The sequence below is a fragment of the Chlorocebus sabaeus genome, chromosome 16 (genome assembly GCF_047675955.1).
Source record: "Chlorocebus sabaeus isolate Y175 chromosome 16, mChlSab1.0.hap1, whole genome shotgun sequence".
In the NCBI taxonomy this organism is placed as follows: domain Eukaryota; kingdom Metazoa; phylum Chordata; class Mammalia; order Primates; family Cercopithecidae; genus Chlorocebus; species Chlorocebus sabaeus.
The window spans coordinates 68,801,317-68,866,254 of NC_132919.1; the positions used below are offsets into that span (position 1 = coordinate 68,801,317).

The 64,938-nt window shown below is 46.6% G+C and overlaps 1 protein-coding gene, 2 non-coding genes and 1 pseudogene across 4 annotated transcripts; 2 read left to right on the forward strand and 2 right to left on the reverse strand.

Moving 5' to 3' along the window:
* Positions 1-4,340: 4,340 nt before the first annotated feature.
* On the forward strand, positions 4,341-4,468 carry LOC119622226 (small nucleolar RNA SNORA40). Its single transcript, XR_005238897.1, has one exon. It is a non-coding gene; the product is annotated as a small nucleolar RNA SNORA40 (small nucleolar RNA).
* A 17,637-nt stretch (positions 4,469-22,105) lies between these two features.
* Positions 22,106-23,580, reverse strand: LOC103243856 (telomerase reverse transcriptase pseudogene; annotated as a pseudogene).
* A 13,394-nt stretch (positions 23,581-36,974) lies between these two features.
* G6PC1 (glucose-6-phosphatase catalytic subunit 1) lies at positions 36,975-50,247 on the reverse strand. Of its 2 annotated transcripts, none has more exons than XM_008012558.3 (5): positions 49,939-50,247; positions 46,746-46,855; positions 43,520-43,625; positions 41,697-41,812; positions 36,975-40,500 (listed from the first exon to the last, which is right to left on the reverse strand). In XM_008012558.3, exons 1-5 carry the CDS (start codon positions 50,166-50,168, stop codon positions 39,989-39,991), a joined length of 1,074 nt encoding a protein of 357 aa, XP_008010749.3. In that variant the 5' UTR covers positions 50,169-50,247; the 3' UTR covers positions 36,975-39,988. The 2 variants fall into 2 exon arrangements, with proteins under 2 accessions (XP_008010749.3, XP_072861679.1); XM_073005578.1 differs by having other exon boundaries at positions 40,455-40,500; positions 43,520-43,542; positions 46,740-46,855; positions 49,939-50,234.
* A 9,388-nt stretch (positions 50,248-59,635) lies between these two features.
* On the forward strand, positions 59,636-59,742 carry LOC119622269 (U6 spliceosomal RNA). The gene has a single exon (XR_005238930.1). It is a non-coding gene; the product is annotated as a U6 spliceosomal RNA (small nuclear RNA).
* Positions 59,743-64,938: the final 5,196 nt, after the last annotated feature.

Here is a 64,938-nt window from a genome sequence, read left to right on the forward strand (position 1 = left end):
GCTGGTCTTGAACTCCTGACCTCAGGTGATCCGCCCACCTTGGCCTCCCAAAGTGCTGGGATTACAGGCATGAGCCATCGTGCCTGGCCTACAATTTTATATGTATCAATTAAAATTAATTAGTTAATTATTTATTTTTATTTTTTTTTGAGACGGAGTCTCGCTCTGTCGCCCAGGCTGGAGTGCATTGGCAGATCTCAGCTCACTGCAAGCTCTGACTCCCAGGTTTACGCCATTCTCCTGCCTCAGCCTCCCGAGTAGCTGGGACTACAGGTGCCTGCCACCACACCCAGCTAGTTTTCTGTATTTTTTTAGTAGAGACGGGGTTTCACCGTGTTAGCCAGGATGGTCTCGATCTCCTGACCTCGTGATCCACCTGTCTCGGCCTCCCAAAGTGCTGGGATTACAGGCTTGAGCCACCGTGCCCGGCTTAATTAATTATTTAAAAGGCCAAGTGTTTAAGAAAAGAAGGGAGGAATCAACATTTTCTTCTGTGAAAATTCAAGTTCTCCCTTTCATAATACATAACTTGTGTTGACTTGTGCATATGATACATAATCACAGAATTCATTTGTTTATATGACAGATGTTTATTGAGAGTGTAGTGTGTGCCAAGCATTGTACCCAGCACTGGGGCCACAATGGTGAGTAATCTGGGTGTGGTCCCTGTTACAGCATTTACAGCTGTGGAGAAGGAAGATAAGAAAGAAACAATCAAATACATGTAAAATTATAAATTCTGTTGAATCTGAGAGGAAGAGAGCAAGTAAACTAATAGAGAATAATGGGAGGAAGAGGGTAGGAGAGGGTAGTGGTGGTGTCAAAGGAAGCTGGGGGAGGATTTAAGTTTTCTCATAATTTCCAGCATCCAGGCCATCTGAAATAAAGCCAACATTAATAGACAACACAGTTTTTGTTTTTTGAGATGGAGTCTCGCTCTTTCACCCAACCTGGAGTGAAGTGGCACAATCTCAGCTCACTGCAACCTCTGCCTCCCGGGTTCAGTGATTCTCCTGGCTCAGCCTCCCAAGTAGCTGGGACTACAGGTGCGCACCACCACACCCAGCTGATTTTTTGTATTTTTAGTAGAGACAGGGTTTCACTGTATTAGCCAGGATGGTCTCAGTCTCCTGACCTCAGGATCCACCTGCCTCGGCCTCCCAAAGTGCTGGGATTACAGGCGTGAGCCACTGCACTCAGCCGACAACACAGTTTTTAGACAAGTGTGAGACAAAGTAGCAAACATAAGCCACCTTTGCCCATTTCTGCTTGCCAGCATAATTTTCCAAAGCTTCTGACTCTGTGAAGACCTGCAGCTCTCCAGAAAGACGCTTTGAAGACAACAAAACAGAACACACAGCCCCCACGTCTCTTGTCCTCTTGCCTGAGTCACTGCATTCCTTAAAAGATGAATGACCCCCAGCCTGGGCAACATGGTGAAACCTTGTCCCTACAAAAAAAATACAACAATTAGCTGGGCGTGATGGTGTGCACCTGTAGTCTCAGTCTCAGTTATTCGGAAGGCTGAGGTGGGAGGATCACCTGAACCTGGGAGGTCGAGGCTGCAGTGAGCCATGACTGTGCTACTGCATGCCAGCCTGGGTGATGGAGTGAGACCCTGTCTCAAAAAAAAAAAAAAAAAAAAATGGCCTTAATCCCTCACTTCTCCTACACATAAAATGACATCTGACGGGGTTAGTGATGATACCTCTGTGATCCAGGACCAGATGTACTCTGACACACAAACCTTGCTGTGATTCTGCTTTCATGTAATTCTGAGCAAGTCAGATGGGATTTTGCATATACAGAACCTCCACCCCTGTATATAAGCAGGGGTCTGAAACACTGGGCCAGAGCCTGCTCCTAGGCTAGAGGCCTCAATCTATAGTCCTTAGTAAGACTTCTGAATAAAGTTAACTTTAATTCTTTAAAACCTTGATATTTTTCTTTACTTGACAGAAGTCTGCTGGTTTCCCTTCCAATCACATGGCCATGCCTAAGCATCCCTCTTTTTTTTTTTTTTTTTTTTTTTTTTGAGACAGGGTATCCCTGTGTCACCCAGGCTGGAGTACAGTGTACAGTGGTGTGATCGTGGCTCACTGCAGCCTTGACCTCCTGGGCTCAAGCAATTCTTCCACCTCAGCTGCCTGAGTAGTTGGGACTACAGGCATATGCCACCATATTTGCCTAATTTTTAAAATTTTTGTAGAGACAGGGGTCTCACTATGTTGCCCAAGCTGGTCTAGAACTATGTTCAAGTAATCCTCCTGCTTCAGTCTCCCAAAGTGCTGAGATTATGGCCGGGTGTAGTGGTTCACACCTGTAATCCCAGCACTTTGGGAGGCTGAGGCAGGAGGATCGCTTGAGGTCAGGAGTTCAAGACCAGCCTGGCCAACATAGTGAAACCCCGTTTCTACTAAAAATACAAAAATTAGCTGGGCAAGGTGGTGTGCACCTGTAGTCCCAGCTACTCGAGAGGATGAGGCAGGAGAATCGTTTGAACCTGGGAGGTGGAGGTTGCAGTGAGCCAAGATAATGCCATTGCACTCCAGCCTGGGTGACAGAGTGAGACTCCATCTCAAACAAATAAACCCAAAGTGCTGAGATTACAGGCATGAGCCACTGCACCCAGCCTTCAGCCTTTTCTCTTTTTTTTTTTTTTTTTTGAGACAGAGTCTTGCTCTGTTGCCCAGGCTGGAGTGCAGTGATGCCATCTCGGCTCACCACAACTTCCGCCTCCCGGGTTCAAGCAATTCTCCTGCCTCAGCCTCCTGAGTAGTTGGGACTACAGGTGTGCACTACCATGCCCGGCTAACTTTTGTATTTTTAGTACAGATGGGGTTTCACTATGTTGGCCAGGCTGGAATCGAACTCCTGACCTCGTGATCTGCCTGCCTTGGCCTCCCAAAGTGCTGAGATTGCAGGTGTGAGTCACTGCGCCCATCCTAGCCTTTTCTTTATAGAAATTCTAGAACTGTGAATTGTCTGCCAGTCACAGAAGATGACCATTGTCTTGGGGTTACTGGATTCATCAATGAATGATACATATGTTGGGCACCTTTTATGTGGCAGTTACAGAGAAGCAAAGAATAAGACTGACATGAAACTTGCTTGTGTCACTTTACACTCCAGGAGCCTCTTCCATCACTGCTAAACCATTTCTTCTGACCCCATGAGGCCAACTTTTCTTCCCTTTAGCAGAAAGTAAACCCTTTGTTAGACCTCAGCAGAAGATGGTGACCAAGGCATAACAGCCTGAAAGAGACCTCATGAAGACAAACAAGAAGATATTATTGATAAAATCTCTGTCAAGGCCAGGCGCAGTGGCTCACGCCTGTAATCCCAGCACTTCGGGAGGCCGAGGCAGGCAGATCCCCCCCTGAGGTCAGGAGTTCAAGACTAGCCTGGTCAACATGGCGAAACCTCGTCTCTACTAAAAATACAAAATTTAGCTGGTGTGGTGGCGGGCGCCTATAATCTCAGCTACCTGGGAGGCTGAGGCTGAAGAATCGCTTGAACCCAGGAGGCAGAGGTTGCAGTGAGCCAAGATCACGCCACTGCACTCCTACTCTTGGGCAACAAGAGCGAAGCTCCATCTTGAAACGAAACAAAACAAAACAAAACAAAATAAAACAAAACACCTCTGTCAGTTGCAATTCTAAATAGTGAAAAGCCGACTTCAAACCACTGTATAATTTTTATTATTGTTCAGCATCATTTAATTATTGGTTGGCATTAAACCAACACTTATATAGTTCTCCCAGGCATTGTTGTGAGCACATTACAAAAATTAACTCATTTAATCGTCATAACAACCCCCATGAAATAGGTCTTTTTTTATTTTTATGTTTATTTTTATTTTTTGAGACAGAGTCTCACTGTGTCGCCCAGGCTGGAGTGCTGTGGTGCGATCTCGGCTCACTGCAAGCTCCACTTCCCAGGTTCACGTCATTCTCCTGCCTCAGCCTCCCAAGTATCTGGGAATACAGGCGCTCGCCACCATGCCCAGCTAATTTTTTGTTTTTTAGTAGAGACAGGGTTTCACCTGTTAGCCAGGATGGTCTTGATCACCTGACTTCATGATCCACCCTCCTTGGCCTCCCAAAGAGATGGGATTACAGGCGTGAGCCACTGCACCTGGCCGAAATAGGTCTTAATGTCATCCCCATTTCACAACTGAGGATACTGAGACACCAAGAGAAGGAGTTTGCCTAAAGTCACTCAGTAAATGGAAGGGCACATCTTTGAACTAGCAACCTGGCTCCCGAGTCCACTCACCTAACCCCTGTGCGCCGTGGCCTCTCAGTAGTATGTCTAACGTACTTAAAAAGAGCACACACTGCACTTACATATGTTTTTGTTTAACTTGTGGACAAAGACTTATGGATAGGTGCAAAAAATAAATCCTCTTTTGCAACCTAGAACTCATTGTTCAGTATGAGTTTTGATATATATAAGAAGGGATATTTTGATACCTGAGACAGTTAATTTATGGGAGTATTGATAGCCATAAAGTTTGGTTCCAGGCCAGGCACAGTGGCTCATGCCTGCAATCCCCACACTAAGTGGGAGTGTTGCTTTAAGCCAGGCGTTCAAGACCAGCCTGGGCAAGAAAGTAACACCTCATCTCCATAAAAATTTGAAAATTAGCTGGGTATCACGGCATGTGCCTGTGGTTGCAGCTACTCAGGAAGCGGAGGCTAGGGGAAGAGGATTGAGCCCAGGAGCTGGAGGGTGCACTGACCTTTGATGGCACCACTGTACTCCAGCCTGGGTAACAAAGACAGACCCCGTCTCTTAATAATAATAAAAAAAAAGGTTGATTCTAGGACTGTAGAATAGATAAACAGCATGGGATATGAGCGAAATCCTCAGCTGTATTAATTTTGTATTCCAATTTCATGTTGACTTGATACATAAAATGGCTTTTTGTTTCAAAGGCTTTTATCTTGAGAACATGATGTCTGGAGTTAAAGGTATTGGCATATTCCACACATCTGTACTATTCTTGAGTGCGATCGCTTAGGAATGAATATGATTTGAACTCGTTCATGTTTAGAGAGGGTGTCAAACTGAGAACCAGGCAGATCCACCTACACTAAAAATGACCTTAAATTGGTTGAAGAAATTAGATCCTGTGGCCAGGCACGGTGGCTCACGCCTGTAATCCCAACACTTTGGGAGGCCAAGGTAGGCGGATCATGAAGTCAAGAGATCAAGACCATCCTGGCCAACATGTTGAAACCCCTTCTCTACTAAAAACACAAAAATTAGCCGGGTGTGGTGGGGCACGCCTGTAATCCCAGCTGCTCGGGAAGCTGAGGCAGGAGAATCATTTGAACCCGGGAGGGGGAGGTTGCAATGAGCCAAGATCATGCCACTGCACTCCAGCCTAGCAATAGAGTGAGACTCCATTAAAAAAAAAGAAATTAGATCCCAAAGATTCTTGGTGAATTTTGAAGTCTTCTTCAGTATATCCATATGAAAAGGAGATGACAGAAGCAAAATAAAATAATTATGGGCTGACAGGACAACTGGATTAAAATAAGCATCCGTTTCACTAAAAAGGGCTAACTTGAAGATAAATATTTTGGCTCCAGTTCTTTAGAGGATCTAAAGTGACCTTGATGGACAGTGGAAGAAATCACAACACAAATGGAATTCCCTGAATAAAAACTGATTGACTTAAAAAAAAGAGCACACAAATGATTTATGACTGATAGCTGTTCTATTTTATAACGGCTAGATCTCTCAGGGTTAAATAAGTAATTTTAGGACTTGGGGCATTTAAGGATATTGAGGCTGTCTTGTGCTGTTGGTAAGGAAAAATAACCAAATAAGCAAGTTATAAATAGAAGTAAAAACTTCTATTGTAATGTTACCATGTAGTCTCTAATTTTACCTCTGTTCAGGCAGGTAGGCGTATTAAAATGCTGGAACTGAAAAGCTGGAGGTTTATTCTTTATGGGGTCTGAAAGCTATGCCCCAGTCCCCTATATATAATGCTAAGCCTGTTCGTCTCCCCCATTTTGTTACTCAGGGCTCGATCTCAGTGGAGACAGTGTTACATGAGTTTCACTAACACTGCTAGAAAGTGTGTTTTTCCTGTTTTTGGAACCTCGGTGGGGGTGAACTGGGCATTTCCACTTGGCTTGGAAAAGGCTGAAAATCTGCCTTGGTGAAAAAGTTTAGCTGCATAATTTTTCTTTGTTTTATCATTGCCTCCTGTCACCAGCAAAATTAACCCATCCTGAAGTTTTGCATGAAAACAATTTTTAAATAATCAATTAAGAACATTAAACATTTATTTTTTGACAAGTTTTGCTCTGTTACCCAGGCTAGAGTGCAGTGGCACAACATAGGTCACTGTAACCTTGAACTCCCACGCTCAATCTATCCTCCTGCCTCAGCCCCCGGAGTAGCTGAAATTATAGGCTCACATCACTATGTCCAGCTAATTTAAAAAGTTTTTTTTGTGGGATGAGGTCTCTCTCTGTTGCCCAGGCTGGCCTCAAACTCCTGGGTTCAAGTGATCCTCTCACGTCAGTTTCTCAAGTAGCCAGGACTGTAACTGGGCACCACCACACCCGGCTCTTTATTTACTTATTTAGAGGTATTAAAACAATTTTGAATTTCTTCTGCTCATGTAATTTTCTTCCTGCCCCAGACCAGAATCCTTTAGCAGTCTCAGTCTCAAAACCCAGGCACCATCCTTTGCAATTTAACAGCAGAGGGTGCTGTGAGCCTGTGGCTGCCAAGGCCTCCGCCAGAAGAAAAAGATGAAAGAGCCCCTCATTCAGCCAGCCTGGAAGTAGGCTTCTGGTTGTTCTGTTCCCATGTGGCTTCGGATGACTTGCCCATGCGATGTGGAGTATGGCGTTTCCCAAAACGCAAGCAGGAAATCAAGGGACAAGCTGTGGCCTTCTGGAAATTATCTCTATTTTTGACGAGTTTCAGTTCTTCTCCAATTAAATTGATGCTTGATATTTTGTGCATTTAACTCCATCATTCTAGCCAAACTGGCGATTTCTCTCTCTCTCCTTTTTTTTTTTTTTTCTGAGACAGAGTCTTGCTCTGTTGCCTAGCCTGGAGTGCAGTGGCGCGATCTTGGTTCACTGCAACCTCTGCCTCGTGGGTTCAAGCGATTCTCAGCCTCCTGAGCAGATGGGATTACAGGTGTCCACCACCATGCCTGGCTAATTTTTGTATTTTTAGTAGAGACAGGGTTTCGCCATGTTGGCCAGGCTGGTCTCGAGCTCCTGACCTCAAGTGATCCAACTGCCTCTGCCCCCCAAAGTGCTGGGATTATAGGTATAAGGCACCATGCCTGGCCTTTTTTGAGACAGGATCTCGCTGTCACTCAGGCTGGAGTGCAGTGGCATGATCTTGGCTCACTGTAACCTCTGCCTCCTGGGCTCATGCGATCCTTCGTCAGCCTCCAGAGTAGCTGGGACCTCAGGGGCAAACCACCACGCCTGGCTAATTTTTGTATTTTTTTCTTTGAGACGGAGTCTTGCTCTTTTGCCCAGGCTGGAGTGCAGTGGTGCAATCTCAGCTCACTGCAACCTCTGCCTCCCAGGTTCAAGCGATTCTCCTGCCTCAGCCTCCTGAGTAGCTGGGACTACAGGCGCGTATCACCACGCCCGGGTAATTTTTTGTATTTTTAGTAGAGATAGGGTTTCACCATATTGGCCAGGCTGGTCTGGAACTGCTGACCTTGTGACCCAGCTGCCTCAGACTCCCGAAGTGCTGAGATTACAGGCATGAGCCACTGCACCCGGCCTCAGTTTTCTTTTTTAAGCTGAGGTTTGAATGTTAAATCCAGGTTCTCTCTCACCTTTTCTCCATTTTTCCTGAAATTCCAGATCCTTAACTCATTCTCCCCCTCCCCCCAGCTAGTTGTCTTCCTTTAGCCATTTCACCTCTTGATGGTTGACAGAAAGCAACAATGATGCTCTACATTTCTGGCTAGTTCAGTTATACTTTGCTCTAAGCAGATTTGCTTTATAAGAATCTAGATGTTCCCCATGCCACCCAGGCTGGTTTCTGTGTGGTTTCTTAGCCACTGTGAGAGAAGCATATAGGGATGCAGAGTGAGCTTGGGCAACATATGAGCAAAACTGGGCTGCAAAGTCTGGCTTCTGTTGGCATCAACAGTCGCCCGGGCTATAAATATTGACAAGATTCTTGACACGAACGAAACAGAGATACTGGTAGACACACGACAAACAAACAACATTTGATTTGATTCCATTTGTTGCATGAATTCCAGGAAAGTAAAAGAACAATTCAAGAAAGAGGAACATATAGGATATAGGAAAGAGTGAAACTGACCGAGGACTGCAGATAAAGACACTGCAACATAACAGCTGCTTTATGTGATGATGAATGTTGAAGTCCTCAGTGAGCTGCAGGCATTAAGTCTTGTCTTCTGGCCGGGCACAGCGGCTGACGCCTATAATCCCAGCACTTTGGGAGGCCGAGGCGGGTGGATCACGAGGTCAGGAGATCGAGACCATCCTGGCTAACACGGTGAAACCCTGTCTCTACTAAAAATACAAAAAATTAGCTGGGCGTGGTGGTGGGAGCCTGTAGTCCCAGCTACTCGGGAAGCTGAGGCAGGAGAATGGCGTGAACTCGGGAGGCGGAGCTTGCAGTGAGCCGAGATCGCGCCACTGCACTCCAGCCTGGGCAACAGAGTGAGACTCCGTCTCAAAAAAAAAAAAAAAAAGTCTTGTCTTCTAATGAAAAAATGGAAAGATGATTAGAAACCTCTAAAAAAAAAACATGAAAAAGATGCACTGTTCAAGAAAGTAATGATTGGATAATAAAGCAATCTATGATTTTATTTATTTATTTATTTATTTTTTTTGAGACAGACTCTCCCTCTGTCACTCAGGCTGGAGTACAATGGTGTGATCTCGGCTCATAGCAACCTCCACTTCCCGGGTTCAAGCGACTCTCCAGCCTCAGCCTTCCTAGTAGCTGAGATTACAGAGACCTGCAACCACGTCCAACTAATTTTTGTATTTTTAGTAGAGACAGGGTTTCCCCATGTTGCTCAGGCTGGTCTCGAACTCCTGACCTCAGTGATCCACCCACCTCAGCTCCCAAAGTGTTGGGATTACAGGCGTGAGCCACCACACCTGGCCAGCAATCTATGATTTTGAAATGAATTTGAGAATTAATGAAGCAGGAGCAGTGCACTTCCTAAACCAACACAGGCAAGCTGCCTGCAATCAGGTAAGGCAAGGTTGGCAGGAGCAGTGGGATGGACAGATACTCTGATTTTATGTAAAATCTTTTTTTTTTTTGAGATGGAGTTTCACTCTTGTCGCCTAGACTGGAATGCATGGTATGATCTTGGCTCACTGCAACCTATGCCTTCTGGGTTCAAGTGATTCTTCTGCCTCAGCCTCCCAAGTAGCTGGGATTATAGGTGCCCACCACCACGCCTGGCTAACTTTTGTATTTTTAGTAGAGATGGGGGTTTCACCATGTTGGCCAGGCTGGTCTCAAACTCCTGACCTCAGGTGATCCACCCACCTTGGCCTACCAGAGTGCTGGGATTACAGCCATGAGCCACTATGCCTGACCTGTACAATCATTTTGAATATAAAGAGTGGATCGTGGCTAACCACAATCATTTCTCCATGATGTGGTTCATTGTTTCTTTTTCCTTTGACTATCTTTTATAGGATACTTTTATGGGATATTTTCAGGCAATATATTCAAATTATTTACCAATTGCTGTGGCATGAGTATTGACCAATTTCAACAAATATATATCGAGTGCCTACCATGTGCCAGCAGATACATTAGTGAACAAAACAATTCCCTTCCTAGTAGAGCTTATGTTCTAGTGATGCAGACATTCAGAATAAACAGTAAACATAACAAGTGATGATAATTATTTTTTTGAAAGGGAGGCTCCCTCTCTCACCCAGGCTGGATTACAGTGGTGCGATCTTGGCTCACTGCAACCCCCGCCTCCCAGGTTCAAGTGATTCTGGTGCCTCAGCCTCCTGAGTAACTGGGATTATAGGCGTGTGTCCCCACACCCAACTAATTTTCGTATTTTTAGTACAACGCAGAGGTTTCACCATGTTGACCACACTGGTCTGGAACTCCTGACCTCAGGTAATCCGCCCACCTCGGCTTCCCAAAGTGCTGGGATTACAGGTGTGAGCCACCTTGCCCCACCATGATACATTATGTTAAAAAGTGACAAGTGCTAAAGGGGACATAAAAGGAAATGTAGAAGGGAAGGGAAGGAGAATTGGGAATCCAGGAGGTAGGAGTGTGGAGAGGAGGCTAATAGGGTGGGTTGAAATTTTAAATAGGGTGGTCCTGGAAGATCTCATTAAGAAATAGAAATAGGCTGGGGTCAGTGGCTCATGCCTATAATCCTAGCACTTTGGGAGGCTGAGGCTGATTGCTTGAGCCCAGGAGTTTGAGACCAGCCTGGGCAACACAGCAAAATCTCATCTCTAAAAAAAAAATACAAAAAAAATTAGCCAGGTGTGGTGGTGTGCACCTATAGTCCCAGGTACTCTGTAGGCTGAGATGGGAGGATCACTTGAGTCTAGCCTGCTGTGAACAATGATTGCACCACTGCACTCCAGCCTGAGCAACAGTGAGACCCCCCAAAAATGGGTGAAACTCAAAACAAAAAAAAACTGCCAGGTGCAGTGGCTCACGCCTATAATCTCAGCACTTTTGGGAGGCCGAGGTGGGCAGATCACCTGAGGTCAGGAGTTCAAGACCAGCCTGGCCAACATGATGAAACTCCGTCTCTACTAAAAATACAAAAAATTAGCCGGGCTTGGTGGTGGGCACCTGTAATCCCAGTTACTCGGGAGGCTGAGGCAGGAGAATCGCTTGAACCTGGGAGGCGGAGGTTGCAGTGAACCAAGATTGTGCCATTACACTGTAGCCTGGGCAACAAGAGTGAAACTCCATTGAAAGAAAGAGAAAGAAAGATAGAAGAAAGAGAAAGAAAGAAGGAAGGAAGGGAGAGAGGGAGGGAGGGAGGGAGGAGGAGGAGGGGAGGGGAAGAGGAGAGGAGGGAACGAGAAGGGGAAGGGAACTGAGAAATGAGCAGAGACTTGCCAGAGATGAGAGCATCAGGCAAGCAGGTATCTGGGGGTAGAGTATTAGAGGGGTGGGCAGTGCCAAGGCCCTATGCCTGGAGTGTGCTTGGTCTGCACCAGGGGCTGGAGGGGCTGAGTGGGGGCACTGCAGGGAAGAGTGGGAGGAGATGAAGTTAGACAGAAAGGGGTCTTGTGGGCCTCCGTAAGGTTATAACTCTTACTCTGAGATCCCACCCCATAAAGGGTTTTAAGCACAGGGCCAGTGTCTGACTTTTTTTTTTTTTTTTTTTTTTTTTGAGATAGAGTTTCGCTCTTGTTGCCCAGGCTGGAGTGCAATGGTGCAATCTCAGCTCACCACAACCTCCATCTCCCGGGTTCAAGCGATTCTCGTGCCTCAGCCTCCCGAGTGGCTGGGATTACAGACATGCACCACCACACCCAGCTAATTTTGTATTTTTAGTAGAGATGGGGTTTCTCCATGTTGCTTAGACTGGTCTCGAACTCCCAATCTCAGGTGATCCACCTGCCTCGGCCTCCCAAAGTGCTGGGATTACAGGTGTTAGCCACTGTGCCAGGCCTCATTTTCAAGTAATCAGCACAGCTGCTGTGTTGAGAGACCATACGGTGAGGTACAGGAGGGAGTAGAGGAGGAAGTGTCTGTTTGGAGGCTGACACTGTAATTCTGGTGAGAGGAGATGGAGACTCAGATCTGGGGGAGGAGTGGGTTTTGGACATACTTGATGATTGGATGGAGGAGAGAGGGAAAGAGAGGAGTGAAGGATGCTCTGCTGGGGCTGGAACAGGTTGTGGGGGTGCCTTGCTGGGCCCTTCATTGCTGTGGCAGTGTTGGGATGGGGAGGCTATAAGCAGACAGGAAGGGTCTCCAGGGATTATAAGGGTTTAGTCAACTTGAGCAATCAGCCTGTTCTACAGCCTCCTGCCCTGCAACCTGTTTTCCACTGAACCCTATGTGGAATGTGGTCCTCTTGTTTGTTGGAACCAGCTCCTGACAGACCCCAACTCACAGATGAACCAGAGTGAACTTTCCTCACGACAGTGCTAGAGTCTGCACCCCAGCAGGAGCAATGGTTTCATTACCATCACATGTAACCTATGGGCTGGCATGATGCCTCACTGCATCTGGACAATTGGGACCCCTCCTCTATAAGTGGTCATGCACCCTCTCCCATTTCTATCACCCTGGAAAACCTTCCTGTCACTCTCCCTCAGGGAGACACTGCTTTCAAGAACACATCCAGTGTCCTTCTTTCTTATGCTGAGTAAAACTCCTACTGATCAAAACCTGCGTTCTCCAACCAGGCGCAGTGGCTCATGCCTGTAATCCCAGTATTGGGAAGCTGAAGCAGGTGGATCACCTGAGGTCAGGAGTTCAAGACCAGCCTGGGCAACATGGCAAAACCCCATCTCTATTAAAAATACAAAAATTAGCTGGGCATAGTGGCGGGCACCTGTAATCCCAGCTACTTGGGAGGCTGAGGCAGGAAAATCGCTTGAACCTGGGAGGCTGAGGTTGCAGTGAGCCGAGATCACGCCACTGCACTCCAGCTAGGGCAACACAGTGAGACTCTGTCTCAAAAAAAAAAAACCCCACAACAAACAAAAAAAACAACAAAAAACCCTGTGTTCTCATGGCAAGTCATTTGTTACTTGCCAGGCGAACCAACCTCATTTTTTTCTGGTAACAGTGGTGGCAGCAGGGGCACTCCAGGCACTCAGGCTGCCCGTGTGTGTGTTCTGGTGCTTCAGGACTGAGTGCAGCCCTGGATGTTGTGATTATACCTCAGCCTTTGCTTACTCATTTCTCTTAGAGGATGAGCCTAAAAATAGGCTTGAATCTTAAACCTTTTTTTTTTTTTTTAATTAAAAAACTGTTTTTTTGACTGTTTAATTAGGCAGCAGAGGAGTCTTCCGATTTTTATGGGATGGTTGACTAAGTTTAACCACCCAGAAAGAAGTGTTCCTCATTAAAAAATATTCGGCTGGTCCGATGGTAGCGGGTCATCAGAACTTATTAACATTAGTGTCACTAAAGTTGGTATACAACCCCCCACTGCTCAGTTTCACTGGATTAAGAAAAAAGAAACATTAGTTAAGAATAAAACAAAACGCCGGGCGCGGTGGCTCAAGCCTGTAATCCCAGCACTTTGGGAGGCCGAGACGGGCGGATCACAAGGTCAGGAGATCGAGACCATCCTGGCTAACACAGTGAAACCCCGTCTCTACTAAAAAATACAAAAAACTAGCCGGGCGTGGTGGCGGGCGCCTGTAGTCCCAGCTACTCCGGAGGCTGAGGCAGGAGAATGGCGTGAACCCGGGAGGCGGAGCTTGCAGTGAGCTGAGATCCGGCCACTGCACTCCAGCCTGGGTGACAGAGCGAGACTCCGTCTCAAAAAAAAAAAAAAAAAAAAAGAATAAAACAAAACATAGTTACCTACCAATTTTTTTTTTTTTTTTTTTTTTTGCGCAATGGAGTCTTGCTCTGTCACCCAAGCTGGAGTGCAGTGGCACCATCTCGGTTCACTGCAACCTCCACCCTCTGGGTTCAAGTGATTCTCCTGCCTCAGCCTTCCGAGCAGCTGGGACTACAGGTGCATGCCACCACGCCTGGCTAATTTTTTTGTATTTTTAGTAAAGACGGCATTTCACTCTGTTAGCCAGGATAGTCTCAATCGCCTGACCTTGTGATCCACCCACCTCGGCCTCCCAAAGTGCTGGGATTACAGGTGTAAGCCACTGTGCCCGGCCAAAAATGTTTGTTTTTAAAGAAATGAAATTACGGAAAGCATGAACTTTGGAGCCCACAGTTTTTACCCTGCCATTTTGATTGTAAGGGTGTTTTAACTCAGGTGACAAGGTGACATTTTCTCATAAATACATTTAAATCAGCATTCTACCAACACTGATGACTTTTACAACTGACTCTTTTTTTTTTTTTTTTATTGAGACAAGAGTCTTGTTGTCCTGTGGCCCAGGCTGGAGTGCAGTAGTGCCATCAGAACTTATTGTAACCTCTAACTTCTGCGCTCAAGGGATTCTTCTGCCTCAGCCTCCCAAGTAGCTGGGATTATAGGTGCAAGCCACCACACCAGGCAATTGACTCTTAATATTTCTCACATTTTTTTTAACCTTTAGAGAAATCTCTGATGTATCTGATGAAATTTTTGTCTGCAGTTCAGTAGCTCTTTCAGTTTCATATTGATTTTTGATACTCTCTTCAAGAGGCATTGATGGATCTAGAAAAAAAAGGTTTTTCATATTCTCAGTACTTTTTTTTTTTTTGAGATGGAGTTTCACTCTTGTTGCCCAGGCTGGAGTGCAATGGTGTGATCTTGGCTCACTGCAACCTCTGCCTCCCAGGTTCAAGCGATTCTCCTGTCTCAGCCTCCCGAGTAGCTGGGATTACAGGCAAGTGCCACCACGCCTGGCTAATTTTTGTATTTTTAGTAGAAACGGGGTTTCATCATATCAGTCAGGCTGGTCTTGAACTCCTGACCTCAGGTGATCTGCCCACCTCAGCCTCCCAAAGTGTTGGGATTACAGGCGTGAGCCACCACGCCCGGCCTGCTTCTTTTTTCAAAATGTTAGCTTCAGTTATTTCTTTTGTATTTTTGTAGAGATGGAGTCTCTCTATATTGCCCAGGCAGGTCTTGAACTCCTGGGCTCCAGTGATCCTCCTGCCTCAGCCTCCCAAAGTGCTGGGATTACACACATGAGCCACTGCGCCTTGGCCCTCAGTTATTTCTGGATGATGAGATTGGCGTGATTTTTAGTTTCATCTTTATACTTTTCAGTAGTTTTCAACATTTCTGAATGAAATGGTCTTCTTTGTAAGTCCTCTGTGTGATACTTTTCTAATGACAAAAAGCAAGATAAACAGCCAGGTATGGTGATGTGCACCTATGTAATCCCAGCTGCTCAGGAGGCTGTGGCAGGAGGATTGCTCAAGCCCAGGAGTTCGAGAGCAGCCTGAGCGTCATAGCAAGACTCTTGTCTCAACAAAAAAAGACTAAGTTACAATACTCTCTCAGGGCAATAAAGACCTTAAACTTCCCAAATGTCAACCCAGTAAAACAACAAAGTTCCCTGAAACTCTCTCAGTTAGTTTTACTCCCGAAGCAGTCACTGTCTTGGAAGGATGACTGGCTCTCAGGAGGCTGCCTCAAACGACGCACGTGAAATTCATGTGGGCTTCCAATGTGTGTGTATCTGTGTTTGGGGGGTGTGTTTCCTGCTGTTTGTAACAGGAGGATAGTCTGGTCAACCAGAACAAGGAGACCAAGCCAACAGACATCACCATCAGCAAAGTGACGGTATACAGGCAGTTGGCAAGGCAAATGAGGGCTAGTAAAGGAAATGCAATTAGAGTGAGGGTGAAGATTAAATCTCTATGCAGGAATATTGCAGATAAAATAAATGAAAACAATTCTATCTTTTTCTTTTCTTTTATAGAGATGGGTTTGCAATATGTTGCCCTGGCTGGTCTCGAACTCTAGGTCTCAAGCAATTCTCCAATCTCGCCTCCTAGTGTTGGGATTACAAGCATGAGCCACCGGGCCTGGCCTGAAAATATTTTATATTGAAAAAAAATTACAATGTAGAGTTCAATTGGAAACATTATTGTGAACCCAAAACCTTTAAGATAAATATAATTCCTGGCTCTGACCCTAAAATACAGTTAATTAACAGCATTTCTTTTTTTTTTTTTTTGGAAATGGAGTCCCGCTCTGTTGCCAGGCTGGAGTGCAGTGGCTCAATCTTGGCTCACTGAACCTTCGCTTCCCAGGTTCAAGCGGTTCTACTCTCTCAGCCTCCTGAGTAGCTGCGATTATAGGCATCGGCCACCACACCTGGCTAATTTTTGTATTTTTAGTAGAGATGGGGTTTCACCATAATGGCCAAGCTAGTCTTGAACTCCTGGACCTTGCGATCCATCTGCCTTGGCCTCCCAAAGTACCGGGATTACAGGCGTGAGCCACCGTGCCCCGGCCACATCATTTTTTTTCTTTTCGAGATGGAGTTTCTCTCTGTTGCCCACGCTGGAGTGCAGTGGCACGATCTCAGCTCACTGCAACCTCTGCCTCCCGGGTTCAAGCAATTCTCCTGCCTCAGCCTCCTGAGTAGCTGGGATTACAGGCACACACCACCACGTCCAGCTAATTTTTTGCATTTTTAGTAGATATGGGGTTTCACCATGTTGGCCAGGCTGGTCATGAACTCCTGACCTTAGGTGATCCACCTGCCTCAGCCTTCCAAAGTGTTGGGATTACAGGCTAAGCCACTGCACCTAGCCCATTAACAGCATTTCTTCCGCCAACATCCCACTTTAATGCACCCATCAAAAGGAAATGAGACTTCTTAGGGGGTGGCTGATTCTGTCTTGGAACAAGGACAATTTAGAATGGGCCTAGAACACAAGGATTTTAGGCCAGCAATGGTAGAAAGATAAGGAAGCCACTGTCCAAATTGCAACAATTTGACATCAAAAAAGGAACATAGTAATTACATTTATTTACAATTGACAATTATGATTAAAGTAAGTTCAGTGTGTGAAAGACCTCCAAACAAAAAAGTTGATATATGATTTTCTTTTTCTCTGCTTTTATGATACTTGAAGCATCATAAAAGGGATGGGGAGCTGGAGTGTCACAGGGGCTGAGGCAATGTATTGGTTAAGCCACCAGTAGGGTGTGCGATCACCAACAAAAAGAAAAAGTCCTACACTGAAAGCCCATGGGGTTGAAGCAGGATTTGGTTCACCCTAGAACTTCTGAGAGTCAGTCCGTATCTTGATAAACAGCAACAGGGCTTAGTCATGAGTTCCCAGTTAACTGGCTGCTCGGAGAGTTTGCTCCCCACCTCCTGGGGAGAACTTTCCTGGGAAGAGGCCAATGTTTCTATCTAAGCCTGTTCCGTCCTCTGAGTTTCCAACCTTCTAATTTCAAGTTGGGAGTGCCTACGAACATGTTTTTGTTGAGTCATTTGTGGAGCTCTAGAATTGTTGAACCTATCATTTGTTTTCCAAGCTGGGGGCAAACAGTAATACAGTGCTCATTTATTATTCAACCAAGATATCTGGAGGCCTCCTCATGTGTTAGGCCAGGGCTAGGCACAGGGGTTAAGTGCAAGGGTGAGCGAAGCAGGCATGGAGCTGCCTTCATGGGGCCTAGTTTAGTGGGGAAGACGGACATGATTCAAATCATCACAAAGTGATGTTTGGTAGAGAGCAAAGTAAAAGGGGTGCTTTGGCAGGCCCAGAAGAGGAACTTGATCATGACTCAGGGTGGGTGGGCAGGGAGGCTTCCTTGAGAAAGTGATACCAATGTGGAGGAGTGAATTATGTGAAGAGGCAGAAGAGTGCTCTAAGAAGGGGGGTGTGTAAAAGCCCAAGCTCGGAGGAGGGCTGGAGTGTGCTGCATTGGAGGAACCAAGAGAACATTGGCTGTGCTTTGTGGAATGAAGTGAAGGTTGACCAGGTAAGGTGCGGTAGACAAGGTCCAGTTGAAGTAAGCTTTCAGAGGCTATATGAGCATTATTGAGATATAATTCACGCAGCACAAAATTCATCCATTTAAAATGCACAATTTGGTAGCTGGTTGAGGTGGCTCATGCCTGTAATCCCAGCACTTTGGGAGGCAGAGACAGGTGGATCATTTGAGGCCAGGAGTTCAGGACCACCTGGCCAACATGCTGAAACCCTGTCTCTACTAAAAATACAAACGATTAGCTGGGTATGGTGGCACACGCCTGTAATCCCAGCTACTCGGGAGGCTGAGGCAGGAGAGTCGCTTGAATCCAGGACGTGGAGGTTGCAGTGAGCTGAGACTGCACCACTGCACTCCAGCCTGGGTGACAGAGTGAGACTCCCATCTCAAAAAAATAAAAATGAAAATAAAAGGCAGGGTGCAGTGACTCATGCCTATAATCCCAGCACTTTGGGAGGCCAAGATGGGTAGATCACTTGAAGCCAGGAGTTTGAGACCAGCCTGGCCAACACTGTGAAACCCCGTCTCCACTAAAAACATAAAAATTAGCTGGGCATGGTGGTGGGTGCCTGTAATCCCAGCTACTCAGGAGGCTGAGGCAGGAGAATCGCTTGAACCTGGGATGCGGAGGCTGCAGTGAGCTGAGATCACACCACTGCATTCCAGCCTGGGCAACAGAGTGAGACTCTGTCTCAAAAAAAAAAAAAAAAAAATTGTATATATTTATCATGTACAACTTGATGTTCTGAAATATGTATATATTGTGGGATGGCTCAATCTAGCTAATTAACATAACCTGGGAGGTGAGGTTGCAGTGAGCCGAGATCACACCATTGCACTCCAGCCTGGGGGACAAGAGCAAAACTACGTCGAAATGAACTGAACTGAACTGAAATGAAATGAAATGATGTATAATTCAGCCGGGCACGGTGGCTCATGCCTATAATCCCAACACTTTGCGAAGCCAAGGTGGGAAGATTGCTTGAGGCCGGGAGTTTGAGATCAGCCTGGGCAACATAGTGCAACTTCATCTCTACGAAAAATTAAAAAGTTACCCAGGCATGGTGGTATGTACCTGTATTCCCAATACTCTGGAGGCTAAGTTGGGAGGATCTCTCAAGCCCAGGAGGTTGAGGCTGCAGTGAGCTATGACCATTGCCACTGTGCTCCAGCCTGGGCAAGAGTGAGACTCTGTCTTTAAAAAAAAAAAAAAAAAAAAAAAATTGTAAAAAAAAAAAAAAATCAAATAAAGAAAAAATACAATTCATTGGTTTTTAGTATGTTCACAGAGTTGTACAATAACCACAGTCAATTTTAGAACATTTTCATCACCCTAAAAAAACCCCTGCAGCCTTCAGCAGTCACTCTCCATTTCCCCCAAACATCTAGCCTTAGGCAACCACCAATCTACTTTGTCTCTGGATTTGCCTACTCTGGACATTTCTATAAATGGAATTATATGGTATGCGATCTTTTGTGCCTTGCTTCTTTCACTTAGTATAATGTTTTCAAGGTTCATCCACACTCTAGCATGTATTCGTACTTCATTACTTCCATGGCCAAATAATACTGCACTGTATGGCTAGGCTATATTTTATTTATCATTAGTTGATGGACATTCAAGTTATTTCTGCTTTTTAGCTATTATGAATAATCCTGCTCTGAATATTTGTGTACAATTTTTTTTCCTTTTTAAAATTTATATATATATTAATTAATTAAAAAATGGAGACGGGTAGAAAATAAAAGACTAAAAAAAAAAAAAGAAAGAAAGAAAAGGACAAAGATGCAAAAAGAAATGAGGCCAGGCATGGTGGCTCACTCTTGTAATCCCAGTACTTTGGGAGGCCGAGGCAGGTGGATTACTTGAGGTCAGTAGTTCAAGACCAGCCTGACCAACATGGTGAAACCCCTGTCTCTACTAAAAATATAAAAATTAGCCAGATGTGGTGGTGTGTGCCTGTAATCCCAGCTACTCGGGAGGCTGAGGTAGAATAATTGCTTGAACCTGGGAGGTGGAAGTTGCAGTGAGCCAAGATTGAGCCACTGCATTCTAGCCTGGGCAACAGAGCAAGACTCCGTCTTTTTTAAAAAAAAAAAAAAAAAAAAAAAAACCAGAAATGAAAAACACACAAAAAAGAAAAAAAAATAAAGACAGGGTCTCACTATGTTGCTCAGGCTGGTCTTAAACTTCTGGACTCAAGCAATCCTATCTCTTCAGCCTCCCAAAGTGCTAGAATTACAGGCATGAGCCACAGCGCCCAGCCAAGTTTTTCATAATAAAGATTTATATCCTAAGAACAGTGATAATCCATTAAAAAGTTTCAAGCAAGAATGTGGTATCAGAGTTTGGGTTTAAAACGATCACTCCATCAGTGTTCTGGTGAATGGATATGAAAAGGCTGAGAGTGAATGCAGGGAGCAGTTATGAAAGCCATTGCGGCCAGGCGGGTGGCTCATGCCTGTAATCCTAGCACTTTGGGAGGCCAAGGTGTGTGGATCACCCATGGTCAGGAGTTCAAGACCAGCCTGGCCAACATGGTGAAACCCCATCTCTACTAAAAATATAAAAATTAGCTGGGCGTGGTGGAACGGGCTGCCTGTAATCCCAGCTACTTGGGAGGCTGAGGCAGGAGAATCACTTGAATCTGGGAGGCGGAGGTTGCAGTGAGCCAACATCAGCCTGGGCGACAAGAGCGAAACTCTCTCTCAAAAACAAGCAAAAAAGAAGGCCATTGCAGGCCATTGCCATGGATGGTGGTGACTGATCTGGGATAGGCAGCAGTAGAAATGGCCAGAAATGGGAAATTTTAGAGATATTTAAGGGGTAAAATTAAGAGGATTTGATGGTAGAGAATGGATGAGAAGGAAGATAGCATGTGGGATGGATGGACTTAACCATTCATGAAGACACAGAATTCTAGAAACAACATGGTTTGGGGTAAAATATTAAGAATCTAAACAGGGTGTGGTGGCTCACACCTGTAATCCTAGCACTTTGAGAGGCTGAGGCGAGAGGATCATTTGAGTCTAGGTGTTCAAGACCAGCCTGTGCAACATAGAGAGACCTTGTCTTCAAGAAAACATTTTTTTAAAAGGAGTTTCACTCTTGTTACCCAGGCTGGAGTGCAACGCCGCGATCTCAGCTCATTACAACCTTCGCCTCCCAGGTTCAAGCAATTCTGCCTCAGCCTCCCAAATAGCTGAGATTACAGATGCCTGCCAATGTGCCCTGCTAATTTTTTGTATTTTCAATACAAACGGGGTTTCACCATGTTGGCCAGGCTGGTTCTCAGACTCCTGACCTCAGGTGATCCACCCGTTTCGGTCTCCCAAAGTGCTGGGATTACAGGTGTGAACCACTGCTCCTGGCCTCTACAAAAAAATTTTTTTTAATTAGCTTGGTGCGGTGGTGTGTGCCTGTGGTCCCAGCTACTCAGGAGGCTGAGGTGGGAGAATCTCTTGAGCCTGGAAGGTCAAAGCTGCAGTGAACCATGATCATACCACTGCACTCCAGCCCTGGCAACAGTGTGAGACCCTGTCTGAAAACAAAAAACCCCAGGTAACAAAACCCAGGTGTGCATGTTTTGAATTTGAGGCACCTGTGTGAAATTCAAGTCAAGAGGCTGAATGCGTAGTTGAATGTACAGCTCTAGAAAATGGTGATTGGTCTGGACAAGGAATATTACAAAAGGAAACACAACAAAGGCTGCAGTACCCTGGGGCCAGCATACTGGGAGCTACTGCTACAATAGGCCTGAAGGATTACTGGAAGCCAAAGAGGGAGGGCTATGTGGAGAGGGTGTTCTATGTGGAGAGGAGCTGTGGACTTCAGTAAGGAACACCACCAACGCTCAATGACCCCTCAAGAATAAACTCTCTGCCTCACTCTGGTCTCTTGCTTGTGCCTCCCACTGGCAAAACCCATGTGGAAACCGAGGGAAAGTGAGCCTGCTGCAGTTCTCTAGGGCAGCCTGCAGAACACAGACAGGGAGGCAGAACGGAGGGCAAACGGGAGATGCCCAGCACAGAGGAGATTTTTTTTCAAAACTGAAAAATAGATTCAGTATTTTCTCCCGCAGCCCCCCAGTGTAACCCCCAGGGACCCCCGTCCAGGTGCAGGGCACACCCTTGGTCACCCCAAATTCCCAGAGCTCCCCAGGGTCCTCCTTCTCGGGGTCTCCACCTGGATGGTGGGGGTGGACGTCAGAGAAGGTCAGCGTGATGAGTGGAGAATGGCAAGTCTGGTGAGGGAGTATTCCCTTGTGGGGAGTGGAAACCGGGCTCCCGGTGAAGAGTGGGACTTGGGGTGAAGCCGAGCGACAGCCCGGGAGGAGTGAGGATGGCGGGTGTGCTGGACATTCAGGGCTCGGCTGGACACTCACTCAGGCCTCAGACTCCCAGCAGTGCGGGCCTCGGTGTGGGCCGCCCCTCTCCCTCTCGGACGTAGAACCCAGTGTGAGAGAGCTGGGGGTGCCCTCGCTAGGCCGGGCTGTGGGTGGGCGGCCATCAGCCCAGGATGGTTTTGAAGTCTGAGGGCAGCGCTGGGTTGGCTGCAGCCTCCAGAGCAGCCAGCATTGTCCCTGGGAGCTTCCGACTCAGCTGCTTCTGGGCTGTCCCGAGCGACCCCAGGAGTGGGGTGTAGGTGACGCAGTGTCTAGTAAGCTTGAGCTGGAAGGCCACTGCACGGCCTCAGAAGACAGACGACCGGCGGCACCCTTGGCCCCCAGCGACATTCCTGTGCTACTTGGCTTTCAGAATGGGATAGCAGAGGGAAGCCGTGTCAGAAATGAGGTGCAGGAAAAACGGGTAATTCTTCCAAACTTACCGATGAAATTGCGTCTGGAGTTGGTGGGTTTGTGGTCTGCTGAATTCAAGAATGAAGCGCAGACACCTTCATGGTGAATGTCACAGCTCTTAAAGATGGCACAGACCCAAAGAGTGAGCAGTAGCAAGGTTTACTGTAATGTGAAGAGCAAAACAACAAAGCTTCCATAGTGTGGAAAGGTCACCCAACACAGCTACCTCCACTGGTTGGTGGGGGTGCAGGTGGGTAGCTTTTATTCCTTTATTTGTCCCCGCCCATGTTCCATTTCTGTCCTATCAGAGTGCCCTTTTTTCAATCCTCCCCACAATTGGCTACTTTTAGGCTCCTGCTGATTGGTGCATTTTACAGAGTGCTGATTGGTACATTTTACAGAGTGCTGATTGGCGAATTTTACAATCCTCTTGCTAGCTACAGAGCACTGATTGGTGTGTTTTACAATCCTCTTGTAAGACAGAAAAGTTCTCCAAGGCTCCACTTGACCCAGGAAGTTCAGGTGGCTTCAGCTCTGAAAACGGGAACTGGAGTGCACACGCGTGGAACCTGCAGGCCTGCCGCAGGAAGATCTTGTAGATGTTGGTGCACACCGTCTGGAGGCTGTTCACTTGCAAATCCAGAAAAAGGCTGTGACACTTCAGCCGCAAGACCCCAAAGAGTTCACAAGCGACACATGTTCCGCCCGCCTTGAAGCCTTGGTTGAAGGTGAGACTGGCTCTGATGGAGGTCCGGGCATAGCTAGAGTACTCGCTCGGCACTTCCAGGGTCGGGTGTCCGGCAGCAGGCCGCACCAGGGGAACGGGCCGTGGGCCGGCAGCTAGACAAAGGCCACACAACCCAGGGCCTCGTCTTCCACAGGGAAGTTTACCACCGTCTTCCACAATTTCACCACGCAGCCGTACTCAGGGACACCTAGGACGCGGGTCCTGAGGAAGTTTTTTGCGTGGGGGAGGTGAGGTGTCACCAACAAGAAGTCATCCACCAAACGTAGGAGCAGCCCGTCCTGCCGTATCCCGGCAAACAGCTTGTTCTCCATGTCGCTGTAACACAGGCTGCAGAGCAGCGTGGACGGGATGGAGCCCTGCGGGATCCAGAGGGGATTTTTTTTTTTTCCTTTTTTTTGAGACGGAGTTTCGCTGTTATCGCCCACGCTGGAGTGCAATGGCGCGATCTCAGCTCACTGCAATCTCTGCCTCCCAGGTTCAAGTGATTCTCCTGCCGCAGTCTCCCAAGTAGCTGGTATTACAGGCATGCACCCCCATACTTGGCTACTTTTTTGTAGTTAGTAGAGACGGGGTTTCACCATGTTGGTCAGGTTGGTTTCGAACCTCGTGACCTCGGGTGATCCAGCCGCCTCAAACTCCCGAAGTGCTGGGATTACAGGCGTTAACCACCGTACCCGGCCTTTTTTTTTTTTTTTTTTTTTCCTGAGACAGGGTCTCACTCTGATTGCCCAGACAGGGTTCAGATAATTCTCCTGCCACAGCCTCCTGAGTAGCTGGGACTACAGGCATGCACCACCACGCCTGGCTAATTTTTAGTATTTTTAGTAGAGACGGGGGTTTCACGTGTTGGCCAGGCTGGTCTCAAACTTCTGGACTCAAGCAATTTGCCCATCTCAGCCTCCTAGAATGCTGGGATTACAGGTGTGAACCATGGTGCCTGGCCACAGAGGGAAATTTAAATCTCAGATAGGACGTGAGGAAAAAAGGACCTGCACAGAGCCTTGAGGTCCTGGGACATGGAAAACCAGGGTGAAGATTGATGAAGGAGACAGAGGAGTCATGACCAGAGGGAAGAGAACACCGAGAATGTCCTAGAAGCCAAGTTAAGGTTGACTGCATTGTCAATTTTTCAGAAACAATTACACACACACACAGGTGCCATTTTCTTGCTGCTATCTATTTTATCTGCTGGAGCACAGAAGCTGGGAAAATGGAATTGCCTTTTGGGGGAGTCCTTCCTTCAAAAACAACCAGCCCCACCTAAGGCAAGAGTCCCCTCTATCTCAGCAATGTGGGTGCTCTTGGTGGCCCCACAGAAGAACTTCCCCTAAGGCTCTCCTGGCAATGTTACCTGGTGCCTGTGAACACAGGTTCCACATGGAGGCAGATTGCCTGGGTGTTGGGCAAGTTACTTAACTTCTTAGTTTATGCATCTGGAAAATTGGAATAGAAATCATTTTGAGGATTAACCTAGGTGTCCCAGTGCCTGGGACATAGTAGTTGTTCAAATGTACTAGCTATTTTATTTATTTATTTATGTATTTATGTATGTATATATGTATTTATTTATTTATTGAGACAGAGTCTCGCTCTGTTGTCCAGGCTAGAGAGCAGTGGCGCAATGTTGGCTCAATGCACCTCTGCCTCCTGAGTTCAAGTGATTCTCCTGCCTCAGGCTCCCAAGTAGCTGGGACCACAAGCACATGCCACCACGCCAGGCTAATTTTTGTATTTTTTTTTTTTTTTTTGAGACGGAGTCTTGCTCTGTCACCCAGGCTGGAGTGCAGTGGCTGGATCTCAGCTCACTGCAAGCTCTGACTCCCGGGTTTATGCCATTCTCCTGCCTCAGCCTCCCGAGTAGCTGGGACTACAGGCACCCGCCACCTCGCCCGGCTAGTTTTTTGTATTTTTTAGTAGAGATGGGGTTTCACCGTATTAGCCAGGATGGTCTCGTTCTCCTGACCTCGTGATCCGCCCATCTCGGCCTCCCAAAGTGCTGGGATTACAGGCTTGAGCCACCGCGCCCGGCCTAATTTTTGTATTTTTAGGAGAGACAAGGTTTAACCATGTTGGCTAGGTGGGTCTTGAACTCCTGACCTCAGGTGATCCATCTGCCTTGCCCTCCCAAAGTGCTGAGATTACAGGCGTGAGCCACCGCGCTTGGCCTGTGCTAGCTATTTAAATTCCAGAAATGCCTGGAATATAGTAGATGCTTGATAAATACTTGTGAAATGAACGAATTGCTCCAGTTGAAAAATTATTAAATTAAAAGATGGACGCTGCTTACATAAGTGGTAATCATAAGGGATTTTATGAACAAATAATTTGAAACATTTAGAGTTTAAAGTTTCTTATTACAGTAATAAAATAAAGATGTTAACTTTGACAGTAATCTAAGTGTTCTGTTAATTGAATGATCAACTTGTTGGCTTTCAGAGAAGGAAGGAAATGTGTAGATTGGCACTAAGACGTTCAAAGCCCCAGCAGGAATCTGAGGCTCAGCAGAGCCAAGGAGTCAAGGGTCTTCCGGAATGTTCCCCAGCAGGGATGGGCCACAGCTCCGGGGTGTGGACGAGCGGCAAGCAGGGCAGGTGAGCTTTAGTGAGCAAGGAGGTCTTTGAACCCAGGGTGCCAGGTATTGAAACAGAAAATATTTAATTTGCCTCTGTTTATTGTTTTTTGTTTCTCTTAAACTGAGGGTTTTTTTTTTTAAACTGAGGTTCATTTATAAAAGAACACATGTTATTGTGGCTATGTAAGAAAATGTCCTTGCTTTTGGGAGATACATGAAGTTATTTAGAAGTAACATGATGACTGTAAATTTTGCTGAAATGAATGATCAAAAACCAAGAATATGTACATATATCTAGCGAGAGAGTGATAGAGCAATGTGGTAACATGTGAATACTGTAGTTGGTGATTTACAAGAAGAATATACAGAAATTCATTGCTTTTTTTTTTTTTTTTTTTGAGACGGTGTCTCACTCTGTTGTCCAGACTGGAGTGCAGTAGGATGATCTTGGCTCACTGCAACCTCTGCCTCCCTGGTTCAAATGATTCTCCTGCCTCAGTCTCCCGAGTAGCTGGGATTACAGGTGTGTACCAGCACGCCTGGCTAATTTGTTGTATTTTAAGTAGAGATGGGTTTTACTATGTTGCCCAGGCTGATTGCGAACCATTGCATTTTTTTAATTTGCTGTTTTTCAAAATAAAGAGTAGAAGGCTAGGTGCGGTGGCTCTTGCCTGTAATCCCAGCACTTTGGGAGGCCAAGGCGGGCAGATCATTTGAGGCCTGGAGTTCAAGACCAGCCTGGCCAGCATGGTGAAACCCCGTCTCTACTAAATATACAAAAATTAGCCAGGTGTGGTGGCAGGTGCCTGTAATTCCAGCTACTTGGGAGGCTGAAGCAGGAGGATCACTTGAACTCAGGAGGCAGAGGTTGCAGTGAGCCAAGATCCCACCACTGCACTCCACCCTGGGCAACAGAGCGAGACTCTGTCTCAAAAAAAAAAAAAAAAAAAAAGCCCAGTATGATTGCACGTGCATGTGGTCCCAGCTTCTTGGGAGGTTAAGGTGGCAGGATCCTTTGAGCCCAGGAGGTGGAGGCTGCAGTGAACCATGATTGCGCCACTGCACTCCAGCCTGGGTGACACAGTGAGATGCTGTTTCAATAAAATAAAAACCAAAAACAAAACCAAAAAATCTTTCAGTTCTGAAGCCGAGGAGATCAAGGTCTGCAAGCATTCACAATCCTTAGAAGTCACCTAAAGATAACGGATAACCTGAATCTGAAAGGCACGGAAAGTTTATTTTTCTCTCTGCTGGGGACATTACTCTAAAGGTAGCTGAGCAAAGAGAATGCAACCTTTTTTATTATTTTTTGCCTCCGTATCTACTCTTCTTAACAAGTTTTCCTGATTGCTTGCCACTAGTAGGGTTTAAATTCTCCTGAAAACTATCTCAGTCTCAGATCCTCATCAGCTGACATTACAATCAAGCTAGCCTAAAAGGGCTCATCTCTGGCTACAGAAATAGGGCTTTTTCATCTTTATTTTTATTTTGTTTTGAAATTTTGCAATTCCTTCCCTCATGAAGGTTATGGAAGAATCAGAAAAAAAGATGATGGTTAATATTATTTTATATCGTGGGAAACCTACTTAAACATTTGAAATGCTCCAACATGCCGCAATCTGCCTGGAGAACATTCTGGCAGTGGGTAACAAGAGCTATGAAACTTTTCAAACCTTTGACCCAGCAATACCAGTTTTGGGAATATACCCCAAGGAAATAACCCAAAAGGGAAAAAATGCAACTTGTTCAAAGATGTTGCTGTGCCGCTATTTATAAGAGTGAAGAATTGGAAATAATCCAAATACCAAATAAGGAAATGGCTCAGCAAATTATGGTATAGTGACATAAGGAAAACACCAGCAAATGACTTTAAATGACAGGAATGTAGCCTCTGCTGGCTCTGGGGAATGTGTAGATTAGATTAAGTGACAAACCCCAAAACAAAACACCAAATGGAAAGGTTACAACTATGAAAAATGTGTGTTGTGAAAAAAAGTTTAGAAGTGACTCTTGAGGAAAGGCAAACATAGTTTAGAGTTGGGTTTGGGTGCTGCTTCTGTAAAACTGCTTGTGAATTGCAGTATCTACTGCAGTATATTCCAGACCTGACCATTTTGATCCTAAACACAGCTATTTGAGTATATAAAGTAGACAGCAGTTACAAGGTAGATCAGACAGTGCGTTTTCGTTTTGCAGCAAAAAGTCTTCATAGTTTTGTCCCTGTGCACAGGAAAATGTAAATGCTAGCATCAGAGTTTGGAGACTCTGAGGATTGCAGAACTGCAAAGACAGGCCGGGTACTAAAACCTTCCTGGAATCGGTCCACTGTCTGCTGGAAGATCAATCTCTAGACATTGCTCAGGGCTCACCACAATGAACCAAGTGGAAGGGACCTACTTTTTCAAAGGAGAAAGAGGAAGAAATTAGATTTCAGAAGTCAAATAAATCAGAGATGCCAAAGAAACATTTACAGAAAAGTAACACTGACTCTTCAATTAGTATTACAGAATCAGGCTGTAATGTAGACCTCATTTCTGTAGACCTCCTTTCTACAGAAGAAGACTCACACTTTTTTTTTCTTTTTTTTAAACATGAAACACAAGAATTCAGAATACGAAACTGAACAGTCAGAGAAACTAACAGGACATTGAATCAAGGAACTGTAAGAAATAGGAGGTGGATAGATATTTGCAGCAAGCTTTAGGGACTATATAGTATTTTAAAAATAATACATCATGGGTATGAATTAGTATTTACCAACCGGGAAGCAAGGAAACACACAGTGGAATGAACTATTATTAAAGTTTACACATGATTTAAAGTTCACTTTGCTAATAAATTCTTACCTTAACATCCTTAATGACGGGGCACAGTGGCTCACGCCTGTAATCCCAGCAATTTGGGAGGCCAAGGTGGGTGGATCACCTGAGGTTAGGAGTTCGAGACGAGCCTGGGCAACATGGTAAAACCCTCTCTCTATTAAAAATAAAAAAATTAGCTGGGCAGGGTGGTGGGCACCTGTAATCCCAGCTACTTGGGAGGCTGAGGCAAGAGAATCCTTGAACCCGGGAGGCAGAGGTTGCAGTGAACCAAGATGGCGCCATTGCACTCCAACCTGGGTGACAGAGTGAGACTCGGCTCAAAAAAACAAAACAAAACAAAAACAAAACAACCTCATCAGAAGGCTATTTGGCCTGGGATTTTTTTTTCTTTCTTTCTCAACCTTAACTTGGACAGTAAGAAACAATTAAATTAGGATATTTTTCTTTTCTTTTTTTTTTTTTTTGAGACGGAGTCTCGCTCTGTCGCCCAGGCTGGAGTGCAGTGGCCGGATCTCAGCTCACTGCAAGCTCTGCCTCCCGGGTTTACGCCATTCTCCTGCCTCAGCCTCCCGAGTAGCTGGGACTACAGGTGCCCGCCACCTCGCCCGGCTAGTTTTTTGTATTTTTTAGTAGAGACGGGGTTTCACCAGGTTACCCAGGATGGTCTCGATCTCCTGACCGCGTGATCCGCCCATCACCGCCTCCCAAAGTGCTGGGATTACAGGCTTGAGCCACTGTGCCCGGCTAGGATATTTTTCTTTTTTTTTTTTTTTTTGAGGCAGAGTTTCGCTCTGTCGCCCAGGCTGGAGTGCAGTGGCCGGATCTCAGCTCACTGCAAGCTCCGCCTCCCGGGTTCACGCCATTCTCCTGCCTCAGCCTCCCGAGTAGCTGGGACTACAGGGGCCCGCCACCTCGCCCGGCTAGATTTTTGTATTTTTTAGTAGAGACGGGGTTTCACCGGGTTAGCCAGGATGGTCTTGATCTCCTGACCTCGTGATCCGCCCGTCTCGGCCTCCCAAAGTGCTGGGATTACAGGCTTGAGCCACCGCGCCTGGCTGATATTTTTCATTAATAACAAACAAATTAAAATGGGAGTGTGTGCCAACAGTATTGGACATGAGTTTTACAGCAATGAGACAACAGAGAAGTATGTCATCTCTTCCACCTTCTCCGAAGAAGTCCAATCCAAGCTGAGAATCACTCAGCACCAGTGTTAGGCAGAGTTTGTCTTAACTACGTTCTTTGTTTGTTCATCTGAGAATGTGTTTTGTTTTACTCTTTCCTCCCCCTGGTGATTTAACAACAATATGAAGTACACCCAGAGCCTTTTTTGGGGAGAGCAGTTTATTTACGAAATTTACAATAGGTGGCTCTTTGCCAGCCCTGCCTATTTCCCCCTCACTCTTTGGCTAAGACTCTCAATCTGACTCCACATTTTATCCTGTATTTAATGATGTGCGCATCTGTGGGTACCTAGTAACATATTCAGCTCAAGGTCTCTACAAGAGGCCTGGAGCCAAGAGTCATTTTACTTATGTGAACTCAGATGGGACAACTCCAGTTTTAAAGAGTAGACCTGATGGGAGGGAAAGATTTTGGAATTTAGAGTGACAAATCTACTTAAGACAGACCTGAGCCAGGTACAGTAGCTCATGCCTGTAATCCCAGCATTTTGGGAGGCTGAGGTGGGAGGATTGCTTGAGCCCAGGAGTTCAAGACCAGCTTGGACAACATAAGGAGACCTCATTTCTACAAATAAACACCAAAAACCTCCAAAATTAGCCGGGCATGGTGGCATGCACCTGTAGTCCCAGATACACGGGAGGCTGAGGTGGGAGGATCACTTGAGCCTGGGAGGTTGAGGCTGCAGCGAGCCATGATCAGGCCACTGCACTCCAGCCTGAGTGAGAGTGAGACCGTGTCTCAACCAACAACAACAAAGTGGGTTGAGTTCAGCTATCTCCTAACTGGAGGATAAATTAACTCACCAGTTGATGAAGTCTTTACTTTTGGGATCATTTACCCTTTGGAAGTTCCTAGAAGCTGTGCAGAATATCTTATCGCTGTGCAGAGCACAGGTGAAAAATGAGAAAGGGCATAGTTCTGGAGATAACAGTTGGTGGCCGCTGTAGCTAGTGAGCCTGCTGACAAAGCTCAGAGAGCCAGATCAAAGACCAAGGCTGCTGTGTCAGCTTCTCCCCGATGGACGCTAATACCCCTCAGGAGTCAGGGCCTCACCTAAGGCTTCTCCACTGAGGAGCCCTTTGGAGGCTTTGGTGCAGGGGTGTCCATAGTGGTTTCACAGCAGTCTGTAAGGAGAGATGACGCCCCTGTCATTCCACTGCAGTCACTGTGTAGGGAACAAATCGACTGGCAGGAAAGACCTTTGGCAGTTTAAAGATCTAAGTAAAGAAACAGACTTATGCCATCCCGTTTTTTTTTTTTTTTTTTTTTTTTTTGAGACAGAGTCTCGCTCTGTCACCCAGGCTGGAGTGCAGTGGTGGGATCTCGGCTCACTGCAAGCTCCGCCTCCCGGGTTCACGCCATTCTCCTACCTCAGCCTCCCGAGTAGCTGGGACTACAGTGCCTGCCACCATGCCTGGTTAATTTTTTCTATTTTTAGTAGAGATGGGGTTTCACTGTGTTAGCCAGGATGGTCTCGATCTCTTGACCTCATGATCCGCCTGCCTTGGCCTCCCAAAGTGCTGGGATTACAGGCGTGAGCCACCGCGCCCAGCTGCCACCCAGCTTATTAAATCAATTAAGCCAAATTACATCTCTCAAAAGGCTCATTTGAGTTAATGGCCAGGGTGGATCAAGCAGGGATCAGCGGCAGCATTGCCAATCAGCCGGGGTAGATTAGAATGAAAGATGGAGTAGAAAAGATGACATTTGTACCCTCAAAGGTGGCATGCCTCTGACAAGAATCTCAAAACAGTTCACAATGGAGGGAAAGAAATTTGACTTTCATCCTTTTTCCACAAATTTATTTTTTCTTTTCTTTTCTTTTCTTTCTTTCCTTTTTTTTTTTTTTTTTTTTTTTTTTTTTTTTTTGCCACCCAGGCTGGAGTGCAGTGGTGCAATCTCAGCTCACTGCAACCTGTGCCTCCTGGGCTGGAATACAGTGATACAATCTCAGCTCATTGCAGCCTGTGCCTCCCAGGTTCAAGTGATTCTCCTACCTCAGCCTCTCGAGTAGCTGGGATTACAAGCATGTGCTACCATGCCTGGCTAATTTTTGTATTCTTAGTAGAGGCTGGGTTTTGCCATGTTGGCCAGGCTGGTCTCGAACTCCTGACCTCAAGTGATCCACCCGCCTCGGCCTCCCAAAGTGTTGAGATTACAGGTGTGAACTACTGCGCCCAGCCCCAGTTTTCATTCTTTTTGCCTCTGGAGAGAGAAAGGAGCACAGAATAATAAAGGATTAGAATCCCCAGTTCTGTGATGGAGCAGCATGAGGCCATTCTAGTGTTGAAGCTGAGTTGAACTGTTCTGAGGGCAGTAACTATGGAATGAGAAGAGCAGAAGAAAGTGAGGAGGTGGCAGAAAGGAAAGTATTGAAAATTTGCTGGCTGGAAAACTAGCTTCTTGCTAAAAAAAAACCCAAACTCCACAAACACACCCAGCTGTTCTGGTTGTAGTTAGTTATTACCCTTGTGTCCTGGGGAGACTTACAAAAGTAAAAGAAGAGAGAAACCCATAACATAATTAGGAGAAGGCCACTTCAAACACAATTATTCTAGCTTTGCCTTTAATTTGGTTAATAAGGCCTCAATCTGGCTCAAATAATCTGACTGTACTGTTTACATATGTCTTTTACTTCTGTTTCAACAGCTGCACGTTGACACCGCAGCCCAAACATACGCAGGAGACTGGCAGAGAGAGGAGACTGCTCTTTGCTGAGAATAAAGAGACCTGTAAACATTTGAGTTACGTGACTTAAACGCACCACTTCACCTCTCTTGGCCTTCATTTCTATATTCATGAAATGAAAAAAATTTTTGGGTAGAATTTATAGTGAGCAGCTTTCTTTTTTGAAATAGAGGCCAACTCAGGACAAATAAAGAATATTTATAGACTTCTTTCTTTTATTGAGAAGAGCAGCCCAGATGCAGCTTTATTTTTCTGTATTTATCTTTTTAGAGGCAGGGTCTTGCTCTGTCACCAGGCTGGAGTACAGTGGCACAATCATGGCTCACTGCAGCTTCACCCTCCCAGGCTCAAGCAGTCTTCCCACCTCTGCCTCCCGAGTAGCTAGGACTACAGGAGCACACCATAATGCCCGGCTAATTTTTTTTTCCTTTTCTTTTTTGAGACAGAGTCTCACTCTGTCACCAAGTTGGAGTGCAATGGCAAGATCTCAGCTCACTGCAACCTCCGCATCTCGAGTTCGAGCGATTCTTCTGCCTCAGCCCCCTGAGTAGCTGGGACTACAGGCGTGGGCCACCATGCCCAGCTAATTTTTATATTTTTAGTAGAGACAGGGTTTCACCATGTTGGCCAGGATGGTCTCGAACTCCTGACCTCAAGTGATCCTCCTGCCTCGGCCCCCAAAGTGCTGGAATTACAGGCATGAGCCACTGCACCTGGCCTAATTTTTATTAAAAAAAATTTTTTTTGTAGAGATAGGGTCTTGTCATGTTGCACTCCTGGTCTTGAACTCCTGGCTTCAAGGAATCGTCTTGCCTGGGCCTCTTTCCAAAGTCCTAGGATTACAGGTATGAGCCACTACGTCCAGTCCAGATGCAACTTTGTATTTTATTTATTTATTTATTTATTTGTTTGTTTTTGAGACAGACAAACAAAAGAGTCTCACTCTGTTGCCCAGGCTGGAGTGCAGCGGCGCATTCTCAGCTCACAGCAACCTCCCAGGTTCAAGCGATTCTCCTGCCTCATTGTCCCCAGTAGCTGGGACTACAGGCATGTGCCACTGTGCCTGCTACTTTTTGTATTTTTAGTAGAGACGGGGTTTGACCATGTTGGCTAGGCTGGTCTCAAACTCCTGGCCTCAGGTGATCCACCCACTTCGGCCTCCCAAAGTGCTGGGATTACAGCTTTGAGCCACCACGCCCGGTTGGATGCAGCTTTTTAACCTTTCTTCCTGAAATTAGACTTTGAGCTTCGAATTGTCCATCACTGGACTAGAAAATCACTAGTTTTCCCTCTGATTAACAAAGGTCTTGGTTCCCCGATGGAAGTGATTTTTGTTGCCTGCTTCTTCATGCCACTTCTAGTCAATTATTTCCTTAACCACATAACCAGAAGGCTATCTAGCCAGAGTGTTTTCTATTATCAAGAAGACACTTGAAAAACTTTTGCATACAAATGGTGTAGTCCTATCGTATTCACACAAACAGGCCTTACAGCCTAGTTCAGCAGTTACTGCAGAGTGAAGTCAATGTATATTAATAATTCAGCAGCTAAAATCATGATTTTCAGAAAACAAGTCAGCAAATTTTGACAAGTCGCAAACAATGAGTCAATTAATTACAGCTGGAATTTCAGATATGCAGACATGTCTGCAAATGAAATGTTCCTGGAACGCCTGTTGGACAAACAAAGACATTGGCAATGCAAATGGAGGAGTGCACTGAAAGTTCCTCACATAAAATCTGACCACCTGACTGGGTGAGGTGGCTCACACCTATAATCCCTGCACTTTGGGAGGCTAAGGCAAGAGGATTGCTTGAGCCCAGGAGTTGGAGACCAGCCTGGGCAACATAGTGAGACCTTGTCTCTATTAAAAAAAAACAAAAAAAACAAAAAAACAACCAGATGTGGTGGTGCGTGCCTGTGGTTGCCAAACAGTGGAAACAAGCCAGTTACCCATCAACTGATTAACAAATATTTATTTATCATTCATTCACTCATTCATTCAATCATTATTTGGAGACAGGCTTTTGCTCTGTTGCCTAGGTTGGAGTGCAGTGGCTTACTGCAGCCTCCATCTCCACCTCAAGCCATCCTTCCACCTCAGCCTCCTGAGTAGCTGAGACTACAGGCATGTGCCACCATGCCCAGCTAATCTTTTAGTATTTGTAGACACAGGTCTCCCTGTGTTGCCCAGGCTGGTTTTGAACTCCTAGGCTCAAGTAATCCTCCTACCTCAGCCTCCCACAGTGCTGAGATTACAGATGTGAGCCACCATGCCTGGCCTGATAAACAGATAAATGTGGTATATTCATACAATGTGATATATTCATACGATGGAATATTACTTGTCCATAAAAAGAAATGGAGTACCAATACATGTTACAACACAGATAAACCTTGAAAACATCATGCTAAGTGAAAGAGGCTAGACACAAAAGGCCACATATTGTAGGAGTCTATTTATATGAAATGCCCCAAATAGGCAAATCTATGAGACAGAAAGTAGATTAGTGGTTGCCTAGGCTTGAGTGGGTTGGAGTAGAATGAAAACCATGGAATTGTACACTTTAAATGAGTGAATCGTATGGTATTGTGAAGTATATCTCAAGCTGTCATACAATTTTTTTTTTTTTTTTTGAGATGGAGTTTCACTCTTGTTGCTCAGGTTGGAGTGCAATGGTGCAATCTGGGCTCACCACAACCTCTGCCTCCCAGGTCCAAGCGATTCTCCCGCCTCAGCCTCCTGAGTAGCTGGGATTACAGGCATGTGCCACCCCGCCTGGCTAATTTTTTGTATTTTTAGTAGAGACGGGGTTTCACCATGTTGGCCAGGCTGGTCTCGAACTCCTGACCTCAGGTGATCCGCCTGCCTTGGCCTCCCAAAGTGCTGGGATTACAGGCATGAGCCACCGTGCCTGGCCTTGTTATATGTTTTTTTAAAGGTGTTTTTTAATGTTAAAATTTTGTTAAAAATCAAAAACATTGCTGGGTGCAGTGGCTCATGCCTGTTATCCCAGCACTTTGGGAGGCTAAGGCAGGAGGATGCTTGAGACCCCGTTTCTACAAAAAATAAAAAAAAAATAAGCCAGGCACGGTGGTACGCATCTGTAGTCCCAGCTATTCGGGAGGCTGAGGCTGGAGGATCGTTTGAGCCCCATGAGTTGGAGGTTGCAGTGAGTTGAGATTGTGCCATTGTGCCCCCACCTGGGTGACAGAGTGAGACTCCATCTAGAATAGAATGAGACTCCATCTGGAATGGAATGGAGTGGAGTGGAATGGAATGGAATGGAATGGAATGGAATGGAATGGAATGGAATGGAATGGAATGGAAATAGAATAGGAATAGACTCCAGAACTACAAAAACCTAAGCCTTTGGTCTATGTGTGCTGTGGCAGCACTGGTCCAGGCAGCAGAAGTTGGACTTCCTTAATGGGTCTATTTTCCTTGGGCATTAATAGAATTGCATTGTATGTGTGTGTGTGTGTTTATATCATCCTCAAGCCTACCACCTGAAAACTGATACACTGCTAGAACATTCTACCAAATTATGCCATAACATGACATGGACCTTGCTTTAAAACTGTCATCAGTCACTTAAACTTGCCTCACAAACCATTTCTAAAGTGGACATAAATCTATAACTTGGGGAATAGATGAGTGATCAAATTGTTCTGTCTAATAAGCCAGCTATAGGCCGGGCACGGTGGCTCACGCCTGTATTTCCAGCACTTTGGGAGGCTGAGAGGGGCGGATCATGAGGTCAGGAGGTCGAGACCATCCTGGCTAACACGGTGAAACCCGTCTCTACTAAAAATACAAAAAACTAGCCGGGCGTGGTGGTGGGTGCCTGTAGTCCCAGCTACTTGGGAGGCTGAGGCAGGAGAATGGCGTGAACCTGGGAGACGGAGCTTGTAGTGAGCCGAGATCGCGCCACTGCACTCCAGACTGGGAGACGAACGAGACTCCATCTCAAAATAAATAAATAAATAAATAAATAAATAAATAAATAAATAAATAAAATAAGCTGGCTATATTACAAAATGATTGTTTTGTATCTGGGATTACAGGCATGAGCCACAGCGCCCCGCCCAGACTGCCTGCTGCTTTTTTTTTTTTTCTGAGACAGGGTCTCACTCTGTCACCCAGGCTGGAGTGCAGTGGCATAATCTCAGCTCACTACAACCTCTGCCTCCTGAGCCCAATGGATCCTCCCACCTCAGCCACCTGAGTAGTTGGGACCACAGGCATGCATCACCACGCTTGGCTAATGTTTTGTGTTTTTGGTAGAGATGGGGGTCTCACCATATTGCCCAGACTAGTCTCGAACTCCTGACCTCAGGCGATCTGCCACCTCAGCCTCCCAAAGTGCTGGGATTACAGGTGTGAGCCACCATGCCCAGCCCAGACTGCCTGATCCTTAACCTATTTCCACCATTCTGGACAAGATGCCTAACCCCTCCAGACCTATTTGTAATATGAGGGTAAAAGACAGTAGCCAAATCACAGAGATGCTGGGAGAACCAAGCGAGTTAATTGTATAAACAAAGTACATAGAACAGAGTCTGGCATAAAGTTAGCACTCAATAAACTTTATCTGTTATGTTTCCTTATCAACCTCATAAACTTCAGGGAGTGGGGGCAATATTTACTTTCTGGCAGACCTCTCTCATAAGGATCTTGGACTTGGTCCTTGGGAGCAAATAGATTATCAAGGATGGGGCTGTGCCTAAGCAGTAGGGTTCAGTTCAGACAGATCAAAACCATTTCTGGCCAAGTGCAGTGGCTCACACTGTAATCCCAGCACTTTGGGAGGCTGAGGCAGGAGGATCACTTGAACCCAGGAGTTCAAGACCAGCCTGGGCAACGTAGTAAGACCCCCCATCTCTATTAAAAAAAAAAAAGACTATTTCTTTCTCCCTGGATGGGACCGTTTGATTCTGTGAGGGGCCTAGTTCCCACAATGCCCTCTAAGAGCCCAAATCCAGTAGGAGAATGCAATCTTCCCTGAATACACAGACTCCAGAGTTCTGATGTGAAATAGCAGATCTCACCCTCAGGAAATCCAGGGATACGGTGATGATTTGAGGTCTTTGGAGGTAGAACCCTGTACCCAGGATGAAATAATATCTCAGCACAGAAACCTGCAATAGCTCCCTTGAGCATTCCTTGGTGTTGTGACTGACTCTGTTTAGACTTTCTTGAACTATAACCCAAAATCTTGCTGACACTGAGTTACTGGATGCCAGAGGTGGCCTAGTGTTGTGTTACTGCAACTTGTGTGCCCTGATTGCTTAGTTTGATAGTGACCCTGCCCGTCTACTCTCAAGTTGCAATTTGATGCCATAGAGCAACTCATGCTGACTTGTGGTCTGGTAGCCAATGTTCAGTCTTGGCCAACTCTGAATCTTTTTGGTTCTTTGCTGATTTTGGGCCTTCGTTTATGTGCTCGACTCTGCCTTTGCCCCTGTGGATGCTTTATAAATCTCCCTCTCCCTAATGGGACTCTTGGTCAACTCAAGATAGAGCACTTTTCTTCTCCAAAGGGAAAATGCAGGCACAGAGAAACCAAATTATTCGTTTAGGGAAACAGAGCTAGACATTTAGTTGGGCCAGAATTAGAAACTTCAGATCACATTGCATCTAAAATATAGTAATTAACAAGACTTCATTCTTAAATAAAATGTTGCTTTAATAAAATACTGCACATATATATTTTTCTTTTCAAAGATGTTATAAGCAGGATGGTTGTTTTGAATGATAATGTATTGTATACTATATAATTAGTAGCAAAAACAAGGACTTTCAAATAAATAGGCTTCAGCTTTTTTTTTTGGTGGGGGGCGGTGTGGGGAAGAAATACTCTGCAAATCAGCTGAGACTGAAAAACAGGCAAGGAGGGCCGGGCGCAGTGGCTCATGCCTGTAATCATAGCACCTTGGGAGGCCGAGGCAGATGGATCACTTGAGGTCAGGAGTTTGAGACCAGCCTGGCCAACATGATGAAATCCCATCTCTTCTAAAAATATAAAAATTAGCCTGACATGGTGGTGCGTGCCGGTAGTCCTAGCTACTGAGGAGGCTGAGACATGAAAATTGCTTGAACCAGGAGGAAGAGGTTGCAGTGAGCCAAGATCGTGCCACTGCACTCCAGCCTGGGTGATAGAGTAAGACTCCGTCTCAAAAGAAAAGAAAAGAAAAACAGGCAAAGATGGCTAGCTGGACATAGTGGCTTGCACCTGTAGTCCCAGCTATGCAGGAGGCTGCGGTATGGTGGGAGGATTGCTTGAGCCCAGGAATTCAAGAGCAACCTGGGCAATGTAGTGAGACCCTGTCTCAAAAAAAAAAAAAAATAGAGAAAGTGTTGACTTTTCCTTTAAGAATGTGCTCTTGGTTGGCTTGGGATAGAGAAAGGAGTCATATTTACCCTCTGGGAATCAAAAGAAACACTGGAGTGACCTCTGAGAGAGAAATCCTGGCCCTACCCTTGTCATTCTGCCCAAGATTTCAGAGCCTAATTGAAACATACAAAAGCACCACCAGAGTTGCCCTCTAGCCATCTGAAGATCCAGTGGGGTGGATGTGGAGCCAGTGGAAAAATCTGGAAAAAGCAGAGCTGGGGGTTATAAGGAGGATGATGTAATGTGATAGAGGAGATGTCAGCTATACCTGAATGTTCGGACCTAGTGCAATATCTGGGTCACTGCAGCCATTCAGAAATCCAAGGAAATACAAAGACTGTGTATGCACAGTAAAAAAATACTAGAAGCAGAATTACCCCACTAACCACCTACTAATTATACTCACGCTGGTCCCCCATTACTGAGAGTGCATTATTATATAATTAAAGCCATTTAGACATGGCTTGGCATAGCACTTGCATGATATGCTACGTACTAAAAACTCCTCCTTATGTAGCCTTTTTTTCTTATCAGATTCAGAGCTCCTTTCTCCTTTTCTTGGTAAGGATGAACACAGGTAGAAAATTCTCAGTTAGGATCTCCAGCCTGGGCTTGTGATCTGACCCTACCTGGAAGTCTTACTTTTGTATATCTGACAGAAGAACAAGTAAGTAAGTCTTCAGGGGAAAATCCAGAACAACCCAACTTCTAGCATCAGGTCTTTCTCAATAGCTTTTCATTAGCTTTTCAAAAACGTCACCCAATATGATTAGGATTGTAAAAGAGGACCACCTGAGCTGACAGCACCTCCAGTCTCAAAATGGGCTGGCAGAAGACCATTCAAAGATAAAATGGGCTGTTCCAGTGGGAGTGAGCTCCCTACCTGTGAGAGTATTCAAGTAGAGAGAGGAGAACCTCCCAGCAGGAAACTTGCTTATGCTGGGAGGGTGTATGTGATATGGCACCTCCATCTGAGAGAGTCTACACTGAGGGCAGGCTGGAGTCACACATAGGAATAAGCCAGGCGACCCTCCAATCTGCCATCTGTGATTTAATTTCACAATGGCAGAATGGATGGCATGTCACTTGCTCCAAATACCAGCACCCATTGCTTCAAATACTAGTCCCCCTCAATCCCTGGGACAGTTGTTGACTTGAAATACTGAAGACTCCACATCCCTTACAATGACTTCTTGTGTGGCTGGCCCAGGACCTGGGCGAGGCAGTAGGGGATGACACTGACGGATGCCAGGGGCACTACCGCACTCTTGCAGAAGGACAAGACGTAGAAGACCAGCTCGACTTGGGACGGGGGTTTCAAGGAGTCAAAGAGGTGCAGGAGGACGAGGGAGGCTACAATAGAGCTGAGGCGGAATGGGAGCCACTTGCCGAGTTTCCCCTTGCAACTTTCCCTGTACATGCTGGAGTTGAGAGCCAGCCCCAGGCCAAAGAGGGTGCCCAGGTTCTTGAGGAGGCTGGCAAAGGGCGTGGTGTCAATGTGGACCCATTCTGGCCGCTCGCACCACCTCTGGGCTTTCTCCAGAGTCCATAGGAGATCTACACCCAGTCCCTTGAGCAGCAGATAAAATCCAATGGCGAAGCTGAACAGGAAGAAGGTAATGAGAAAATATTTCTTGAGACTGGCATTATAGATGCTGTGGATGTGGCTGAAAGTTTCTGCAACAGCAATGCCTGAGTGGAAGAAAGAATTACTGTGAGAGATAGGAAGGATCTGGGACCTTTGCTAGAGGTGGGTTTGGAGCAGTGGGTGACATGCCATCCGTTCTGTGACTGTGGAATTAAATCACAGATGGTAGATTAGAGGGTCGCCTGGCTTTTTCGCATGTGTGACTCCAGTCTGCCCTCAACATAGACTCTTTCAGATGGAGGTGCCATATCACGTACATTCTCCCCCCATACGCAAATTTCCTACCAGGAGGTCCTCCTATCTCTACTTGAGTACCCTTAGAGGTAGGGAGCTCACCCCCACTACAACAGTCCATTTTATCTTTGAATGGAATTGATTGCTGAATAGTTCTTCCTTGTCTGTGTGAAACTGGTCCCCCTCTAATACTGTCTATTTTCTCAGTTCTTTCTGCAGGAGTTAGGAAATGATGAATCTAGTCCCTCTGTGACACATTTGGACACAGTTATTCTCTCTAACCTAAACATGCCCAGGTTTTTCATGTGATATGGCTTCCAGGTTCTTCCTCAAACATAGAACCCACTACTAAATGCTGTGTTACTTTTGTGATTACCATGAAACCATCATCTCTCTTGTTCTCAACATTCTTCTATGAATGCTGCTGTGTTCTGTTCTTACAAATCTCCAGGGGAGAAATTCCACAGTTTTGTTAAGGTCTTATATTCTAGTGCCTCCCACAAAATCTTTCTTATGTTTAACCTAAATCTTGTCTTACCCTTGTTAACTGGATCTAAGAAAACACAGATATTCAAAACTCTGAACCTATAAAAGAGATCAACTGCAGTTATCTATTAGGTTTGCAAATGAATATATTTAAATAAAGAGCTTTCCTAGGACACCGTGTTAATTTGTTAAATTTGGCAGATTCCCTGAAAAGTAAATTAGGGCCTGTTGAAGATCAGTAAGAAGTAAAGATTGTAAAAAGCTCTGAGATTTCAAGCTAATTCAATTTGGTTAGTTAATTTGATGCATGGTAACTTCTACACAATTCATTCTATGGATCTGGGCACTCCTACAGAAATTAATCATTTCAACTTGCTCATCCTTGACTTTGAACCCACAGAAATGCTCACAGTACCGATTACACACAGGATGTGGCTGGAATGCTGGGATTTTGTCCTCATTAGGGGGAGAAATGGAATGGGGTTGGGGGGAGGAGGAAGGGAGTCAGATCAGCCCATACCTGACAGGACTCCGGCAACAACTTGATGAGGAAAATGAGCAGCAAGGTAGATTCGTGACAGACAGACGTTCAGCTGCACAGCCCAGAATCCCAACCACAAAATGACATTCAAGCACCTGCAACGGAAGAGGCAACCATAACAGAACACAGGTGCAGATCCTTCAGAAAAGAAAACAGCCCCTGCAGGAATGTTGGAGCCTAGCAAACTTAGGTGCTCTCAGTGGAATTTTTGTAAATTAAAGCCGGTACTCAAAAGCCCAAAGATGCCTGTTGGGGGCTGGGTGCAGTGGCTCTTACCTGTAATCCCAATACTTTGGGAGGCCAAGGTGAGAGGATCACTTGAGGCCAGGAGTTCAAGACCAGTTTAGGCAACATAGCAAGACCCCTGTATCTTTAAAAAAAAAATCAAAATTGACCAGGCACGGTGGCTCACGCTTGTAATCCCAGCACTTTGGGAGGCCGAGGTGGGTGGATCCCTTGAGGTCAGGAGTTTGAGACCAGCCTGATCAACAGGTGAAACCCCTTCTCTACTAAAAAAAAAAAAAAAAAAATTACAAAATTAGCCGGGTGTGGTGGTGCATGCCTATAATCCCAGCTACTTGAGAGGCTGAGGCAGGAGAATTGTTTGAACCCAGGAGGTGGAGGTTGCAATGAACCGAGATCGCACCATTGCACTCTAGCCTGGGCAACAAGAGCGAAACTCCATCTCAAAAATAATAATAATAATAATAATAAAAAGTAGGCCGGGCACGGTGGCTCACGCCTGTAATCCTAACACTTCGGGAGGCTGAGGCGGGCGGATCACTAGGTCAGGAGTTCGAGACTAGCCTGGTCAATATGGTGAAACCCCATCTCTACTAAAAATACAAAAATTAGCTGGGTGTGGTGGCACGAGCCTGTAGTCCCAGCTACTCGAGAGGCTGAGGCAGAAGAATAGCTTGAACCCAGGAAGCAGAAGTTGCAGTGGGGCGAGATCGCGCCACTGCACTTCAGCCTAGGCGACAGAGCGAGACTCCGTCTCAAAAAAAAAAAAAAAAGAAAGATGCCTGTGGCAAGTGGTGAACCCTTGTGTATATGAATTTTAACCTCCCTGTTTTATCTATTTGATAATTAAGGATTTGCATGGGCTGGCACCATGGCTCATTCCTGTAATCCCAATATTTTAGGAGGCTAAGGCAAGCCAATTGCTTGAGATCAAGACAAGCCTGAGCCTGGGCAACATTGCAGAACCCTGTCTCTACAAAAAGATATGAGAAATTAGCTGGGTGTGGTGTGTGGCCTGTGGTCCCAGCTACTCAGACGGCTGAGGTGGGAGGATCGCTTGAGCCTGGGAGGTAGAGGTTGCAGCGAGCCGTTACCATTTCACTGCACTTCAGCCTGGATGACAGACGAGACCCCGTTTCAAAAACAAAAATAAAAAGGATTTGCACTGTGGCTGCACACCCGGAATTCTCTGTAATAGGAATATCTTCTGTTTCTCTGGTTATTTTAACCTGAGTGGGTGACTCTGTGGTTGGTACAGACATGGGTTTTTATTTAAGCCCTACTGCTACCTCACTACTTGATTTTTATAAGTCCCTTCATGGTGTTGGGCCTTGTTTCCTTATCTGTAAATCAAGGGATTGCACTACTGGATACCTTTCAGCCCAAACATTCCGTGACTCTGAGTTTCACCCTTATCCAAACTGCCACAACTCTTAATCAGTGCCTGCCCAGGTGTGGGAGCGGGCTAGGGGTATGTGAGGAAGAGCACGTGGTGTGTCAGCTACAGAGAGAGCTGCCTCCTGCCCTCCACCACCTACACCCCAGTGGTGAGTTCTTACCGAAATCTGTAGGTCGGCTTTTTCTTTCCCCGAAAGATGGAAAGAGTAGATGTGACCATCACGTAGTATACACCTGCTGTACCCATGGCATGGCCAGAGGGGCTCCCTAAAGGGCAGGAAAGAGAATGAGTACAGGTGAAAAAGTCCTCATCTGGGAGACAGTGCATCATCTACCCAGCCATCCCCCTATCCATCCATCTACCCATTCATACATCTGTTTACCCCCCATCCATCCACCCATCTTCCCATCTATTCGTTATCCATAAGTCATTTATTTAACCAATTTCCATCTACTATGCACCAAGCATTGTGCAAGGCTCTGGGAATACAATGGTGAGCGAAACCAGAGAGGGTCTCTGCTCTTGCAGTTAAATGCAGTCTGGAGATTACACAAAGAATCAGTATACTGGGCGTACAATTACAAACTGATCTGCCCTCCACATCTTCTGTTCCTTCTCACCTTGCACACTCTGCTGGCTACACTGGCCTCATTGCTTTCCTTTAAACACACCAAGCACGTTCCCACCTCAGGGCTTTTGCATGGGGATCCTCTCTGGCCAGACAGCCCTTCATAGCTCTCCTGCCAGAAACTTACTCCCTCACATCCTTTAAGACTTGACTGAGATCTCACATTCTCAATGAGTCCTACTCTGACCACGCCATCTAACTCTGCCTGCAACCGGTTCCGTTTTTTGTTTGTTTGTTTGTTTTTTAGAGGTGGGGTCTTGCTCTGTCTCCTAGGCTGCAGTGCAGTGCCATGATCATAGCTCACTGCAGCCTTGACCTCCTGGACTCAAGCAATCCTCCCGCCTCAGCCCTTTGAGTAGTTGGGACCACAGGTGCACACCACCACACCCAGCAAATTTTTAAAATGTGTTTTGTTTGTTTGTTTGTTTGTTTGCCCAGGCTGGTTTTGAACACCTGGGCTCAAGCAATCCTCCCACCCTTGGCCTCCCAAAGTGTTGGGATTATAGGTGTGAGCCACCATGCCCAGTCTGGTTCCCATCCCATTCTTAATTCCTCTACCCTGAGAGACAAAGGGTCCTGAGATGTGCCGCCCAGACCTCCCTCCTGAACTGCAGGACTTATTTCGTAGCTGTTGAGAGTGTGATGGCAGATGGCTCTCTGCTCTCAGCCTTCTCCAGGCATTGCCCTGGGCTAAACAGAGTCGCCTTGATCAAGGTTACGCTCTCCCTGGGGTCTGATTCCCTTGACCCAACTGGGGCCAACTCTGAGGAGCCATCCCCAGCTTCAGAGCTCCCTGTGGAGTTGGATGAGGCAGAATCACAACCGGACCTCTCCTTCCGCCCTGTTCCTGTTCCTTCCCTTCTACAAATATATTTCCTCAGAGTATCTAAACTCCTGCATGTGAACCTCCATTTCAGCCTGCTTTCCAGGAAACCCCATAGATAAATAAAGGCTTTCTTTCCTCCCTCCCTCCCTCCCTTCCTCCATTCCTCCCTTCCTTTCTGCCTCCCTCCCTCCCTCCCTTCTTCTTCCCTGTAACTAATTATATACCTTGGATAATTCATTTAAACTTTTTTTTTTTTTGAGACAGAATCTTGCTCTGTTGCCCAGGCTGGAGTGCAGTGGCACGATTTTGGCTCACTGCAACCTCTGCCTCCCGGGTTGAAGTGATTCTCCTGCCACAGCCTCCTGGGTAGCTGGGATTACAGGTGCCTGCCACCACGCCCGGCTAAGTTTTTGTATTTTTTTTATTAGTGACGAGGTTTCACCATTTTGGCCAGGCTGGTCTTGAACTCCTCACCTCAGGTGATCCACCCGCCTCAGCCTCCCAAAGTGCAGGGAATACAGCTGTGAGCCACCGTGCCTGGCCTATCCTACATATTAATAGTTTACTTTTTTCTTGAGACAGAGTCTCCTTCTGTACTCAGGCTGGAGGGCAGTGGCCTGATCTTGGTTCACTGCAACCTCTGCCTCCCAGGTTCAAGCAATTCTCCTGCCTCAGCCTCCCAGGTAGCTGAAACTGCAGGCATGTGCCATCACGCCCGATCAAATTTTTTTTTTTTTTTCTTTTTTTGAGACGGAGTCTCCCTCTGTCGCCCAGGCTGGAGTGCAGTGGCGCGATCTCGGCTCACTGCAAGCTCCGCCTCCTGGGTTTACACCATTCTCCTGCCTCAGCCTACCGAGTAGCTGGGACTACAGGCGCCCGCCACCTCGCCCGGCTAGGTTTTTGTATTTTTTAGTAGAGACAGGGTTTCACCGTGTTAGCCAAGATGGTCTCGATCTCCTGACCTCGTGATCCTCCCATCTCGGCCTCCCAAAGTGCTGGGATTACAGGCTTGAGCCACCGTGCCCAGCCCAATTTTTGCATTTTTAGTAGAGACAGGATTTTACATTGTTGGCCAGGCTGGTCTTGAACTCCTGACCTCAGGTGATCTACCCACCCTGGCCTCCGAAAGTGCTGGGATTACAGGCATGAACCACCACGCCTGGCCTAGTTTACTTATTTATTACAATTTTTGTATATTTCACCTCCTCTATTCAGATTTCAGCTCCACAAGGGCAGGGATCTTTGTGTCTGTGAGGTATCCCTAGCACATAGAACGGCGTAGAGCTCCCAGTAGGTGCTTGGTAAGTAACAGCTGAATGAGTGAATGCTCTGAGGTGAATGAATGGTCTGTGAGAGCGAATAACTAAGGGACCTTCCCTAGTTTTGGGGTCAGGAAAGGGTCTCTGAGGAAGGGATGCTAGTACCTTAGAGGGTACTAGTCTCAGAGGGCAGCTGAGACTTTAGGGCGAGGGAGGGGGCTTCCTATTACATACTGAAAATGAAATCTATCATTTGATTTGACAGTACCCATCTGGCTATAACTAATAAAATGTAGGCACACGAGGGATTGGACGGTCAGCTCAGGAGGGCACATCCAGTGGGCCGGGCCATTGGGAAGGACCCCCAGGAGCTCAGGCTTCTGTCCCCTCCTTTCTCAGGACACAGCGCTGCAGGGCAGTGACTCTCATGAGCCTTTGCCCGTCGGTGCCCGTACCTCTCTGGACTCCACCCAGGTTCTGTAACGGGCAGATTTCCAATACTACTGTGCTATTCAGGAAAGCATTGCTGAAGTGAATTAATTTGTGCCAATTGAAGAGCATGACAAAAGTACAAAGGAATGACTTTCCTCATGTGCCCTCAAGGTCAGTTTCATCCATAACAGATGAACGAGGTCCACCCAGCTTCTGTCTCTACAGGGGCTGGGACGCTTACCTGGTCCAGTCTCACAGGTAACAGGGAACTGCTTTATCAGGGGCACAGAAGTGTTGCTGTAGTAGTTGGTGTCCAAAACCCACCAGTATGGACGCTGTCCAAAGAGAATCCTATGGAGGAACAGAACGAGTTTCTGGGGTTACTGAATGAACGCTTTTGCCCAAAGCCCACACCTTCAAGAAGAGTGTAGCTTGAGAAGGATTTCACATGTTGCCTCTAGAAGGGAGAACTGGGTGGCTGGGGAGAAGTGTGAGAGGGAGATGTTTCATGACACATCCTTATGTATGTAACTTTTGCATTTTGAACTGTTTGTTTGAATGTATTTCCTTCCTTCCTTCCTTCCTTCCTTCCTTCCTTCCTTCCTTCCTTCCTTCCTTCCTTCCTTCCTTCCTTCCTTCCTCTCTCTCTCTTTCTTTCTTTCCTTCCTTCCTTCCTTCCTTCCTTCTTTTTTTTTTTTTTGAGACAGGATCTGGCTCAGTATCCCAGTCTGGAGTGCAGTGGCACAATCTCAGCTCATTGCAACCTCTACCTCCTGGGCTCCTCCCACCTCAGCCTCCTGAATAGCTGGGACTACAGGTGTGCGCCACCACACCTAGCTAGTTTTTGTATTTTTAGTAGAGATGGGGTTTCACCATGTTGCCCAGGCTGGTCTCCATCTCCTGAACTCAGGCAGTCCTCCCACCTTGGCCTCCCAAAGTGCTGGGATTACAGGCATGAGCCACTGCGCCTGACTGTATGATCTATTCAAACACAAATAATGAAGCCCAAGATTCTGAACTCCGGGCAGGTGCGGTGGCTCACACCTGTAATCCCAGCACTTTGGGAGGCCGAGGAGGGCGGATCGCATGAGGTCAGGAGTTTGAGACCAGCCTGGCCAACATGATGAAACACTGTTTCTACCAAAAAATATAAAGAATTAGCCAGGTGTGGTGGTACGTGACTTTAATCCCAGCTACTCGGGAGGCTAAGGCAGGAGAATCACTTGAACCTGGGAGGCGGAGGTTACAGTAAGCCGAGATTATGCCACTGCACTACAGGCTGGGTGACAGAGCGAGACTCCATGTCAAAAAAAAAAAAAAAAAAAAAAAGATCCTGAAATCCATATAATGGCAGCTATGTGCCTTTTTTTTTTTTTTTTTAACCTCAAGCAGTATTTGTCCTGGAAGAATGCATATGGAACTAGAGTTTGAAACTTGGACTTGCATATACCATGGGTTCCCTCAGGCCTCAAGGAATCTTGCATTTCCTCTGACATCAGAGAATGCACTCCAGCCCCTAGGACAAGCTCCCCCAGGAAACATGGCCTGCATTTCCATCAGAATTGCTCTCTGTAAGGATGTATATAGCTTCGGAATCCTCTCTGCTTTGAAACAGAGTGTCTCAGACAAACCACTTCCCCTTTAAAAGCACTAGATGTATCTTTCACTGTGGAAATAGGTGTCAACTGTCAGTCAGGATGCCTTTTATCCCCTGTGATGGTGGAATAGTGATTTCTCACCGAAATCAGGGAGAGCCACTAACTCTGACCTCCACCAACACAGAGAGATTGCATGGTTCTTCAATGGAGATCAGATGTTTGGAATAACACTTCATCTTCTTATTTTTTAGAATCATGTGGCTGGGTGTGATGGCTCACACCTGTAATCCTAGCACTTAGGGAGGCCAAGGCAGGCGAATCATGAGGTCAGGAGTTTGAGACCAGCGTGGTCAACATCGTGAAACCCCGTCTCTACTAAAAATACAAAAAAATTAGCTGGGCATGGTGGCGGGCACCTGTAATCCCAGCTACTCAGGAGGCTGAGGCAGGAGACTCATTTGAACCCGAATGGCAGAGGTTGCAGTGAGCTGAGATCATGCCATTGCACTCCAGCCGGGTGATACTGCAAGACTCCATCTCAAATGAAAGAGAGAGAGAGAGAGAGAGAGAGAGAGAGAGAGAGAGAGAGAGGGAGGGAGGGAGAGAGAGAGAGAGAAAGACAGAAAGAAAGAGAGAGAGAGAGAAAGACAGAGAGAGAGAGAGAAAGAAAAGAAAAGAAAAGAGAAAAGAAAAGAAAAAAGAAAGAAGCCATAATGGGAATGTTTATGTGGTAGAACACTGGCAAATGCTAAACTCAGGGCTTTCCCCCCCCCCCCACAAAGAGTCAGTTTATCAGCACTGGATGTAACATAGTTCTTAAGAGCATTGCTGCGGAAGCCAGCCTGCCTGCCTGGGCTTCCATCCTGGCTCAGCATGTACTAACCTCGTTGGCCTAATCATTTAACTCAGCACCTTGGTCTCTGCATCTACTATTTCTGTAAATAGCAGTAACTACCTCACAGAAAAGCACATAGCACATGGCCTGGCATGCACTGTTTAATAAATGTTAACCCTGATTATTATTAAGGTGCCAGAGATAACGTATTTGTAGATTATAAAACAGAAACTCAGATAATTGATATGACTTGCCAAGGACATGTAGTTGGTGGGTGGTAGAACGAGGGCTGGAGCCCAGTTCCCAGGGTGACTTTTCATTACCCCACAAAACAGGCTGTTGAATCATCTGTTTCCTTTTTTCATACAGCATACATCATCTTTTTTTTTTTTTTTTGAGACAAGGTCTTACTCTGTTGCCCAGGCTGGAATGCAGTGGCACGATCTCAACTCACTGCAACCTCCTCCGCCTCTCACCTCAGCCACCTGAGTAGCTGGGACTACAGGTGCACGCCACCATGCCCAGCTAATTTTCGTAATGTTTTTGTAGAGATGGAGTATCGTTGTGTTGCCCAGGCTGGTCTTGAACTCCTGAGTTCGCCCAGGAGTGATTCACCCACCTCGGCCTCCCAAACTGCTGGGATTACTGGTGTGAGCCACCATGCCTGGCCCCATACATCTTTCTTTATGTTACCTCTTCTGCTTCACACTAAGAAAACTCTTTGCTCAAAGCCTATATAATTCAGACTTTTCATGAAATTCAACTGTCCTACCCTTTAACCCATATGAAATAGGCTTTCCTGTATTTTCAACTCACTGGTAGGATTTTTTCTGTCTTCCCCCTTTATGTAGATGATCCAAAGTCAGAGAGAAGGGTTGGGAGGATGAGTAGCCCGTGGCTTCCTGAATAGCCTGGGGGAACGCAACTTCTGAGGGACAGATATTTCCAGAGCGAATGCCAGCCTCTTTTTCTTGCCGATCTCCTCTCTATATGGTTCTTACCACTTAAAGACGAGGTTGAGCCAGTCTCCAATCACCGCTACCCAGAGGAGTTTAATGCCCACAGCTTCCTGAAGATGGAACCAGATGGGGAAGAGGACGTAGAAGGCATTCCTGAGGTCTGCAATCACGGACACCAAGATGAACCAGTCCTGGGAGTCTTGGTAATTCACCTGGAGGTAGTGTGTTGACTGGATCCCAAAGTCATGGAGAACATTCATTCCTTCCTCCATCCTCGTTTCCCTTGGCACCTCAGGAAGACGTCAGCAGAGCCCTTGCAGTTATTCCAGGCTTGGTGGTGATTGCTCTGCTATCAGTCTGTGCCTTGCCCCTGTTTTATATGCCCTGTATCCAGTATTCAGGTCAACCCAGCCCTGATCTTTGGACTCAAAAACCACTTTTGTCTAAAATGTATTGATCAAAGGTGCATCACCAGTAGGTTGATGCGAACATGTTCAGGGTGATTTACGTAAAATAGAAAAACAGGCACACAAAAACAACCTGATCGGCCATGTACTCAGCAGGGCCAATGATTAACTTTGGCATGCTTCTTGGCAGTGCAAGGGGCTGCCCTCCTGGTCCCCGAAACCAGGCCAGAGACACAGGACAGAGTCTACATCCACGATGATTCTTGCAAAGATGTCAGATTTTCTATGCCTGCAACTGTACTTATTTGGGGACAAAGAAAAATCTTGGTGCTCTAGCTGCTCAAGTTTTAAGTTCTTAATTTTAAAATTAGTAAGTTCTAGCTGGTTGTGGTGGCTCACATCTGTAATCTCAGCAATTTGGGAGGCTGAGGTGGGAGGATCCCTTGAAGCCAGGAGTTGGAGACCAACCTGGGCAACAAAGCAAGACCCCCGTCTCTACATAAACATTTAAAAAATTGTTTTGGTGTGTGTGGTGGTGTACTCTTGTAGTCCCAGCTATTCAGGAGGCTGAGGCAGGAGGATTGCTTGAGCCCAGGAACTGGAGGCTGCAGTGAGCTATTGTCCCACCACTGCACTCCAGCCTGGGCAATCAAGCAAGACCCCAATCTCTAAAAAAACAAAACAAAAGAAAAACAACAAATAAAATACAGTAACTTCTATTGTACTGGGGACTGTCATCTTGCTGGCCTTTCCTTAACTGTGTTAGAGTCTAGGGTCTGCCTCTGGTTTGGGAAATCAACCCCCTTCCTGGTATTGGCCTCATATCTCTTAGGATCATAAAGTAATCATTTTTTAATGCAGTGATTAGTTCATTTAATGATCTTAAAGTTACAGCCCTTGGTGTTGTTTTCTTTTTTAAAATTTCTCTCTTTTTTTTTTTTTTGAGACAGGTTCTCACTCGGTCTCCCAGGCTGGAGTGCAGTGGCATAATCACGGCTCACTGCAGCCTCAACCTCTTGGGCTCATGTGATCCTCCTGCCTCAGCCTCCTGAGTAGCTGGGACCACAGGCACATGCCATCATGCCATCATGCCTGGCTAATTTTTCTATCTTTTGTAGAGATGAGGTTTTTCCATGTCACCTAGGCTGGTCTTCAATTCCTGAGCTCAAGCGATCTGCCAGTCTTGGCCTCCCAAAGCTCTGGGATTACAGGTGTGAACCACCATGCCTGGCCAAGTGTTTTAACTCATACGTTTAAGCAAAAGAATGAATGTATAGTCTTCCTGTGCAACAATATGATGAACGTATGGTTCTAAATAAGAATACCAGCAAATTGGTAACTGGAGACTTAAAGACTTTGTTTGAAACTTTCAGTTATTTTTGAAAAAGGGCTTCTATGTTTTGAGCTTTCTTATATATATGTGTGTGTGTGTAGATACACAAAAGAAAGTTCAAGATACACTGTGTGTGTGTGTGTATGTGTGTGTACTGTATATCAGCCTACAAATAGTAGAGAGACCAAAACCCTCCCACTGAGGTCACAGAGGACTATGAGAGGAACCAGGGAATGAATCAGGTAACGAATTCATGCATTTAAAAAAATACAGCTATTTAATCATGCTTCGTATCACTATTATTATTTAATTATTTATTTATTTTTGTAGAAACAGGGTCTCACTATGCTGCCCAGGCTGGTCTCAAATTCCTGGCTTCAAGTGATCATCCCACCTCACCCTCTCAAAGTGTTGGCATTACAGGCATGTGCCACTGCCTCCAAATTCATGCATTTTTGAGGATAAGAGCCAGGGGGAATAAAATGTTTAAAAACTTGCCTGAATTTCCCATCATTAAGTCCATATTGACATGTAAGGGGTAGCTGGGGACAGAGAAAAGAAACTCAGAGCTAATGAATCTGTGGCAAAGGTTGACAGCATTCCATGCTGGAAATGATTAAAACATCCTCCAGGAGGTATGACCTGGTGTCTCCTCCCCACCCCACCAAGGGCTCCCACCCAGCCCATGCTGACTCCAATTGCCCTTGACTGCATAGTTTCTGCTGGTCCAAGCAACCTTCTCCTGCCACGCCTAACCTTGGAGAGCAGGTAATGTGGTAGTAACTGTGGGTGGGTACAAAGTAAGCCCATGCGTGGTAGGCAGTGCTGGGGCATGGGGTATATGTGATCTGCACTGTCAGGGCTGCTGGGCCATAAGTAGGGAGCCTCCCTCTACCCAGATAAGCCTCTGTTGTGGAGTAACTATTGCAGTGACCTCTGGGATGAGAGTTTCTATGGTCTGAGGTGAGTCAAGGTGAGTCTAAAAAAATATACAAAGGCCACCGTCTGGGTCATGGCAGGGCAGCTAGGAGCCAGGGTCTCTGAGTCGGGAGGGGTTCTATCATCAGGTGCTCAGCACATGGGGAGCAAATGGAGGGCCCTATTTTCTGAGAAGCCTCAGGGAGAATGCCCCTATAGATGAGGAGTTGATAAGTGATGTTGCTGACATCCCACTCTGGGCATCCAGGGGCAGTGGGAGTCTTCCTGGCCGTTGGCCACCAGGCAGAGGGACCCTCTAGATCAGAGCAACCTCATAGTCTTGACATGATGAGCTAGTCCTCACCTTTCCACCTGCCAGCCCCTTTCTGCTTCCTCCAGCATGTTTTTATCTGTGGGAAAACAGGCGAAGCCCCAGCTTGTTAGAAAACTGACTGCATCAAGACACTGTGGATTCTCAAAGGTCTTGTGGATATATGAGGTAAGTGGCTAGAAGTTTTGCTGAGAATCCACTTGTTTATCTGTTTATCTATTTGAGATGGGGTCTCACTCTGTTGCCCAGGCTGTCATGCGGTGGCACCATCACAGCTCACTGCAGCCTCAATCTCCTGGGCTTAAGGTATCCTCTTGCCTCAGCCTCTGGGAAGCTGGGACTATAGGCCCACACCACCAAACCTGGCTAAGTTTTTATTTGTTGTGGAGATAGGGGGGTGGTCTCTGTATGTTGCCCAGACTGGTTTCGAACTCCTGGCCTCAGGTGATCCTCCTGCTTTGGCCTCCCAAAATGCTGGGATTACAGGTATGAGCAACAGCGCCCTGCAGAATCCACTCATTTAAAGAACCATCTCCAGAGAGGGGTTCCCGCCATCTCCCTCTAACTCCTGTTCTTTTCCCTTTTCAAGAAGTGCTCTAGTTTAATTCAACCAACGCTTCCTGAGCAAAGCACCATGCCTGGCTCTCTGAGGAATTAAAAGTTAAAAGCCAGGCCGGGCATAGTGGCTCACACCTGTAATCCCAGCACTTTGGGAGGCCGAGGCGGGCAGATCACCTGAGGTCAGGAGTTCAAGACCAGCCTGGCCAATACGGTAAAACCCCGTCTCTACTAAAAATACAAAAATTAGCTAGGTATGGTGGGGGGCACCTGTAGTCCTAGCTACTCAGGAGGCTGAAGCAGGAGAATCACTTAAACCCGGGAGGTGGAGGTGGCAGTGAGTGGAGATCCTGCCACTGCACTCCAGCCTCAGTGACAGAGCAAGACTGTCTCAAGAAAAAAAAAAAAAAGTTAAATCCCAGCTCTCTTCCAGGACTTTGGTGGTCTAGTGGGACAGGGTGGCCTGACATTTACAAAACTAAGTAAACTGGAGGATCCTTATGTAAGTGACAAGCTACAAGTCCGCCAAAAGTCACTGGCATAAGGCAGATTGATTAATAGGAGAAAAGGAATACAAATGTATGTAACATGTATACATGGGAGGCTTAAGAATGAAGATCCAACTTCCCAGTGAGGTATGGAAGCTCATCCACCATCTTGAGGTTACAGAAAGAACGGGTGGCTTGGATTCTGTTAAAAACAGGTCATGGGAAGGGGGAGAAGAGGAATTCTATCGAAGGGCAGAGGAACAATGATTGGATCGAGGAACAAAAATTAACTTGTAAATAGTTCTCCCTGGATTTTAAATGGTCCTCAGAGACGGTCATTATCTTGAAAAAGGGTCATGTTGAGACTCTTTTTATGGCTACATTTTTGGTCTTCTTTCCTGTAATGGATAATGGGATAAAGGAAGGAGAAGAAGAACAATTGTTCTTGTAAGTCAGTCCTATTTTTTTTTTTTTTTTTTTTTTTTTGAGACAGAGTATCACACTTGTTGCCCAGACTGGAGTGCAATGGGATGATCTCAGCTCACTGCAACCTCCACCTCCTGGGTTCCACCGGTTCTTGTGCCTCATCCCCCCAAGTAGCTGGAATTATAGGCGTGTGTCACCAGGCTCAGCTAATTTTTGTATTTTTAGTAGAGATGGGGTTTTGCCATGTTGGCCAGGCTGGTTTTGAACTCCTGACCTCAGGTGATTCACCTGCGTTGGCCTCCCAAAGTGCTGGGATTACAAGTATGAGTCACCACGACTGGCCAGTCCTATCTTTATAGGCAAAAGATAGGGGGAAAAATCTCTTCCAGGTTCCCAGGGGTAAAAAAAAACCTCTCAAGGGTTTTTTATTTAATATAGTCATGGCCTGGTGCGATGGCTCGCACCTATAAGCCCAGCACTTTGAGAGGCTGAGGTTGGCGGATCACTTGAGCTTAGGAATTTGAGACCAGCCTGGCCAACATGGTGAAACCCCATCTCCACAAAAAATACAATAATTGGCCAGGTGTAGTGGCTCACGCCTGTAATCCAAGCACTTTGGGAGGCTGAGACGGTTGGATCACCCGAGGTCGAGAGTTCGAGACCAGCCTGACCAACATGGTGAAACTCCATCTCTACTAAAAATACAAAAATTAGCCGGGCGTGGTGGCACATGCCTGTAATCCCAGCTACTGAAGAGGCTGAGGCAGGAGAATTGCTTGAACCCAGGAGGTGGAAGTTGCAGTGAGCTGAGATCATATCACTGCACCCTAGCCTGGGTGACAGAACGAGACTCTGTTCCCCCCCAAAAAAAGAAAAAAAATTAGCCCAGCGAGGTGGCGGGCACCTGTAATCCCGGTACTCGGGAGGCTGAGGTGGGAGGATCACTTGAACCCGGGAGGTATAGTGAGTCGTGATCATGCCACTGCACTCCTGCTGGGCAACAGAGCAAGACCCTGTCTCAAACAAACGAACAGAAAAAGTAGTTATTATATTGGGAGTCATAGTTTGGGGTGACATATTTTGATTTCCTTTGTAGAAATATCAGTGAGTTCCCTATTATTTTGTCCTCAGTAGAGAAGATTCATTAATACCCTCTAGGGACATGGCCAGCCAAGTTGGGGAAGGAATAAGGATGGAAAGTCATTCGGACTCCTCTTTGGTAGGTACCCAAGCAAGCCACTCTTTAGGTGTTTTCCCGACAACTAGAAATCCAGAGGCTTTGGATCTTGAGAAGAACATGAAGGAAGGATGCCAGGAAGTACAGTCTGGTCGGCTGATAAATAAGTGCAGCTGGGCCCAGGGCCCTGGCAGCTTCTCCCAGGCAAGGTTGACTCATTCACTCGAACAACTTTATTTGCAGATGAGAAAGCAAAGAGGGAAAAGGAGCTGTAACTTACCACACACCTCATCCAAAAATTGCATTTACTTCCAAAAAGAAAGTCTGATTTTACCTGAAGCCAAATCTTCTATTCTAGGTGGGGGCTTTGGATTCTGTTGAGAGAGGAGCCACCTTTTCTTTACTCAGTTATCATCCTACGATGGATCTTTTTTTTTTTTTTTTTTTTTTTTTTTTGAGACAGGGTCTCACTCTGTTGCCCAGGCTGGAATGCAGTCGTCCCATCAATGCTCACTGCAGCCACTTGAGAACCTCCTGGGTCTCAAGTGATCCTCCGAGCTCAGTCTCCCCAGTACCTGGGACTACAGGCCCGTGCCACCACACCCGGGGAATTTTTTGTATTTTTTGTAGAAACAGGGTCTGGCTTTGTTGCCTAGGCTGGTCTGTAACTCCTGGGCTCAAGTGTCCTCCTGTGTCAGCCTCCCAAAGTGTTGGGATTATAGGCATGAGCCACTGCACCTGGCCTAGAATGGGTGTTGTCTGCATTACTGTAGATGGGATTGAAAACCTAGCTCCGGTTCACAGTTTCGTCCGAGCAGCAGGGCTACAGCCCAAACTGCAAAATGTACAGTTTTATTTTTGTTTTTAATTACTTTTCTTTTGTATGCTTTTTTTTTTCCCCTACCAAGTGATCAATGGAGGAAGTGTTTCACAGTAGACATGGGAAACTGGCCAGATCAACTGCTGTCACCTTCTAAGTGAGTGACCCAGTTTATGTTTTAGAAAAACATGTTGAGAAAAACAGCTGGAGGGAGAGGTGGGTTAATCATTGTTCGCCAGTGCAAAGGGCTGGCTTCTCTCTGGCACAGTGAGAAAGTTCAGCTTCAGGACCTTGAACTGTGCATCTGTTGACCAGGTAGGGGAAGCATGGAGCGTGTCTCAGGATGGGTTGCACATTTTGTCCACAGAAGAAAACCTGAAGGCATTTGCTGCATTGTAAACAGTTCAGAACTCCCCACTAGACACCTTCCTCCTGCCATCCCATGGCCTGCCTTCTTCCAAGATCAAATGAGTCACCAGAACCTTCATGGGAAGCACGAACTGCCCTTCCTCTTCTTCACCTCCCTCTTCCTTAGCCCCCTTCCCCAAAAGAAGCTGTTGTTCCCTCCAGGAAGTAACCTGTTTCCACGAACATTTAACTAGTTCCCTCACAAACAGATGGCAGACTATTCTGTTTTGTTGTTGTTGTTTGTTTGTTTGTTTTTGAGACAGAGTCATGCTCTGTTGCCCAGGCTGGAGCGCAGTGGCGTGATCTCAGCTCAATGCAACCTCCGCCTCCCAGGCTCAAGCAATTCTCCTGCCTCAGCCTCCCAAGTAACTGAAATTACAGGCCCATGTCACCACGCCCGGCTGATTTTTTTGTGTTTTTCACCATGTTGGCCAGGCTGGTCTCAAACTTCTGACCTCAAGTGATCCACCTGCCTCAGCCTCCCAAAGTGCTGGGATTACAGGCTTGAGCCACCACACCCAACCTCTTCTCCCATTCTTAATCAACCCTTTGTAGTGCCAAACCACCTTTGCAGTTAGAAAACATTTTTGCTGTCAAATTTCATCCATCCTGCCAGGAGTTAAACTTTGTTGATGGCGCACTACAGAGGCAGAGGCAAGGGAAAGAAGTTAAGAAACATTCTTGCTGTCAAATTTCATCCTTCCTGCCAGGAGTTAAACTTCGTTGATGGCGCACTACAGAGGCAGAGGCAAGGGAAGCAAACCTGCAAACGTGTGGTCAGGACTATTTTTAAAAGGCTCCCCTTGGTCCTGGTCTGTATGCCAGAGGCAAAGAAGGGCTATTTGAGGAGAGAAGGAAAGTGTGACTTGAGCTAAGCCCAAACCGCTGTCCCTCCTTGCTTCAACTCAAGGATTCTTTGGAAGAACTGAGACCAACTAAAGAAGGAGGGAAAGAAACCAAGTCATCAATTGCCCAGCTGTTGCTCAGCCTGGTTGTGGACAGGAGAGAGGTGGGGGTTGGTGGGTAGGAGGTGGGCAGGGGGCAGAAGGTGCTTCTTCCTTCTCCTTGGGAGACTCTCAGAAACATTCCCCAGCCTCCAGCAGGCAGCCCAGGAAACCGTAACCCCGCCATGGGTATCACTGGGTTTTAAAAATAAAATAAATAAAATTAAAGAGCTGTGCAACCTTGGCCAAGTCACTGGAGTCTCTGGGTTTTGCTTTTGTCAACTGTAAAATGAGACCCAGGGACCCTCACCCTCCTTTCAGCTTTGATATTCTAAGCAGTGGCAGTCCTTTGAACATAACTCCAATGAAGTGGTGCCTGGCTTTGAATTATCTAACAGAAGTAAATGATTAATGATTGTCAGAAGAAAAAGATAAACGTGGTCGTATTTTAAAAATTATTATTTTTTTTGAGAGAGGGTCTCACTCTATTGCCCAGGCTTGAGTGCCATGGTGCGATCTCCGCTTGCTGCAACTTCCGACTCCTGGGTTCAAGCAACTCTCCTGCTTCAGCCTCCCGAGTAGTTAGGATTACAGGCACATGCCACCATGCCCGGCTAACTTTTTGCATTTTTAGTAGAGATGGGGTTTCACCACGTTGCCTGGGTTGTTCTCGAACTCCTGAGCTCAGATGATCCATCCACCTCGGCCTCCCAAAGTGCTGGGATTACAGGTGTGAGTCACCATGCCTGGCCTTTTTCTTTTTTGTTTTTTGAGATAGGGTCTCACTCTGTTGCCCAGGCTGGAGTGCAGGGGCACGATCTTGGCTCACTGGAACCTCCTCCTTCTGGGTTCAAGCGATTCTTGTGCCTCAGCCACTCGAGTAGCTGGGACTACAGGCACATGCCACCATGGCCCGACTAATTTTTGCTTTTTTTTTTTTAGTAGAGATGGGGTTTCACCATATTGGCCAGGCTGGTCTCGAACTCCCGACCTCAGCTGATCTACCCGCCTCGGCCCCCCAAAGTTCTGGGATTATAGGAGTGAGCCCAAAATATTTTCAAAAGTAATATACACTCACATTATTAAAAAGATTCAGAGTTCAAAAGAGTATTCCGTGAAGGTAGTCTTCCCCCTACTCCTGAATACCTTCTAAACACCAGGGCAACCAGAACCCAGCCTGACCTGAGGGGCACCATGAGTCAGAGAAGCCCCCACAATTCTCTATGAAAGCGCCCCACACAGAACCTGCCGCAGTCCAGATTGGAGTCATCCCTTCTACCCGCTTTCATTCCCACGTTTTCTTGCCCCCTGGCTCTGGCCATGCAGTCCTTTAATCAACTCTTTCTTTAAAAGCAGAGGAAATTCCATCCCAACCAAAATGCCAGTGTTGTACAGTCAGTTATTAGTTCTTCCCTCTTGCAGAGCCAGCTGGGAAAGATAATTAGGAAATTAGTAGTCTTGGACCCTTTAACCCACACCTTACCCCCTCTAAGAGTTCTCAAATAAGGACCTTGACTCAGAGAAGGGAAGAGGTGAGGCCCAGAATTGTCATGAAAATAAACAGTGAGGCTCCTAGGTCCCCAGGCCTGGGGGTGGCTATAGAGCTATTCTGAGCTGTGAAAACACAGCAGTGCTCTACTAGCAAGTAAACAGCCGACTGTCCCGCCAGTGCCTGTCTGCCTGGCAGTGCCTGATCTTTTGCCAGCAGGCCAGAGAGACAGGGAGAGCAGCAGGGAGAGTCTAGCGTGCCTCTCTTCTTTAGGGTGGAAAGGAACAGCAGTGTTTATTTTTAACATTTCATTCACTCCAGTGGTTGTGAAGTGGAGAGAGAGGCTAGCACCAGGGTCATGTAAGTCCAGGGGTTCTCTCCAACCTTGAATCCCAGAGAGCAGGATGCCTGTTGCTCCCTCCTCAATGCCTGAGGCTTCAGTGATCCCTTCAGCAGCACATATACTAAAATTGCAATGGTACAGGGAAGATTAGCGTGGGCCCTACACAAGGATGACATGGAAATTCGTGAAACATTCCATACAGAAAAAATTAAATTAAAAATAAATATGAAAAATAAAGCTTGGACCAGCCTGGGTTACATGGCAAAACCCCATCTCTACAAAAAAAAAAGAAACCCACAAAAATTAAACCCACAAAAAAACACCCACAAAAATTACCTGGGTGTAGTGGTATGTGCCTGTAGTCCCGGCTACTTGAGAGGCTGAGGCGGGAGCACCACGTGAGGCAGGAGGCGGAGGTTGCAATGAGCTGAGATCCCACCACTGCACTCCAGCATGAGTGACAGAGTGAGACAAACAAACAAAAATAAAGCCTGGGGGCCAGGCGTGGTGGCTCGCGCCTCTAATCATAGCAGTTTGGGAGGCTGAGGAGGGGGGATCATGAGGTCAGGAGATGGGGACCATCCTGGCCAACATGGTGAAATCCCGTCTCTACTAAAAATACAAAAATTAGCTGGGAGTGGTGGCATGAACCTGTAGTCCCAGCTACTCGGGAGGCTGAGGCAGGATAATACCTTGAACCCAGGAGGTGGAGGTTGCAGTGAGCTGAGATCACACCACTGCACTCTAGCGTGGCGACAGAGAGAGAGACTCTGTCTCAAATAAATAAATAAATAAATAAAAGATAGATAGATAGATAGATAGATAGATAGATAGATAGATAGATAGATAGATAAAACCTGGGCACTTCGGGAGGCCGAGGCGGGCAGATCACGAGGTCAGGAGATTGAGACCATCTGGCTAACATGGTGAAACCTCGTCTCTACTAAAAATATTAAAAAATTAGCCGGGTGTGGTGGCGGGCGCCTGTAGTAGCAGCTACTTGGGAGGCTGAGGCAGGAGAATGGCGTGAACCTGGGAGGCGGAGCTTGCAGTGAGACGAGATCGCGTCACTGCGCTCCAGCCTGGGCGACAGAGCGAGACTCTGTCTCAAAAAAAAAAAAAAAAAAGAAAGAAAGAAAAAAGAAAGCCTGGAGACTTCAGCCTCCTGTGCTCTCCTAGGAAGTCACCTGTGACCTCCTCATTGTCAAGTCAGCTGGTTGGCCTCTACTCATCTTTCTTCTTCCTTAATCATTTGGCCATATCTGATACTTGACTGTCAACCACCTTGAAACCCTGTGTTCAGTGTTGCTCTGACAAAGTCTCCTCTCCTTTCTCTTCCTCCTCCTTCCTTAGCATGATGTTGGATCTTGGTTGGACACCACCCGGATGTCCCATACAGTCCCCACATCCTTAGGTTCCTTTCACACCTGTTCTTGCTCAGACTCCCCTGCTTTGTAAGTGAATCTCCTCCTCTCTGTCATCCTCTGGGCAGTGAGCCTGGCAACTTCAGAACCAACCTTGACAGCTCTTCATGCCCCATTTGCAGTCACTCATCAGGATCTGTCCAGATACTTTGTACTCGTGCTGCCCCTGGCCAACCCCATTGCCTAGACGTCCCCTAGTCCCTTCATTACCTGTGATCACCTCTCCTCTTCTTGCTTCCCACCCCAAGTCATCCTATAGAATATAGGCCAAGGAGTCTTCTTACAATACGGTTCTTCTCACTTGTCACCTGAGAACTATTCAGTGGCTCCCCATTGCCTACAGAATGAAGTTCAAACGCAAGCTCACCCACCTTGGACACCAGCTTATCTTTCTAGTTTTATGCCCTGCAGTCCCCCTTGATGGCCACACACCAGATATATTAGATAAGTTTGGATTTCCCAAACATGCCTTGGTTTTTCCAACTTTGCTTTTTCCTCCACCTGGAATATCATTTTCCCCATCTCTGCATGAACAGATTCTAACTACACCTCAAGGTCAAGCAAATAAAGCCTTCTCAACCCATTGACCTCCACCCCTCATTAGCTGCAAAAGATCTGTCTGATTTGAACTCCTATGTTGGGGCACTTACTGCATTCAGACCTTGCATTATAATGGTTTTGTTGGCATCTTAACCTGCCATCCTGAGCCCTGAGCGCCAAGAAAGCATTCCTTCCAGCCTCCAGAACTGAGCTCTGCTTACATGTCTGGTGCCCAGTATAGCAGACTGTTCACAAGGCTGTGAAAATGCTCCCCTCCCTGACGTGTGCTCTTTCGCATTGTGACTTTTTTTTTTTTTTTTGAGACGGAGTCTCGCTCTGTCGCCCAGGCTGGAGTGCAGTGGCGCGATCTCACTGCAAGCTCCGCCTCCCGGGTTCACGCCATTCTCCTGCCTCAGCCTCCCGAGTAGCTGGGACTACAGGCGCCAGCCACCTCGCCCGGCTAGTTTTTTGTATTTTTTAGTAGAGACGGGGTTTCACCGTGTTAGCCAGGATAGTCTCGATTTTCTGACCTCGTGATCCGCCCGTCTCGGCCTCCCAAAGTGCTGGGATTACAGGCTTGAGCCACCGCGCCCGGCCTGCATTGTGACTTTGCCTCTCTTCCCATCAAGATATAAAGTTTATGTCTTCATCCTTTGAATCTGGGCTTGATCTTGTGACTTGCCTTGGCTAATGGGACATTTGTGATATAAGTAAGCCAGGGGTAGTGGCCCACACCCATAATCCCAGCACTTTGGGAGGCTGAGGTGGGTGGATCACTTGAGGTCAGGAGTTCGAGACCAGCCTGGCCAACGTGGTGAAACCCCGTCTCTACTAAAAATATGAAAATTAGTCGGGCACAGTGGTGGGGACCTGCAGTCCCAGCTACTCAAGAGGCTGAAGGAGGAGAATTGCTTGAACCTGGGAGGTGGAGATTGCTGTGGGCTGAGATCGCACCACTGTACTCCAGCCTGGGTGACAGAGTGAGACTGTCTCAGAAAAACAAATATCAAAAAGCAAATGTGATCTAAGTAAAAGCTTGAAAAGCATTTGCTTGCTAGGGCTTACCCTCTTTGGGCTATGATTAGAACCCCAACTCACAAAGGGGAGAAGTCCGGGCAGCCTCCTGGAGACAGGTTGCTACAACATGGGGCCTGCCAGCCACCCCCAGTCACCAGAGCTGAGAGTGAGGTCTTAGACCACCCAGCCCCAGTCCACGTGGGTGATCCATGAAGCGATCCCAGGAGAATCTGGCAGAACTACCCAACAGAGCCTGGGCCAGATTGCTGACCTACAGAATTGTGAGCAAGGTATTGGTTTGCTGTTTTAAGCCACTATATTTTCGGGTGGTTTACTTTTTCTTTCCTTTTTTTTTTTTTTTTTTTGAGATGGAGTCTCGCTCTGCCGCCCAGGCTGGAGTGCAGTGGCGCGATCTCGGCTCACTGCAAGCTGTGCCTCCCGGGTTCACGCCATTCTCCCACCTCAGCATCCCGAGTAGCTGGGACTACTGGTGCCCGCCACCACGCCCAGCTAATTTTTTTGTATTTTTAGGTAGAGATGCGGTTTCACCGTGTTAGCCAGGATGGTCTTGATCTCCTGACCTTGTGATCAGCCTGTCTCGGTCTCCCAAAGTGCTGGGATTACAGGCATGAGCCACCATGCCTGGATCCTTCTATTTTATTTTATTTTTTTTTGGAGACAGTGTTTTGCTCTGCTGCCCAGGCCAGAGTGCAGTGGTGCAATCCGTCATAGCTCACTGCAGCCCTGAATTCCTGGGCTCAAGAGATCATCCTGCCTCAGCCTCCCAAGTAGCTAGGACTACAAGTGCTTGCTACCACACCTGGCTAACTTAACAACATTTTTTTGGTAGAAACAGGGTCTCGCTATAGTGTCCAGGCTGGTCTTGAACTCCTGGGCTCAAGGGATCCTCCTGCATCGGCCCCCCAAAGTATGGCGATTACAGATGTGAGCCACCGTGATTTCCTTACACAGTCACAGAAACACCTTGTAGATGCTACTTAATAAAATATTAAATAATAGCTCACATTCACTGAGCATTTACTATAAGCCAGGGACTTGTTTTGAAAAATTACATGGATTTACTAATTTAATTTTCATAAAAATCCTGAGGTAGATTTTATTACCGTTCCCCTTTTACGAGTGAGGAAAGTGAAGTCCAGAGAAGTTAAATAACTTGTTCAAGGTCACATGTGTGACATGTGCTGGATCCAAACCCCAGGAACCTAGTTCCAGAAGCCACACTGTAAACCACTATACCGCATTGCCTCTGCTTACGCAGATTGAGGAGAACGTTATTGATTTGCAGCCCCCAAAACACTGCTCTCCACCCACATGTCAAATTCTATATTATTTAGTGGTCCAATTTCTTTTTTTTTTTTTAATTCTTTTTTTTGAGACGGAGTCTCGCTCTGTCACCCAGGCTGGAGTGCAGTGGCCGGATCTCGGCTCACAGCAAGCTCCGCCTCCCGGGTTCACGCCATTCTCCTGCCTTCGCCTCCCGAGTGGCTGGGACTACAGACGCCCGCCACCTCGCCCGGCTAGTTTTTTGTATTTTTTAGTAGAGATGGGGTTTCACCGTGTTAGCCAGGATGGTCTCGATCTCCTGACCTCGTGATCCGCCCGTCTCGGCCTCCCAAAGTGCTGGGATTACAGGCTTGAGCCACCGCGCCCGGCCTAGTGGTCCAATTTCTAGTCCATGATTTTTTTCTTTTTTTTTTGAGACGGAGTCTCGCTCGTCGCCCAGGCTGGAGTGCAGTGGCGCAATCTCAGCTCACTGCAAACTCTGCCTCCCAGGTTCAAGCCATTCTCCTGCCTCAGCATCCCGAGTAGCTGGGACTAAAGGCGCCCGCCACCACGCCCAGCTCATTTTTTGTATTTTTAGTAGAGACAGGGTTTCACCATGTTAGCCAGGATGGTCCCTTTTTTTTTTTTTGAGATGGCATTTTGCTCTTGTTGCCCAGGCTGGAGTGCAATGGTGCGACCTTGGCTCACTGCAACCTCCGCCTCTCGGGTTCAAGCGATTCTGCTGTCTCAGCCTCCCGAGTAACTGGGATTACAGGCATGTGCCACCACGCCCGGTTAATTTTCTATGTGTGTTTTTAGCAGAGACGGGGTTTCACCATGTTGTCCAGGCTGGTCTTGGCCTCCTGACCTCAGGTGATCCACCTGCCTCGGCCTCCCAAAGTGCTGGGATTACGGGTATGATCCACTGTGCCTGGCCTAGCCTATGCTTCTAATCTTCCCACATCCTGCCCTCTCAGGTCTACCTCCAGGCTCTGGGCTACTCCCAGGCTGTTTCAGTGACAGCCCATTGTGGGGAATGGATTTATAGATCTGCCAGCAACCACCTGCCCAGAAATCCTTTGGCTCCATCTCCCCCTTCCTGCTACCTCTGCTGCGTTGCTGGTCCAGGCAGTGC

Bases quoted from the DNA above. Each gene is read 5' to 3' on its own strand.
- G6PC1 (XM_008012558.3), bottom strand. From the start codon at position 50,168: ATGGAGGAAGGAATGAATGTTCTCCATGACTTTGGGATCCAGTCAACA. The intron at 43,626-46,745 runs GTAAGCGTCCCA...CCTGCCCTTTAG, and splicing joins TACCTGTGAGACTGGACCAG to GGAGCCCCTCTGGCCATGCC. The intron at 41,813-43,519 runs GTAAGAACTCAC...CTTCCGTTGCAG, and splicing joins AAGCCGACCTACAGATTTCG to GTGCTTGAATGTCATTTTGT.